Genomic DNA, 72,089 nt, shown 5'->3' with positions numbered 1-72,089 from the left:
AAGCCTCGTGTGTCCAAATGAACGGCTGCGTCACGCCTGCAATTGCTGATAGCGGAGAACACACCCAGGTATCAGACTGAACCTCCGTCTAGATTTGAAAGTTTGATTCATTCGAATGTTGCGAGGAAATAGTAGTTACATTGGGGCCAGCTGTAGCAGAGTGCGATTGGAGGAGGCTGTTGAATTTGGCAGTTAACACTCGGTTATATTGCTACGAAACAGCCGCCACAGTGTGGCTGCATTGAGGAGAAAGAAGACGACGTGGGCCCGCTTGATATCGATTCGCCATTTTGGCATTCCATTTGCTTCCCTGTAAATAAATTGTAGATATCACTGGGCTCCAGCTACATGTAACATTAATTTGGTGGGGGTGGACGTTCCCCATAACCGTCATGGAGCTTCCCAGCGGTCGCAACGGCGACAGTGCAACTTCGGCTCCTGCTGGCGGCGCTTCATCTACGCAACCGTCTTCGCCTGCAGCCCCGACCTACGTCGCCGTTTTCCCCCCTCGGGATCCTGGTGTTTTCAACGGAGTCGGTAGTCCTGATGTTGACGACTGGCTCCGCTTATACGAACGTGTCAGCACCAGTCACAAGTGGGATCCGACTATTATGCTAGCGAAGGTACTTTTCTACCTCGACGGAGCTCCACTTGCATGGTTCCAGGCTCACTTAGAGGAGATATCGACCTGGGGTCTCTCGACAGAAAAGCTCCGCGACCCTTTTGGCAATCTCTTCGGTCGCCAAGTCAATGCCAAGAAAGCCCTTACCACACGTGTACAGACGTCGACCGAGTTCTACGTGTCGTACATTCTTGAGGTCTTGGCCCTTTGTGCCAAGGCCGACCCGACCGTGTCTGAGGACGACAAGGTTAATCACGTCCTCAAAGGCATTGCTGACGACGCCTTCATTTTACTGGTGTTTACGAACGTGAACAGCATCGATACGATCCACAAGGAGTGCCGCCTTCTTGAGCATGCTAAAAGCCGCCAGGTATCCCAGCACATCACGCGACTTCCCAACACAGCTGCTACATCATCCTGTGACGACCTCTTCCACCAGCCGTCGCGATGTGACAACTTGACCCGCATCATTCGTCGTGAGGCTGAAGCGGCACAACCGGCGGCCCCTTCATTCCCGTTACCTGATCATTCTCCGGTAACAATCTCCTTGATCCAGGCGGTCGTCCGTCAAGAGTTGTCCAACGTCGGCCTGCAATCCATTCGTTCCATAGGCCAGGAACCTCTTACTCCACGCACGTCCCCACGCGCTCTTCTTACTCCTCGTGTGGACAGTGCAACCCCTAGGAATGGCGAACCGCGGACGACAAGCCGATCTGTTTTAACTGCCGACGCATAGGACATGTCGCTCGCCACTGCCGCAGCCGCTGGACTTCTCCGATGCGGTATTCTCCTGATTACCACCCTCGACCCTCTAGCGCGTCCTTTTCTTTCGCCCTTTCTATGCCCGCTCCATCAGCCTGCGACACATTTGACAGGACCCCGCTACTCCCGCTCGCCTTCTCCCTCCCGTCGTCAATCTCGTTCGCCCCCGTCACGCCGTGCCCCTTCTCCGACCTACTCGCCGCACCCCCGACCGGGAAATTGACACGAAATCCTCGCTTCACCTTACCCACGAACAAGAACCTTTTGGACGTTCTCGTCGACAATGTTCCTGTATGCGAGTTGATTGACACTGGGGCGCATGTGTCCATTATGAGTGCTGCTCTTCGCCGTCGGCTCAAGAAAGTTCTGACGCCCACACCGAACCGAGTTGCACAAGTCGCCGACGGAGGGACTGTCGCTATTGTTGGCATGTGCTCTGCCCGACTCACCATTGCTGAGAGACACACCGTCGTTCTCTGCATCTTCATCGAGCATTTCCCTCACGAACTCACTCTCGGTCTGGATTTCCTTGCCAATCATTTTGCCCTCACTGACTGTTCAGACGGCTCACTTGGCCTTGACTTGCTTCTTTTTGCCGACCATGTGGACCAAGCCATTTGAGCTGCAGGGATTTTATTCGCCTACCGCCTCAATCTGTGACACACGTCGACTTGTTGTCCTCACCAGCTGTACCTGACGGTAATTACGTGGTCGCACCAATTCCGGCAGCTATACTTACACATGGTGTTACCGTGCTGAACACTGTGCTGACAATTACTGGTAACCGCACCTGCCTTCCCCTCGTCAATTTCGCGCTAACCGAGCAAGTTCTGCCTCAGGGGATTTCATTGGATATCATTAGCGCTTTGCAGGATGGTGAGGTCGAGCCATTCACAGTGGAAGATCGCCACAGCTCAGCCCATACCGTGACGTCATCGCACAGTACTGCCGTCGACATTGAGAAGATGGTTTCCTCTAACCTTACACCTGTGCAAGCTGAAGCTCTTTGGCGCGTTCTTGAAGGCTATGGCGACATTTTTGACTTTGACAATCGACCCTAAGTCAAACGTCCGTCTTGCCCCATCACATAAACACTGGCGATGCGAACCCTATTCACCGACGTCCATATCGTGTTTCTGCGTCCGAACGAGCTGTTATCTAACAGGAAGTCAGAAAGATGCTTGCAAAGGACATTATCGAGCCTTCCTGTAGTTCCTGGGCTTCTCCCGTCGTGCTTGTCAAAAAGAAGGACGGCTCGTGGCGTTTTTGTGTAGATTATCGCCACCTGAACAAAATCACAAAAAAGGACGTGTACCCAGTGCCACGTATTGATGACGCTCTAGACTGCCTGTACGGTGCCACCTAGTTTTCTTCTATCGATTTACGGTCCAGCTACTGGCAGATATGCTTCGACGACATGGACCGAGAGAAGACTGCATTTATTACCCCTGACCGCCTTTATCAGTTCAAGGTGATGCCTTTCGGTCTCTGTAACGCGCCCGCCACCTTCGAACGAATGATGGACTCTTTCCTTCAGGGGTTCAAGTAGTCCACCTGTTTGTGCTATCTGGACGACCTCATCGTTTATTCGCCCACATTTGACACGCATCTAGACCGTCTTTCAGCGATTCTTGACGTGTTCCGCCGCGCCGGTCTCCAGATGAACTCGTCAAAATGTCACTTCGCTCGCCGCCAAATCACCGTCCTTGGACACCTCGTGGACGCCAGGGGCGTGCGACCTGATCCGGACAAAATTCGCGCCGTTACGAACTTTCCTGTTCCGAAGTCTACCAAGGACGTTCGTAGTTTCCTAGGGCTCTGCTCTTATTTCCGACGCCTTGTGAAGGATTTTGCGACCATCGCACGTCCCCTTACCAACCTCTTGAAGAAAGACGCCCTATTTTTAGGGGGACCTGGCCATGCCGCATCTTTTTCGCAGCTCACTACTCTCCTTACCACGCCTCCAATTCTGGCCCACTTTGACCCGTCTGCCTCAACGGAAGTTCGAACTGATGCCAGTGGTCACGGCATAGGAGCAGTGTTAGCACAACACCAGCGTGGATATGATCCCGTTATAGCCTATGCCAGCCGACTTCTATCACCCGCCGAGCGCAATTACTCAATCACAGAGGGCGAGTGCCTCGCTCTTGTGTGGGCTGTTGCGAACTTTCGTCCATACTTGTACGGACGCCCCTTCTGTGTCATCACTGATCACCACGCGCTCTGCTGGCTATCCTAGCTCAAGGACCCCACGGGACGACTCGCTCGCTGGGCGCTACGCCTGCAAGAATATACCTTCTTCGTGGTATATAAGACGGGACGCTTGCACCAGGATGCCTATTGTTTCTCCCGCTACCCCGTCGACGAACCGGCTGATGCGGACGCCATCTCTTGCGTTTTCTCTGTGCCCCAGTTGCTTGAAGTAGGCAAGGAGCAATGCCGCGATCCTTCATTACGAGCCCTCATCGACCATCTGGAGTCAACGCCTGGCGACGCCTCTCTCCGGATGTTTCTCCTTAAGGAGGGGACATTATACCGCCGCAATCTCGATCCACACGGCCTTGACCTTCTGTTCGTAATTCCATCACACCTGCGTTCGACTGTCCTCCAACAACTTCACGACGCTCCCTTGGCTGGACACTTGGGCGTCTCGCGCACATACGACCGTGTACGCCGTCTATTCTTTTGGCCGGGTCTCGCCCGCTCCGTGCGGCGCTAGGCTGCCGCTTGTGAGCCCTGTCAGCGCCGGAAGAAGCCCTCCACACCTCCAGCTGGATGTCTCCAGCCGATCGACATGCCACCGGAACCCTTTTTCCGTGTTTGTCTAGACCTTCTCGGACCGTTTCCTCTCTCGGGCTCCGGAAATAAATGGGTCGCCGTCGCTGCTGATTATGCTACGCGGTACGCAATCACAAGGGCCCTCCCAACAAGTTGTGCGACTGACGTTGCTGACTTTCTGCTCTATGACATCATTTTAGTGCACGGTGCTCCGCGCCAATTACTCACTGACCGTGGCCGCAGCTTTCTGTCGGCAGTCGTCGAGGACATCCTCCACTCCTGCTCGACAAAGCACAAGTTCAGCACGTCCTACCCCCCACACACCTACGGCCTCACGGAGCGCCTCAACCGGACCATCACCGACATGCTTTCAAAGTACGCTGCGACAGACCACCACGACTGGTATCTTCACGTACCATATGTGACGTTCGCGTATAATTCATCGCGTCACGACACCGCCGGCTATTCACCATTCTATCTCCTATGTGGCCGAGAACCCGCGTTGCCCTTAGACACTTTGTTGCCCTCGGTCACACGTTTAGCCACTGAATACGCCCGCAACGCGCGCCAGCTCGCCCACACCCGTCTCGAGGCCTCACAGGAGCATCCGAGACGCCTCTATGATTGCCACCATCGCGACGTGCACTTTACTCCGGCTTCTCTGGTGCTTCTCTGGTCACCCATTCGACAGGTGGGCCTTTCCGAAAAGCTGCTGTCGCGCTACACTGGCTCATACCGTGTAGTGCTACAAGTGACGAATGTCACGTATGAAGTCATCCCCGCCAACCTCTCAGCGTCATCGTCGGCTGCAAGTGACATTGTTCACGTGGCGAGACTAAAGCCATACCGCACACCTTTCACCGTGGATGTGTAGATTAAGCTTCGGAACGGTGTTTCTACTGACGGATGGAAGAAGTGTCGGAGCGAGCGGACGCACATCGCATGGGCTCAGCAAGTTTACGAAGTTTTCGGCAGGACAGTTTTATAGAAGTTAAGTTTTTTTATATAGTTAAGGCCGAAAGTGCCTTAACGCTGTTCTTGCTGATTGTTTTCATGTCGTTTTTTCGCTGTTACTCCTACTTTCCGGTGATATAGAAACTAACCCCGGTCCGGATAATGCAGCTATCCTCGCTGAGCTAAAGAAGATATCTACTGGCCAGTCCAAGCTTATTTCTGAAGTTCAAGATCTAAAATCTCAGTTATTAGCGACAGACAGAAATGTATCTGACCTCGGCAAACGTATGGCCGAACTTGAGAGCCATTGCGAAAGCCTTGTAACACTTAAAACAGACACAGAAGTTCTCCGCGCCGACACAACTAAAGCTACTCGCTTAATTTCAAAACTAGAGGCACGTTTTGATGATGCGGAAAACCGAACGCGACGGAACAACTTGGTATTCTACGGACTCCCTGAAACTACACCTGAATCGTACGCACAATCAGAACAACTTATCATTAAACATTGCCGCGAGCATTTAGATATACACATCGACACAAAAGAGATAGAGCGCGCCCATCGTCTCGGACGTCATTCGAACGACAAACCCCGTCCAATAATAACAAAATTCACATTTTTCAAAACAAAAGAAACTGTCCTGTCGAGCGCCCGGAAACTAAAAGGTACCAATTATAGTATTGGCGAAGATTTTTCTCGTGCAGTTCGAATTGCTCGCAGCCAGCTCGTTGCATTTGCCAGAAAGCAATCTGCCCCATTTAATCTGCGCTACAAAACCCTGCACATCGGACCGAAGCGCTACGTGTTTGATAGCGTATCTGAAACTGTAAGAGAAGTGTTATAGCAATCGTCCGCCCGAAAAAATGTGATTACCCGCCCCCAAACCATGCCAAGAAATAATCTTTCATTGTCTGTCATATTCACAAATATTCGCAGTTTCCTACCTAAGCGTGAACTCGTGTCTAACATCATGATTTCTTCAAACAGCAGCATACTTATACTAACCGAAACATGGCTTACCCCTGATGTCACTGATACAGAAGTACTTGCCGACTTGGCAGGTTTCGAAGTATTTAGAAATGACCGCAGATGCACTCGAGGGGGCGGTGTCTTGATTGCTGTGGGCCCTAATTTATCGTGCACACCATTAGACATCGTCTCTGATCTGGAAATGTTATGGTTAATTTTTCGCTCACCGGCGCAATCCGTTTTGCTTGGTGTTTGCTACAGGGCACCGCATACTTCACCGCAGCAGACTTTGCAAGTGAGCTGAACAGTATTCTGAGTGATCTCGGTACTGCACATCCAAATTCACATATATTGCTATTCGGAGATTTCAATTATCCCGGTATCGACTGGCAGAAACTAGCTCCCTCAGGTGCGAACCACAGAGAATTAAAGGATTTTATAGAAGTATGTTTGAATGCTAATCTCACTCAGTTAGTAAGGGAACCAACGCGTGTTGCTGGCGTCAGTGCTAATATCTTGGATCTTATACTAACTACGAATCCTGAGAGCTTATCACATATAACTTACCTGCAAGAAATTAGTGATCACAAAGTTATCCACGCCGAGTTTTCGTTCTGCCTTGAACGGCGCGAAAAATGTAAGAAAACAATCCTTCTATATGAGAAAGGTAACTATGACGCAATTAACTACGAGCTTAGAAATTTTTTCCCGTTATTTGAAGCCCAATTTTACAGCATGCCTCTCCAGGAGAGCTGGGAGGTATTCAAATACAAAATACAGGACTTGGCCAACAAATTCATTCCTAAAATTACTTTCCGTGAAAATCGCCAAAAGCCATGGTACACTAAGGCACTTAAAACATTAGAAGGCAGAAAAAAGCGCTTCTTTCGTGCTGCTAAGGCAAGAGCCTCGTCTAATGCGTGGCAGCGGTACTATACTGCCGAGAATGCCTACCTGATTGCTGTGAGAAATGCTAAGTTCAAATTTTTCAACAACGATTTGACAAAATTGTTAAATGATAACCCGAGAAAATTTTGGAAGGTCATCAACCCTATCGAATCGCGCGCTATCACTCTGACCAACGAATTGGGAGAAACCGTCGGGGACCTAGAATGCGCTAACACCTTCAACATTGCTTTTAGCACAGTTTTCACAAAAGAACCCAGCGCACCTCTGCTTACGACACCAGCTAAAACTCTGTCTACTATGCCTGCTATCACAATAACTCATGATGTAATTTTATCTTTGTTAGATAACATTAAGCTTTCTTCATCGACAGGCGTCGACGAAATCAATTCCAAGCTGTTAAGGAACACCAGACATACCATTACTGCGTATCTGTGTATTTTTTTTTCTCATTCACTCTCTGTAGGTCACTTGCCAAATGATTGGAAAGTGGGGAAGGTTGTTCCTGTCTACAAATCTGGTAAAAAAGATTCCCCGCTAAATTACCGCCCCATATCATTAACAAGCGTTCCGTGCAAAATCATGGAGCATGTCATTTATTCTAATATCATGGCATTTCTCGATAAAAATTTTTCATCCATCTCAGCATGGCTTTCGAAAGGGCTTCTCATGCGAGACCCAACTGGCCATTTTCATTCATGACTTGCATGTTAACCTCGACACCAACATACTAACTGATGCCATTTTCTTAGATTACGCAAAAGCGTTTGATAAAGTGCCGCATCAACGATTACTTTTAAAACTAAACCAGTTAAACCTGGACCACAAGATTCTGATTTGGATCAAGGAATTCTTGTCTAACCGGTCCCAACACGCCCTTGTTAATAATCATACCTCTGACCCTGTTCCTGTAACATCTGGTGTACCCCAAGGTTCTGTTCTCGGTCCTCTCCTATTTCTAATATATATTAACGACTTGCCTCAACACTTATCTTGCCAAATCCGTATGTTTGCTGACGACTGTGTAATTTACCGATCAGTTTCTAATCATTGCGACGCAGCAAAACTTCAGCATGATCTAGACCGTGTCCAGGAATGGTGCGACCGCTGGCTAATGACCCTTGATCCGACTAAATGTAAACTTCTTTCCATTATTCGCCAAAAGCACCCCGTTACATTCCCGTACATAATTGCTAACGAACCTATACAAGCAGTAACATCGTTCAAATACTTAGGCGTTACTTTGTCCAATGATCTCTCATGGCATGCACATACTACAAACATCATATCATCGGCAAATAGAACTCTCGGTTTTCTGAAACGTCACCTTCGTAACGCTCCCCAACAAGTTAAATTACTAGCCTATAAGTCACTTATCCGTTCAAAACTAGAGTATGCGTCAGCCATATGGTCCCCACATCAAGCATGCGTCGTAGATGACCTTGAAGCGGTATAAAATCGTGCCGCCAGATTCATTCACTCATCTTATTCTCACGAAATCAGTGTTACCGCCCTCAAAGCGGAATCTGGGCTGCAAGCTTTATCCCTCCACCGACGCATAGCAACACTTTGTCTATTCTATAAGCTTTACCATTCATCACTTAACAGTGCGCCTTACATAACACCACCCGCATACATATCTCCTCGCACTGGTCACCAACTGCAAGTTTCCCGTACACGTATGAGAACTGTTAATTTTTCAGCATCTTTTCTTCCTCGTGCAGCCAAAGACTGGAACAGCCTTCCTCGCAATATCGTCGTTCTCACCTGTCCATCATCTTTTTCTGCCAATGTGACTGAGTACCTGTCGTCACAAATTTGAGTGTTTTATTTTTTATGTACACCCACCCCTTATGTAATACCCCTTAGTGGGGTCTTTAAGGTAAATAAATGAAAATGAAATGAAATGAAATTAGGCCACCAAATTTTTGGCAACATCAACGCAGCTGATCGTCGGGACCACGAGGATACCACCTTCGAGACGGTAGGCCCATTTTTGGACTTTTTATCGCACTTCGAAGATCTCCGACGTGACGGGGGAGCGAAGTCTCGCGTTAGGCTTAGCCACACCCGACACACGGGCAGGCACCGAGTAGGTCGGAGCGACAAGGCATCGACCGAAATGGATCCCCGGAGCGCTACCAACTTGTGAGAAGCAATTTTATGGCCGGGCCAGCCCAAAACCCGGCAGAATTCCAAGAAATGGAGGAGGCGCCCACCACCACGCACTCGAGCATGGAGGAAGCAGGCTCTGGAGCCGCAGAAGAGCACCTCATGTGGCAGGACGCCACGGGCGAGGCGAGCCGGCAGCAAGATGAGGAAAAAAACTGGCAAATCTACCATTCCAGGCGCCAGAAAAAGAATCTCAAGCGCGCTACACAGAGCGACGTCATTTTGAAGTCTAGAGGACCCCAAGCCACGGAGAATGGGGAACCAGCGCTGGAGTTTTCGCGACTCCTGCAGCACCGCCCTGGCGGTCAGAACGTGCACAATGCAGCCGCTGCCGCGGACGAAAATTGCTACTGGTAGTGGCATTGCGTGCCCTGAAAGTCGAAGGAAAACAAAAGGACGCCGACGATACTGTTGGGTATACAAGTGCCACAACTATGTCGGGATGAGGGAGGATGTATCCTTCTGCGTCTAGCTTTCCATCTAAACCCTACGAACAAGAATAGAGGCGGCATTGGATCCAAGCAGTCAGGCGAGCGGAGTAAGTTCCCGTCTTGTCGCCCGGTCAAGCGGTGTCGGGCTGGTATCTAAATCGAATTTCGCGTGTGTGCTTGGTTTATTCGATAGTTAAGACGGTAAGCCGTGGCAGACAGTACCAAACAGCAGAATCTGCAGTCGGCATTTCGTCGGAAACAAAATGAGCAATAGCATACACCATACGGCATATGTACCAACCATTTTTCCTTTGTAATACCACCGCCAAGCTCCTTCCAACGTCACCGCACCAAGCGAAACATACGAAAGGTAAATATTATCCATTCATTGCCAAGAATTATGTGGGAGGGAAGCTGCCTTGTAATACGAGTTGTGTGCGCGTACTGCCGGCGCACGCGCGACTAAGCTGCCTATGTGTTTTTAAAAATGCGCATGCGGATGAGGAGTCGGCGCTGAGATGCATCCGCTAAATTTATGTAATTGATCCTAAATGTAGCCAGCGTTGTTACGGATCCCCCAGCAGGGGAGCACTCAAACCTTTGCTTGCGCGAGACAGCTGATGCGATAAAGCTTTCTTCTCCATTGACTGCTGTGGCGAAGTAACATCAGAATTTCTTATGTCTAGCCAGAGAAATATGGAATGTCTTCAGGCCAACTAATACTTCCGAAACCATAGCGCAGCACGACCGGAGCCGTAGCTGCTAGATTTGCGAGGCAGCTAGGCGCAACCGTTAAAGAAACACACGTGCTCGCCGCGACACACTGTGAAAAATATATAAAGCTTAAAAAGCTTCTTTCGTCATTTCTTCACTTGATGGCGCTAGCTTCTTTACGAAAACTGTCCACTTGAAGCGGCGCGCAAACGGAAACATACGAACTATAATACGGCCGCGCACGTGTGTCTCGTCTGGTCGGGAGGCTGGAATATGCCGCGTTTCGTCGCCAGGGCGGCGTGCAACGCACGCTTTTCGACGCGCCGCCTATCCAGCGCTGGTTCCCCACAGGAAGATGATGCCGGCAGCCACAGCTGGCAGCGGCATCACGCAAGACGGCGCGACGGGAGCGCCGCCGCAACATCAACAACAAAAGGTGGGAGCGCCGCGGCAGCCGAGGCAGAGGCTGCCACCGCTACCGACGGACGACGCGAAGATCATCATCCGACCCAGCGGGGAGGGGGGGCTGAAAATCAAGGACATGAAACCATATCAAGCAACGCAAGCCATCATAGAGGCCTGCGGGATGAAATTCAAGGAAGAAGACTTTCTGGTCAGGCTCCGACCAGGGTCCAACATCGTCATTGCAAGCGCTTCGAAGGAAGAAGTTGCGGACGTCATCAGGAAGAGCAAGTACCTCCCATACAGGGGCATCAATTACGAAGTAAACGCTTACGTGGTCATGCCTGGGGACGTAACGCGGGCGGTAATCCACGGGCTACCGATAGGACTACCATCTGAAATAATGGAATCCAAGCTGCGACTACCCGCTCAAGGGGTGGAGATCCTAGCGGCAAGGATGCTGGGCAAGTCGGAGACGGCGCTAATCACCTTCGACGGCCCCATCATTCCCAAGTGAGTCATCTTCAGCGCAGTATAATACAAGACATACCCCTATAGACCAACCAGACAGTTTTGCTACGTATGCGGCACGCCAGGACACCGCTCGGACGTCTGCCCAACGCCGGGAGCGAGAACCTGCAGGCAGTGCGGAGCAAACAACCCAATTGAAGGACACCAGTGCCAGCCAAAGTGCCTGGTATGTGGAGGCGAACACGCCGCCGGTACCAGGGACTGCCGGATGCGCCTCAAGAACATGGACGAGCTGCGAGGACGAGCCCCGCAGAACAGCCGAGGGCGGAGCCGGAGCCGTAGGCGCCGTCCCAGGTGACTGAGCTCGGAAGGAGAGCAGAACCGCTCGCGGAGCCGGGTCCGCAGCCAAACGCGGAGCCGGGACCGGAGCCAGTCCAGGGACAGCTCCTTCCCACCGCTGAGGCCACCACCTGCAGCCCAAGGGCAGTGGAAACAGCAGCCAAAACCACGACAACAACAACAACAACAAAAGAAAGGCGGAGTGAAGGTAAGCTGGGGGGCAGGCCCTCCCAAATCACTGATTCCGCACTCGGATAATACCAATAACGACAACGAACTTAAACAACTAAGGGAAGAAAATAAGGCTCTAAGGCGAGAACTAGAGCAGAGTAGGAACAAAACAGAACAACTAGAGGATAGAATCAAAGAACTAATCAGGGAATTGCGAGAGCGAAGGGTGGGTAGCCTGCCGCGACAGCAGACTCCACCTCCAGCTATGGAGCAACAGCCACAGCAGGCGGGAAAGGGAACCGTAGAAATGCGAATGCAATCCTTTATGCAAAAAATGCAGGAGCAAATGAATTTGATACAACAAAAAATCGCAATGCAAGATCAAAGTTTTCGCAACTACATAAATAATCAAAATACGCGAAAGATAACAAATGAGGCTAGAGATACTCTATCACGAAAAAAGATTCGGCACCGTAAACCAAAGTATAACAACAACCAACGATAAACCAACATGGCTAGACACAACACATTAGATATATGGCAGTGGAACTGCAGAGGCTACCGCAAAAAGCAAGGCCCGCTGCAGCAATTCAGAAATTCACAGTTAAATCCTCCTGAAATAATCGCGCTGCAGGAGACAAACACCGTGCCGACACTCAAGGGATACACGTGCCAAGAAAAAGATCGCACGGCCACCTTAATTAGTAAAAAACTAGTCGCCGTAGCACACGATGAAATTCCGGACACGCGGATAGAACACATCGTGACAGAGATAATTCCGAAGAAACAGGGAAAACAAAAAATCACTTTTATCATAAACTTATACAGTCCACCACGACAAAATGACGGGGATTTTCAGAAACTTTTCATAGGAGCCAGCAAGCTAGCGAAATCCAACACCCTGCTTATAATGGGCGACTTTAATGCCAGGGGACAGAGCTGGGGATATCAAAAAGACACTAAGAAGGGAACGCAAGTTAGCGACGCAGCAGAAATCACAATCAGCACCCTCTTAACGGACGCAAACCAACCAACGCGCCTAGGCAACAGCGTTAGTCGCGACACATGCCCAGACCTGACATACGTCAGGGGAGCTAGGCAAGCCACGTGGGAGAACCTGCTGGAGAACCTGGGTATCGACCATTTCATTATAAGAACGCAAGTGTCAGCAGAGAACATCAAGCGCAAGATAGGAACAGCCAAAATAACGGACTGAAACGCTTTTCGCAAAGAATGCAAGCACATTGAGGGTGGGATAACCTCCATAGAGGAATAGTGCAAACAACTTAAGGAAATACAACAACAACACACCCAGGAGGTGGAAAGGTCAGAGCAAACACCGGAGGTGCACTCGCGACTCCTTAGGTTATGGGAGGCAAGGCGTGGACTAACCAAAAGGTGGAAAAAAGGACTAAACAAGAAGCTAAAGAAGAAGATAGCAGACGTTACCAAGGAGGCAGAGGAATACGCAGCCTAACTCACACGACAAAGTTGGCAAAAGTTTAGCGACTCGCTGAATAGAACCCTCAGCACCGCAAAGACCTAGCGTATCCTCAAGGCTCCAATGGACCCAACCAAGACCAAGTCAGAAAGTAACAAGGCCATCCAAAGACTAGTACACCAAGTTGAAGGGACAGAAGAAGAGCTACTCGAAAAAGTCCGTGTAAAGTGCTACGGGCAAGATAAACCCGAAGCGTACACGGAGAGATACCGAGGCGAAGAAAACCCCGACCTAGACAGACCCATCACCAAGGAGGAAGTTTTCGTAGCAGTTAAGGCATCGACCCGGAACACAGCAGCAGGCGCGGACAAGATTAGGAATGCACTAATCGGCAACCTAAGTGATGAGGCGGTCACACAGCTGACGAACTTCCTCAATACACATTGGGAAGCGGGGACACTGCCAGAGGAATGGAAACATGCAGAAGTAGTTATGATCCCCAAGCCAGGGAAAAAGCTACTAGTAGAAAATCTACGGCCGATATCACTCACTTCGTGCCTTGGCAAGTTGTACGAGCGAATCGTGACAAGGGGGCTAGAACAATACATGGAAGACGAAGATCTGTATCCCCACAGTATGTTCGGCTTTCGCACCAAATTATCAACCCAAGACGTCCTACTACAAATTAAAGAGGGGGTTCTAAGCAACATCCCCTACAACGGAGAAAACATAATAATGGCACTCGATATCAAAGGGGCGTTCGACAACGTCAGCCACGCGGCCATCCTCAAGGGACTGGGCGATCTCAAGAGCGGAAGAAGAATCCACGGCTACGTGACAGCATTCCTATCAAACAGAACAGCCACGGTGGGGTTAGGAGACCTGCGGACAAACAAGTTCCACACGCCTAACAAAGGAACCCCGCAGGGATCCGTGATCTCACCGATCTTTTTCAACATTGCAATGATTGGGATAGCCCGGAAGCTGGAAGAGATCGGCGGCATACATCGCGCCATTTATGCCGACGATATCACCGTCTGGACTAACTAGGGCTCGCTCAGCCAAAAAGAAGAACGAATACAAGCCGCAGCAACATGCATGGAAGAATGTGTTAGGGACAGAGGCCTCGCCTGCTCGACGGAGAAATCAGAGCTCCTGAGAGTCAGAAGAGGAAAACGCTCGGAAGAACAAATCAGCGTCACCCTACCAAGTACAAAAGATACCAGAAAAAGAAGCCGTCAGGATTCTGGGAATGTGGGTGCAGAGCAATCAACGCTGCACACACACCATAAACCTACTCAAGCAAGCGACGGCACAGGTGGCACGTATGATCACGCGCGTCTCGCAAAAAAAGAAGCAGCATGGAGGAAGATACAGTCAAGTTGGTTAAGAGCCTCATAATCAGCCGGATTACGTACGCCCTCCCATATTACAACACAAACAAAGGCGAACGGGATCAGGCCGACGCCATCTTAACGAAAGCATTCAAAACAGCGCTTCACCTGCCGGCCAACACCTCGACAGAGAAGCTCCTGGCCCTCGGACTCCACAACACGTTCGAGGAGCTCAAAGAAGCACAATTAGGGTCGCAGCTACTCAGACTCCAGCAGACTACCACGGGCAGAAAGCTCCTAAAAAACTGGGGCACAAAGAAATTGAAAGGCAAGAACAAAGAACGGCAAACCTACCCGATGAGTATCGCAGCACCATCAAGGTAGGGTCACTACCAAGAAACACGGACCCGAATTTACACACAGCCAGGCGGAACGCTAGGGCAAAATAGTAGAAAAATACCTAGCAACAAAAGCGAACACGGTATACACGGACGCCGCGGTATATCCTCGAGAACGAAGGGAAACAGAACAAAGAGTTGTCGCGGCAGTAATAGACTCGGACTATAGAGAAATCGCTTGCGCGTCGGCACGGGATTGTACGGTAACCGAGGGAGAGGAAATGGCTGTTGCTCTAGCAGCTGTAGAGGGCTACCGCAAAACTAGATCCCTTATAATTCTAACAGACTCCAAGGAAGCATGCCGAAAGTACATTAACGGCAGAATCGGTCAAAAAGCGCTCCAAATCTTCCTCCGCGCTGGCCAACAGAATAAACGCATTAGACACACCATCTTTTGGGTACCTGGGCACACTGAGATTGAGGGCAACCAAAGGGTTGATAGGATCGCTCGCGAGCATACAAACCGAGCGGACCTAAACAGAGATCTTGAGGATTTCATGACAGTGATCCCAACGTACTCTGACATACTACATTGCCATAGAGGGACGAGGATCAGATATCCCCCGCCCCACAATACACTCACTCAACAACAGGCAGTTTACTAGCGAAAGCTGCAGACAGGAACTTTCCCAAATTTATTACATATGCTATGCAAAATGTTCCCAAGTCAATACAGGGACACATGCCCGTAGTGTGGTGCAATACCCACACTTTATCACATCACATGGGAGTGCAATACGAATAAGGAATTCCACAAAATAGAAAATCCGAGTGCGGAGCAGTGGGAGAGCGTGCTCTCCAGCGGCGACCCTAGCCTCCAACGGAAGCTGGTGGATCATGCCCGACGAGCAGCCACGCTCAGTGGTGCCCTGGAATAGGGGTGCCAACCATGCAGGCCGGAGATCTTCATCAACCAATAGAAGATCAAGACATCCGGCCCGACCGCTGAATTACTCTTTCTAGAATAATAAAGTTTACTTCCTCCTCCTCCTCCTCTACTGCTGGGAGTGATGCTATGGAACAGCCGCCACAGTGTGGCTGCAGTGAGGAGAAAGAAGACGACGGGGGCCCGCTTGATATCGCGTCGCCATTTTGGCCTTCCGTTAGCTTCCCTGTAAATAAATTGTATATATCATTGGGCTCCAGCTACACGTAACAATATCATCGCAGGTCGGGCCAACGGTCGTCATTCTCTTCCACAAAGCGTCCACTGTAGCGTATGACTCCGATGGCAAGAGTTGGCGATAGCAACTCTCGGCAACATTACCGGACCTTTTGTGACCGCTTTTATAACCACTGCCAGGGAAGTCAAATGACTCCCATTGCAAGCGTATATGCAACTACCATTTTACGAACAAGTAGCTCTTAATATATATCATGCTAATGTGTGTGGATTGAAATGTGTAGTTCTTCAGCAGCTCTCGACCCCCAGGGAGAGCTTCATAAGTAGAACCACGATACCATAAAACATTCCGTAAACATCGCAATACAGATAAGTACCAAACACGAAAATAGTTCGCTTCGCTATTAAAAATTTAATAAATTCAAGTGTATCCTTAAACTCGACCTGGCATATACAGAAGAAAGCAGTCTGTTTTGCTAAATCGGAGCCAAGAGCCAACCTTGAGAATTACGACTTTTTAGCAGTTGCAACGTCTAGCGTGCACTTTCTGATGTGGCATACAAGGCACGCCACCTTCTTCATACAGGTGTATCCGAAACCTGTATGAAGAAGGTGGCGTGACGCAGACGGCATAACGAGAGTCGGGTAACGAAGCTGGAGTTCAATGACGGTACGATTAAGAAGGCATTACGATGACCGCCTGTCAATGAAGGCCTAATAGCGGCTGTCTGTTGATTATGGCATTACAAGGGTGGCATAATGGCATAGTTACTCAATGACGGCAGTATGATTACAATACAATGACGGAGAAATATTTACGGGGATGCAACGATAAAAAGGTATGGCGACGATGGCATGACTATGTGGGGTTATGTGAGTTAGTGCAGTGATGACTATTAGAAAATGACAGCGTGACAACGATTGCGTGACGTTGATGGCATGTCGAGAGTACGATAGCCCAAAGCTGGAATGACGACTGAACAACCGCGATGGCGTCAATATGACGGTGTCACAACGAATGCACGATGACTACGTGACGGGGTAAGGTGACTACGTGACGTCAAACGTAACGAAACGCAAGTCCTCTTCGTTGACGCAGCCAGATATTGGAATCGAGGCGCCTACGCGGTCTCTGTGGTGGACGCCCATGGCTCACTCGTCAACGCAGCCACGGTAGTTACCAACTTCACTCACGAAGCAGAAGAAATGGCCATCGCGGTGGCCCTTCGAAGCTGCAAAGGAGCGTCGGTCATTTACTCGGACTCAAGAACAGCTATTAGAACCATCTCGTCGGCCCTCGTCTCTAGGAAAGCAGCTACGGTTATAAACACCATCTTCTTCTGAGAAACGGGAGGAGACAACTTCAAGTCCCCACACATCACACGGTTCCCGGCCCACATGGGCAACATTTCCGGACCTCCTAACTGTAATCCGAACGACCGGGCACACCAACTGGCGCGAGAGCTCACATTACGCGTCTGCGGTCCGCCCTCTCGCTTCAACCCAACCTGGAGGGACCTAGACAACAAAGACCCACTCGTATCATACCACGACATCACTTCAAATCATAGGTTATCACGAAGAATTTTTCCTCCTCCTCACCCAAAGCTCAAAAAAGCTCAGGCCAGACAGTTGCAGACTAGGACATACATCACACCAACAACACTAAGCAGGATCAATCCTGACCTTCCTACTGAATGCCCACACTGCGGCCACGAATACAACAACTTGGAACACATGCTCTGGCTGTGCCCTGCCAACGCGAGCACGGACTTTCCCGACCAGTCTTTCTGGGACTCAGCGCTCAGAAGCACAGAGCTCATCGCTCAGCTCAAGGCTATCCAGAGGGCCCGGGCCGTCGCCGAAGGACTCTGTCTACCGGCCCCGACCTGGGTGGAGCCGCCGGATTGATTTCCCCTCAGGACCTAAATAAAGTTCTAACTCACTCACTCGTGATACACTCATCGTCATTCCATTGTCCTGACGCCATCGTTGCCTCCTTATCGTCGTTATACAGTCGTCGTCATCGTTACTTCAACATTCAACTCTCCTCATGCTATCGTCTCATACCTTTGTTGACACGACATCGTCGTTACGCTGTCATTTCAGCATCATGATCACTTCAGTATCATCATCCCACTGTCGTCTTACCACCTTCGTCGATTCATTGACGTTATTCCTTGTTCGTCATTCTATCGTAATCATAGTGCCATTCAATCGTGAATATGATGATGATGTGTGGTGTTTTATGGCGCAAGGGCCAGGTTTGACCAAAGAGCGCCATGACATGTGGTAATGTTGACGATGTATTGTGGATGACATGCACAATGAACTCATCATGGTAGATGTGATATGGCTGTAAAAGGGCCTAAAAAGACTTACGCTGTAAGTGGAGTGGAATATATAGGTGGTAAAATAATGACGGTGACTAGGATGTGATGTGGGCTATGGCAATGGGCTTTCGTTAAAAGGTGATGTAATAAAACCATAACACTGACTCCAGAGCTTAAAGAGAGCCCTTGAATGCAGGGCTGTTAGTCGTGTGCTTAAAAGTTGCCTGGCCAAATGATTTTCAGGGTGTCCGTTGCGGCTAAAAACTCTAAGACTGTTTGGAGATTAAAAAGAGGTTCATCGCTAAGAAAAAATGCAGGGTGAAGGGGTAAATTCTCGCGATATGCAGCAGGGAAATACTTTTTCCTCTCTGTTTCTATTTCAGGGCACTGAATAAGAGCATGGAGGACAGTGAGATTATTGCCGCACTTAACGCAGGTTGGAGGATCGCCCCCAGTCAAGAGATGAGAGTGGGTGCCGTATGTGTGGCCTATCCTTAATCGGCAAAGAAGTACCTCCTTGTACCTTGCTATTTTCCCATTTATCCAGTTCCTCAGTTTTGGTTTTATTATGTGAAGCTTATTCATTGCTTGTTTATCCCATTCGCCTTGCCAATGATTCCGCAATTTACTGCGTAGAAAAGGCTTTAGGTCTGTGGCAGGGATGGGGATATTTGAATCTGCATCGCTAAAAGTTACTGACCCAGCGCTTTCGTCAGCAGCTTCGTTGCCTTCTATACCTTTGTGACCAGGTACCCAGCATATCACTGTCACTTGATTGCACATATATAGGGAGCACAACAGACTGTACAGCTCACTAAAAACTGAGTTTTTATATTTTCTTGGTCTAAGTAGGGCTCTGACTACACTTAATGAGTCTGTAAATACAATAGCCCTAGCAAGTTTTGTGAGCTTTATGTTTTGAACAGCCGAGAGTATAGCGTAGGCTTCAGCTGTAAATATACTTGTGTGTGGATTTAGTGCTCCAGATACTGAAAATGAAGGTCCCAGAGCTGCATAGGAAACTCCTTTAGAGGACTTGGAAGCGTCTGTATAATATTCTGTACAGGAGTACTTCTCCTGAAGTTCACGAAAATGGAATTGTATATGTGCTTCTGGTGCCCTCTTAGATATTTCTACAAAAGAGACGTCGCATTCAATGGTCTGCCATTCCCATGGTGGGAGCAGGCGAGTGGGTGCCATTAGGACATTCTCTGGGACTAAGACGCCTGTTTCTTCTGCCAGTGTTGTCAAACGAAGGCTCAACGGAGGTGTAATAGCTGGGCGGTTACGAAATAATCTGGCTGTAGACACTTCATGAATAGATGAGTGAGATGGATGCTGAACATCTGATTTGACCTTGAGAGCATAGGAAAAAGTTAAATATGTCCTTTGGAGATGTAATGACCATTCATTACACTCCACATACAGGCTTTCTACGGGACTTGTCCTAAAAGCGCCTGTAGCCAGGCGTATACCCATGTGGTGAATGGGATCTAGCATCTTTAAAGCACTAGGCGCAGCAGAGTTATATACTATTGCTCCATAGTCGAGGCGGGACCGTATAAGGCTTTTGTAGAGGCTCAAAAGGCACCTCCGGTCACTTCCCCAAGATGTGCGGGATAAGAGCTTTAGTAAATTCATTGTCTTCAGACATCTCGCTCTCAGATACCTAAGGTGAGGGACAAATGTTAGTTTCGTGTCTAAGATGATTCCTAAAAATTTATGTTCGTGGCTGACAGGTAGCCGTTGTCCATTAAGATAGATAGCAGGATCAGGTAATATACCTCTCTTTTTAGAAAATAGAAGGCATGTGCTTTTTTGGGGGTTTAACTTGAAACCATTCTCGTCAGCCCACTTTGATATCTTGTTTAGACCAAGCTGTATATGTCGCTCACAGATAGAAATATTGCATGATTTAAATCCTATCTGTACGTCATCCACATACACTGAATAAAACATTGTTCGTGGTATGACGCTATAGAGGGAATTCATTTTTACGATGAAGAGCGTGCAGCTCAGTACACCTCCTTGTGGCACACCTGTTTCCTGCTTAAATTGACGAGATAGCACTTTGCCAACCCTCACACGGAACGTACGATTAGAGAGGTAGCTTTGGATCAGATTCAAGAGATTGCCTCTGACACCCATACAAGCCAGATCACGAAGAATTCCATAACGCCAGGTTGTGTCGTATGCCTTTTCCATATCTAAAAATACGGCTAATAGAAACTGCTTGTGCACGAATGCATCTCGGATATTCGCCTCCATACGGACAAGGTGATCTGTCGTACATCTACCCTCCCTAAAACCACACTGCAAGGGGTCTAGTATTTTGTTGCTCTCAAGATAATGAATTAGGCGTCTGTTTACCATTTTCTCAAAGAGTTTGCATAGGCAGCTTGTCAGGGCTATAGGCCTGTAGCTGCAGACCAAAGTTGGATCCTTGCCCTCTTTGAGAATAGGAATGACGACTGCTTGCTTCCAGGCAGATGGAATGTAACTGGCAGAGAATATGGAATTAAAGAGTGCTAGTAGTGTTTTGTGTGTTTCGGCGTGTAGGTGTTCTATCATCTCATAAACTATTCGATCGCCTCCAGGAGCTGATTTATTGCAACAGTCCAATGCTGCCTGCAATTCGACCATGTTAAATGGCCGGTTGTAAGGTTCATTTTTATTTCCTTTCCGGTTCAGAGGCTGGCGTTCCGCTTGTCGCTGATATCTTAGAAATGTATCTGAGTAATGGGATGAGCTCGAGATGTACTGGAAATGTGCCCCTAGCGAATCAGCTTGGTCCTCAATAGTGTCTCCTTGTGTGTTTACTAAAGGTAGAGGGTGAGTTTCACGGCCTTTTATTTTGTTGACCCTATTCCAGGCTTTCCGTTCGTCTGTATATGAACTGATGCTACTGATGTATTTTTGCCAACTTTCCCGTTTGGCCCGGCGGCGCGTTCTTCTACCTAGTGACTTTATTTTCTTGAAATTGATAAGGTTCTCGGCAGTTGGAGATTCGCGAAGGTGACTCCAAGCCTTATTTTGATTTTTACGAGCTTCTTTGCACTCCGCATTCCACCAGGGAACACGTCGCCTAGTGGATGATCCATTTGATTCGGGGATACACAGTGACGCCGCATCAACTATAAATGCTGTCAGATATGCCACGGCGTCATCAATAGAAAGTGCAGAGATGTCTTCCCAGGTCATGCGGGTAAGTTCGTTATAATGTTTCCAGTCGGCTGACTCGACTATCCAGTGGGGGATGCATGGGGAGCATTGATCATGTTTTGTTGATTTTATGACAATTGGAAAATGGTCGCTCCCATATGGGTTTTTAAGCACGTTCCACTCTAGATACGGAACCAGTGTACCAGATGCAAGGCTCAAATCGATCGATGAAAATGTTTTGTTTGCCACGCTATAGAATGTAGGCTCTTTATTATTTAGCAAACATGCACCTGTAGTGAAGAGGAGGCTTTCTACTAGGCGTCCCCTGGCATCACAACGACAACCTCCCCAAAGGGTGTGGTGTGCATTGAAATCTCCGACGACAATGTAAGGTTCGACCAGTTCATTAATAAAGCTTTGAAATTCTGTTTTTGAAAGATGGCAATTCGGAGGGATGTATACTGAGGAAATCGTTACTAATTTATTAAACAGTATCGCACGAACTGCAACTGCCTCTAGGGGTGTTTTAAGTTCTAATTGTCGGCAAGCAACACCCTTATCTACAATTATTGCCACACCGCCAGACGAGGCAAAAGTGTCGTTGCGGTCTTTTCGGTATATGGCATACTGCCGGAGAAAGTTCGTGTGTGAAGGATTAAAATGTGTTTCTTGGACACACAGCATCTTTGGATTATACTTATTTAAGAGTTCCTTAATGTCGTCCAGGTTGTGGAGTAAACCCCTGACGTTCCATTGTATTATCTGCGTATCCATAATGTATGTGTTTTGTGCTGTGTGTCTAAGAAATATAGATTATATAAGCTCACGAGACCTTTTCAGGCCCCTTGATACGAGCTCGCTCTTTCTTCCCGGCGCGCTCGAGGGAGCTGCGCCGTTCCTTGGGCGTCTGAGACGCCGGATTTGTGCTTGTATCCATCACCTCGTCTGAGGTGGTGGATACTGCCCGCGGAGCAGGCACTTTCGCGAGAGTGGTGGGCCGATCTGTACGAGCAGTGGCCCTGGGTACAACAGGCCCGGAGACCTGCTGGCCCTCATTTGCGGGAGACGGAACAGCGTTGGCTGTTCCAGTCAGGGGGGCGGATGGCGTGACCGCCGTCACTCTCCGAGTGACTTGGGCGGCCGCCGAACGATGTGGCGTTGCCCCCCGGCGTGCCACATCGGTGTAAGAAGGACTGGTCTGATTGTTGGAATGGAAACGCTTGCGTGCCTCTGGGAAAGTCAGATTTAGTTTTACCTTGAGTTCTATTATTTGTTTTTCTTTTTTCCACGAAGGGCAGGATCGCGAGTAAGCTGGGTGGTCTCCTTCACAGTTGACACAGTGGGTTGCTGAACTGCAAACGTCAGAAGAGTGTTCGATGGAGCTACACTTGGCACAAGTAGCACGCCCTCTGCAGGTTTGGGACCCTTGGCCAAAACGTTGACACTTAAAACATCGACGTGGGTTTGGAATGTATGGCCTCACACGTAGCTTGCAGTAACCGGTCTCGATTGATTCAGGAAGAATGCTGGTTCCAAAAGTTATGATAATATGCCTAGTTGGTATTTCTTTGTCATCTCGTCTTATTTTAATCCTTTGCACCTTGACAACGTTCTGTTCTTGCCATCCTTCTAGTAATTCACTTTCACTAAGTTCCAGAAGGTCATCTTCCGAGATGACCCCGCGCACTGTATTCATTGTCCTGTGTGGGCCTACTGAGACGGGAATGTCCCCAAACGCTACAAGTTTTGAGAGTCTGTCGTACTGTGGCTTGTCGCGAACTTCGAGAAGAAGGTCACCGCTTCCCATCTTTGTTACTTTATACCCTGGGCCTATTGCTTCAGTGAGGGATTTCGCTACCAGAAAAGGTGATATCATTCGGACTGTCTTAGTTTCGTGTTGGCTGTGAACGACGTGGTATTTCGGGAAGGACTCTTTTGGTTGCATAAAAAAGCTGAAAGGTTCATCGGTGCGCCCCCTCTTCAGGGAGCGATCAGGTAATAGGGGAAAAGCTTCAGCCATAAAAATTGGAAAATTCGGCGGCGATGGTGGCCACCCACCACCGAGCCCAACAAGGGGACGCTACAAGGTTGGGAAAATACCTGCAGACGCCAGCCATGCATCGCCGCTATAACCTAATATACGATACCCAAGGTTGGATAACTACACCAGGTTAACCCTCGCCACCTGGAAGTCTGGAAGTAATAAGAAGCGAAGAGAAGACAGGAAAGATTTAAAGTAAGAGAGAAAGACGAAGATTGAAGAGAAGGACAGGAAAAGGTGACTGCCGATTTCCTACAGGTGGGTCAGCCTGGAGGTGCCGTCTATGTGAAGCCGAGGCCGAAGAGGTGTGTTGCCTCCACCGGGGGGCCTTAAAGGTCCAAACACCCAGCATCGGCTCAACCTCCAGGATCCCCTTTTCCCCAGACACGGCTAAGCCGCGCACGGCTACGCGCGGGAAAGTCCAACCCTCGTGTGCTCGGGTACGTGGTGTCGCAACACACCAAACGCCTGCTCACGCAGACGCCCCTGCGGGGATTCAATCGTGAATATGCTGCAGTTGTCACGTCATCGTCCTCATTGCGACTACGTTACACAAACTCCACCATGCATTCGTTGTTATACCGTCGTCATGCCGTATTAGTCGTGCCGTCGTCGTCATACGCGCTTCTTCACCTGGTCGTCGGCATACCGTCGTCATCTCATTGTCCTCATGTTATCTTTGTCACGTTGTCTTCATTATACCATAATCATAATTTAGGAATCAACATGTCATTGTCGTCATGCCGTCGTCTTTTTACGCCTGTGTCGTTCTAACGATATCATTCCTTCGTCATTCCATTTTGACGGCGCCGGCGTCATGCAGTCGTCGTCATGCCTCCATGCTTACGGGTGATCTTGGCATGCGAATGCCATAGCAAAGTAGAATGATATCGGAGTATCCGGCACATAGCGGAATCAGCGAATGCCTCAGAATTAGCACTACACGTGTTAAATAAATGCCAATTTGGGAATCTGCTTTGTCACTGCACTGCTGGATTGCTATTCTCATTACCGTCGACAGTCATCGTGAGATGAGTTCAAATTAGCCTTTTTCTTGCATTTTGAAATTGCCCGTCTAAATAACTTCTGACTGTGTACCCCTATTGATGCCATTCTTGTTGCATTTGTTTCTTAAGCCACAATTGCAGCGCGGGGCCAAAACGTGGTGCTTTGAAAAGTGTTCGAGGGCCCCTTTAAGCATGTCAGTAATTGCCAGTTCGGATATCTGCACGTACAAATAGCAGCTTTCCCAATATATATAGAACGAAGTCAATAACGCAGTGGCTGTGTGGTGGTTTCAGTTCAAGTGCAATAAAACTGTAGTGACCCGTTTCGTTTCGCACGCATTGTGAGACTGGTCTGCCTAAGACTGGTTCATTAAGTTGACGTGCATACATGATCGAGACTCTGGCGCTTGTGCTTGAGGTAGCGCTAAGCTTTATGCAAAGCGCCAGAACGCTTAATAAAAAGATAAGAGGTCCGCCTAGCCGCAGACTTGGAACGTTATACGGGATTTAATGGTGAGCGATGGCAGAAAGATGAAATCACCGAGCGCGCATGATGTAACTGTATAGGTGGCTGCTAGACATTTGCAGGGCTTGGTCTCCTTTTGTGCAGTGCAGGAACATTAGGTGCGTACTGCTGTAGCGCGTAGCTCGCGTTCGAGGTAGCGCACACGGATGACCCAATCACAAAAGAGAGAAGTGTCTTTTTCGCACTCGTGAAGGTTACAAAAGGGATTCAAAACCCAATTTCGCTGTCGCTGTCCTTGTCAACATTGCACGTAGGGCATTGTGGTATAGTGTGTCCCTCTGAGAGATCTCCTTTTAACTGCTCATTCATGTTGTGGTCTAGTTTTGCTAGATGGCACACCCCCTTCGGTCACGTGTTGGGCATTTGACCAATGAGGTGGTGACATCTGGCAAGGAAGTCTTCGTGCAATAAACGGCCGCTTGCCGGCCCAGTCCTTCGTCTGGTTTCATCGAGAGCGGTCGTCTCTGCGCCTCCCTCTCTCGCGTCGGCGTCGTCGGGCGCTCGCCGCGCGCTCTCCGGACGCCGGGCCCCCACCGCCTGCCGTTGCCGACACAACAGACATCATGTCCGACTAGCAGTGTCATTAAAAGTTTTTTTTATATCTATAACTCGAACACGTGTTAGTTGTGCTACGAAATAAGCTGTTACCAATCAATACTTGTCAAATTACTCAGGTCACACCTACCTCTGCCGCCGCGCTTTTGTTTTCAGTAACACGCAATCATTTTGCCGTGTCCAGAACGAACCGTCCCACCTTCTCTTTAGACACGTGCAAACTGAGTAACCCGTTCGAGACAAAAGAAGAAGATCATATCGTAGCGCCTCGGTTGTGCTGTCGCCTTTCTACCTGCAGAAGCAAAGCAAGCCGCCATGCTTCGGAAGCAGACGTCCGAGACACCTGATGGCACTTCGTCCAGCTCACAAGGACGCTCCATGCGGCAGTCAAAACGGCACTCTGACACCGCAACGGCAGCTCCGCACTCGGCCGTCCCTGTGCAACCACTAAACACGCCGTCCGAGACGGTATTTGTGAGCACTTTCGGGCTCTCAGAACATCGTCTCAGCACACACCGGCCGAGTTCTACGGCGTCTTTCTGCTCGGCGCAATCAGAAGCCGCCGCGGAGGCAGCGCAGGACCCGGAACGCTCAGTCCTGGTAGCTGCCGACGCCACCGAGCTTGAGGTCGACGCCCGCCGAAGCCGCAAGAACCGGCGTGACCTCGAGGTCCCGCCCAGCCCTGCCGAGGAGTCGCCGGTCGGCCTCTCATCAGCTGGCGCCAGGGTGAGTACGTCCTGAAATTTTGCGTGCCATAATATCCACGGGCGCTGTCGTACTTTTGATATGCTACCATGACAATGTCACCGCCATACGCCCAGAGGGCGCACGTTCGTCATCTACCGTGGGCTGTCGTGGTGGCTTCCTTCGGTTGCCGTAACTATAACAGCATGGCAGCGTCCAGACAGCCCGCTTCGACAGCCCGCTGCGTGCTGTATGCTGATACAGGAATACATAAACGATAATATCAGTCAGCACTTAACCTCATCTCACGCTGACTGCAGTGCGCTGTTTTTTCGTTAGTGTTGAGATCAGCGCTTTGTTTTGACGTTATTAAGCCAAACAGGGGCCGTCACCGAGCCGCGGAAGTGTATTGATTTCTGCCCTCCAGATGGGCACTGCACCAGTTCAATCGGTGATGCGTTGGCGACGCAAAATGCGCGAAAGAACGAATTCTTCATTGCATCAATAATTCACATTTACGCTCTATGGTATTCGTGTCTCGGTATATCCACCGTAGTTCCAAGGAAAGGAGAGTAGTCCGCAGTGCGCTCTACTTACCTCGGTAAGTAGCACGCAAAGCAACATCTCTGTAGCACCAAAATTCCTTTAGCATCTAGTCATTCGTGAAGTCTGCGTTAACAATGTTTTAGGGGAAACAAACGTACAGGGTGTGCCAGCTAACTTTAGCCAGTTTAAAAACATGCCTACTCACTCTGAGACGACGCTACCAAATGCGTGTTGCTGACTGTTATATGGAGTAAGCCACACTACTTTTTGGTATTCTGCTTAATTGCCGAATGAGTCAATATTAATTAACCAACTTATGAAGTAACAATGTTGGACAAAAAATTCCCCCATTGGAAAGTTGTAGAACGGTTTGCAAAGCGTCCGATCAAACACTTTCTAACTTTCTATCTACTAAGCATTCGTCTTTTTTTTTCGCTTACTGCAGATGCCCGCGATATACATAAAAAAACATACCACGTGACCCAGTGACCGCCGTGATTGCAGTGCTCCCTAAATTTCCGCGTACAAGCGACTATAGCATTTATCCGCACGTGCTGCCGCTTAAAAGCCGTCAGCGCAACGACGCAGGGGTTGGCTGCGCGATTTACGCCAGCGATGTGCTTGCCTCGCGGCGGTTCAGGATAGCGATAAGCAGAAGCAGTTATCGCTTGTGCTGCCGCAACAGGCGCGTCATTTCGCGGTAGCTGTAAGCAAGCTGATTGTCCTTGACCCATTGCACTCTGTAAAGAAGGATAATCAGCGAAGCTGATCCGACCGGCATTGACCTTCGGAAGTTGCGCCGACACATGCGGGTACACGTAACCGTTCGTCGTAGAGAAACGTGGAACCACACCCGTTATCAGAGCGTCTGTACCCCTACCACACACACGAAAGTCCGACACAGACTGGCAGGGGAAGCCCCGCGTTAACGCCTCCAACGCACGTTGCCGCTTCTCGTCGTCCTTCACGACAGCAATCATAGTGAGGTCATTATCGAACCACAGAATCAGAACCACAGAACCACATTATCGAATCACATCCTCGGCAGTTTGATCCAAAATTGCGATCGAGAAGGTCTGTTTGGAACCTTGCGTACGCTTCGTAGAATCCGGGCACCGTGCTTTCGTGGCGTCGACGTCAATTTGCGTCATTCTCGGCGTCGCCATATACGTAGTCGGCTCTTGCGCAAAGTCAGTGGGGACACGTGAGTACAGCGGAGTGATCTTGCCATTGACTTGTCCACGCTGACGCAGTATCGTGTAAGGCCCCGTGTAGCGCAGGCGCAACTTTTCAGACCAAGCTGTTGCGGCGTCATAGTGTATGAGGATAGCGGAGCCAGGTCGGAATCGAACGTCCCAATGTTGGCTGTTGTACCGTATCTTCAGCACGACGTGAGAGTTAGTGAGGCGGGAGCCGGCACTATGACGCGCCGTGCGAGCCCGGGCGAAGACATCTTGAGTATATTAACAAGGAGTGTCCGTTGATGAAGGAAGCAGTATCCCAAAGGGCAAAGAACGCTGGCGGCCGAACACAAAGCAAAAGAGGGAAAAACCAGTAGTCCCGGGACGGAACGACTTCTATGCGAAGGCCACGAAAGGCAACATGTCGTCCCAATAACTGCAGTCGCCGGAAACGTATACAGAGACAGAATTTCTGTCAACGTGCGATTGAGCGACTCCACGAGTCCGTTTGCCTGCAGGTGGCGGGCGGTGGAAAACTTGTGCCCGGCAGATCAGGAACGAAGTAGGTTTTCAACAACTCGGCACAACAAAGTGCAGCCGCTACCAGTCAGAAGCTTCCGGGGGCGCGTCCTAATGGAGGATGACGTCATGTAAAAGGAAATTCGAAACCTTAGTTGCACAGCTTGTGGGCAAAGCTCGCGTGATCGCGTACCCGGTGGCGTGCAGTCAGTGGCAACAGCGACCCACTTATTGCCAGATTTCGACGTCGGCAAACGACCGAGATGATCTAGAACGACGCGAAGGAAAGTTCCTGAGCCCGCAAATGCAAGCAACATTGCCGCGCGGCTGGCCGCGCGAGGCACTTTGCGTGTATCCGTGGGCTTCTTTCACATTCACAAAAACTCTTTTATGTAGCACGTATTGAGGAACAGAAGGCTGTATCGGGAGTTCCGCATGTCGCTCTACAATTTTCTCATCGACACTTTTCATCTAATTTATATATTTGAGAAGCTCATTAATTTATTAGGAATAATGATCTAATTAGGCGGAATGAAAAAAGTAGCTTGAGTATCAAGCGACGGCAAACAACACTGCGTTTATTCTGTCCAGCTACGTGGCGTTTCCATGTTTTAAAACTTTGGCTAATGTTAGCTGGGACGCCCTCTATATTGCAATGGAGAGAAGCAGACACAGGGCCGTAACGCCCAACGCGTGGTTTGCTTCCAATTTTTCGCGCCCGCAGTAACAGCGCCCAAGCCCAACTCTTTCTCTTGATAAAATGCATTAGAATATACATCTAAAGAAGGGAGGCTAACCAAGGGGCCCGATATTTAATATTCATATCATAAGGAGCCAACAAACAATGACACCAACGAAAACATAGCGGAAATTATTTGTACTTGCTAAGTGAAATAAAGAAAACGATAAATTAATGGCAATGAAAGTTGATGAAAAAACAACTTGCCGCAGGTGAGGAACGGTGCCACCCCTTCGCATTACGCGTGCGATGCTCTACCAATTGAGCTACCGCGGCGCCGTTTCCCCATTCACATGCTTGGGTATTTATGTGTTACTACTAGAACTAACCTTGGGTGTGTTAGCAAGCGCCATTACTTACAAACCCTGGCGGTGGATGTGGATCATCCTTTCTGCCGCAGGCGTGACGAGTGCGTGATCTTTTTCGGTGACGGCGGCAACTGGTCAATAAACCCGCATAAGCTACCTGAAGGCATCAATGTTGCCGGATTCGACACCTTCGTTATGCAATAAACGAGAAGAAAGGGGTTAACCAAGGGGCCCGATTTTAATTATCATAAGAAATCAACAAACAATGACATCAAGGATAAAATAGGGTAAATGACTTTTACTTACCTACTTATTTGCTAATTGAATTAAAGACGTGCTAATATTCTCATCCGTTTTCAGTTGCCATTACTTTTTCTCATTATTTTTTAAATTCAATGAATAAGTGCTAGTAATTTCACCTATGCCTCCCTTGAGGGCATTGTTTGTTGACACACACACACACACACACATATATATATATATATATATATATATATATATATATATATGAGAGAGAGAGAGAGAGAGAGAGAGAGAGAGAGAGAGAGACAAGAAGGTAACCGAAGCGCTCGGTTTTTACTAATCATTTACTCGGTTATTAATCACAGGCAATGAAGCCAACAAAAGCACCGAGGAAGCTAGATGTGGTTGAAATGGAAGTGTAGAAAATACTGGAGAGAACGGAAATGAAGGCGGCGAAAACGTAACTTGCCGCGGGTGTAAGTCGAGCACACAGCCTCCGCAAATGCGCGCGCTGTGCTACCAGTTGTGCTACGGTGACGGCTATCAAATCTGTACCGTAATTTGGTATTTATGTTTACTCGATCTGGACCTGGGAGTGTTAGCTAGTGCCGCTCAGATCCATGGTGTGCTTATCTGGAACATCCCTCTTCGTCCGATCGCGTCAGCTAGCACGTACGTGAACATGGGAAAACAGGCATTACGCATGCTACCCTCCAATGCTACCTAATGACATGAAGGCTGCCGGATTAGAGACCCTAGCTATGAATTAGGAGAGAAGGGAAACAGAGGGGCTCGATATTTGTTAATCATTACCATATAAAGCCAACAGAGAATGATGCCAAGGAGAGCATCGGGAAAAGTAGCTGTGGTTGAAATTGAAATCCAGAAAATATGAAGAAAAGGGAAATGTAGTGGACGAACACATAACTTGCGCCAGTAGGAGCCGCACCTACAACCTCCGCATTATGGGTTTGTGGGTTCGGTAGAGACCGGCGACAAGGTGCCGAATATATATATATATATATATATATATATATATATATATATATATATATATATATACGATTAAAAATTACGTACAGCGCGAAAGACAAGGACTGCGAAGACGACATGCACAGCGCTGACTTCCAACACCATTTAATTGCGTTGCCACATCGTGTGTGTATATACAAGACAGGGCATGGGCGCAGAAAATGAAAGGCAGTCACATGGGGTGTTCTAACAGCAAGTCACTGAACTAAGAGCCATGTTCACCAGAAAAATAAAAAAATAAAAAACATTACGATTTCTATCTGTTCAGATACGCGACTTCACTAGGGGTCAGCGCGATAGAGGGGGCACTAACGCAAATACTTCCAAGTTTTCTGATGAAATCAGCTTCCACAATTTCCCGGGTGAGCTGTGAGCTGTGTCTCGCTAAAATTTCAGTATCTTCAAAGAAAGGCACGCAGCCGCAGTCCCGGCAATGCTGTTAGAACAGCCCATGTGACTGCCTTTCATTTTCTGCGCATGCCCTTTCTTGTATATACATACACGATGTGGCAACGCAATTAAATGTTGTTGGAAGTCAGCGCTGTGTATGTCGTCTTCGCAGTCCTTGTCTTTCGCGCTGTACGTTATTTTTGATCATGAATTACCAACTAGCTCAAGCAACCACCCTAGTATATATACACGCTACGACATACTAGACTCTAAAAGAGCAGCCCACTAAGAGACTGGCGGACAGGCATACGAAGAGCAGCATCAGCAATCGGGGAGCTTTCATCTTGGTCTTTGGCTCCTCTGCGTTTGCAAATACACCGTCTCTAATCTCATTTCTCTCTATCGCTGCATGCATAACATTTTGGTGGCGTTGTGCAAGATATATACAGGGTGTCCCACGTAACATCAGTCAAACATTAAAAATATGCAAATGCCATGTTGCTTGACAGAACCAACGTAATGCTGGCCGACACGCTTGGAGATAGATTTTTTCATTCCGCCTAATTAGCTAACTAGTCTCAATTATTCAGCATCTCAAATATTATAATCACATGAAAAGTGTCCAATGAGAAAATTGTACAACCTGAAAAACTCCCCATATAGATTTCTGTTTCCCAATACATACTACATAGGTGTTTCTTCCGAGCGTAAAAGCGGCCCGCAAATACACGCAAACTGCCTCGAGCGGCCAGTCGCGCTGCAATGTTGCGCGTATTCGCGGACTTTTTTCACGCTCCTAAAAACGCCTTTATGTAGCACGTATTGAGCAACTGCTTTCTGTTGCTCAATACGAGCGTGAAAGAAGTCACGCTCTTTGACGCTTTTTTACGAGCGTGAAAGAAGTCCGCGAATATGCGCAGAACTCGTGGTCTTCTTCGCGAATTCGCAGAAGTTCGCAAAGCAAACTCGCGATACATGTTTATGTATCGCGAGTTTTTCATGTTCCTCTACAATTTTCTCATTCATTCTTTTCATCTACTACACCCGGCGCGGTTGCTTAGTGACTATGGTGTTGGGCTGCTAAGCACGTGGCCGCAGGATCGCATCCCGGCCATGGCGGCCGCATTTCTATGGGAGCGAAATGCAAGAACGACCATGTACAGTGAACTCTCACTTGAGTAAACTTCAAAGGACCCAAGGAAATAGTTCACCTAACTGAAACTTCACTGAACTGAATATTCACTAGAATGTGAAACAGCATAGGACACAGCAGATATCGAGCCAAAAGTGTGATATGCAATTCATATATTTATGTACATCAATATACACGAAGTTCATCACAGTTACGTTGCGGCCTATCTCAATTTGAAAAAAAAATGATATCTGCAATTTCCATTTGCGCTGGTGCTCTTAAAGCGCAAGAAGTAACAAAGCTGCCCAGAGAGTATGTTTTTGTGCATTTCCTCTGGCACAGCGTGTTCCTGAGACACGAAGTCTCACAACTTTTCAAGGCACCCTACAACCTCGGCTAAAGTTAAAGGATTTGAACCTGCTTCTGCCATTGCATCTTCCTCATCGCACTCTTCTTCTTCGTGACGAACACTGGAAACAATGTCCAGGTCTGATAGTTCAGCACCGGTAACGAGCACACTTTCACACTGCACATAGTCTTCTAACGAAGTGCTGCTTCGAAGTGTTGCTAGGGTCCACAAATCAAGTTCGTTCAACTGGAATATTCGCTATGCAGACATTCGTTTAACTGAAATATTTTTTGCATAGAGTGCACAGGAAAACCACCTGAGATCTTCTATAGGTTCGTTATTCTTAAATATTCGTTAAACCGACGTTTGTACAAATGAGAGTTTACTGTACTTAGATTTCCGTGCACGCAAAAGAACCCCAGGTATTCCAAATTTGCGGAGTCCCCCACTACGGCGTGCCTCATAATCAGATCATGGTTCTGGCACATAAAACCCCATAACTTAAATGTTATAATGTTGGATAAGTTAATTTATCAATTAAGACTAATTATCTAATTAAGCGGAATAAAACAAATAATCTGAGTATCTCCAAGTGACGGCACACATCACCACCTTGGTACTATCCAGGTACATGGCATTTGCATATGTTTAAAGTTTGGCCGAAGTTATGTGGGACACCCTTGTGTGTGTCTGTGTGTGTGTGTGTGTATGTATATATATATATATATATATATATATATATATATATATATATATATATATATATATATATATATATCCGACGTTCCACCGCCCGCTGCTAGGCTTCCCTTTCCTTGGAATCCTCTCCGTAACCCTTAATGACCATCGGTTATCTTCCCTCCTCATTACATGTCCTGCCCATGCCCACTTCTTTTTCCTGGTTTCAACTAAAATGTCATTCACTTGCGTTTGTTCCCTCACCCAATCTGCTCTTTTCTTATCCCTTAACTTTACGCCCAAAATTCTTCTTTCCATAGCTCGTTGCGTCGTCTCAATTTAAGTAGAACCCTTTTCGTATGCCTCCAAATTTCTGCCCCGTACGTGAGTACTGGTAAGACACAGGTGTTATACACTTTTCTCTTGAGGGATAATGGCAACTTGCTGTTCATGATCTGAGAATGCCTGCCAAACGCACCCCAGCCCATTCTTACTCCTCTGATTATTTCAGTCTCATGATCCGGATCCGCGGTCACTAACTGCCCTAACCAGATGCATACCCTTACCACTTCCAGTGCCTCGTTACCTATTGTAAATTGCTGTTCTGTTCCGAGACTGTTAAACATTACTTTAGTTTTCTGCAGATTAATTTTTATACCCACCCTTCGGCTTTGCCTCTCCAGGTCAGTGATCATGCATTGCAGTTGGTCCCCTGAGTTACTAAGCAAGGCAATATCATCAGCGAATCGCAAGTTACTAAGGTATTCTCCATTAGCTCTTATCCCCAATTCTCCCCAATCCAGGTCTCTGAATACCTCCTCTAAAGACGCTGTGAATAGCATTGGAAAGATCGTACCTCCCTGCTTGACGCCTTTCTTTATTGGGATTTTGTTGCTTTCTTTATGGAGGACTACGGTGGCTGTGGAGCCGCTATAAATATCTTCCAGTATTTTTACATAGGCTCATCTACACCCTGATTCCGTAATGCCTCCATGACTGCTGAGGTTTCTACTAAATGAAACGCTTTCTCGTAGTCAATGAAAGCTATATATAAGGGTTCGTTATATTCCGCAAATTTCTCTATCACCTGATTGATAGTGTGAATATGGTCTATGGTTGAGTAGCCCTTACGAAATCCTGCCTGGTCCTTTGGTTGGCAGAAGTCCAAGGTGTTCCTGATTCTATTTGCGATTACCTTAGCAAATCCTTTGTAGACTACGGACAGTAAGCTGATCGGTCTGTAATTTTCCAAGTCTATGGCGTCCCCTTATGGATTATGATCATATTGGCGTTTTTCCAAGATTCCGGTACGCTTGAGGTTATGAGGCATTGCGTATACAGGGTGGCCATTTTTTCTAGAACAATCTGCCCACCATCCTTCAACAAATCTGCTGTTACTTGATCCTCCCCAGCTGTCTTCCCCCTTTGCATAGCTCACAAGGCTTTCTTTACTTCTTCCGGCGTTACTTGTGGGATGTCAACTTCTTCTAGACTATTCTCTTTTCCATTGTCGTCGTGGGTGCCTCTGGTACTGTATAAATCTCTATAGAACTCCTCGGCCACTTGAATTATCTCATCCATATTACTAATGATATTGTCGGCTTTGTCTCTTAACGCATACAGCTGATTCTTCCCTATTCCTAGTTTCTTGTTCGCTGCTTTTAGGCTTCCTCCGTTCCTGAGAGCATGTTCAATTCTATCCATATTATACTTCCTTATGTCAGCTGTCTTACGCTTGTTGATTAACTTGGAAAGTTCTGCCAGTTCTATTCTAGCTGTGGGGTTAGAGGCTTTTATAGATCCGCGTTTCTTAATCAGATCTTTCGTCTCCTGCGATAGCTTAGGGGTATCCTGTCTAACAAATTTGCCGCCGACTTCTATTGCACACTCCTTTATGACGCCGATAAGATTTTCGTTCATTGTTTCAACACTAAGGTCCTCTTCCTGAGTTAAAGCCGAACATCTGTTCTGTAGCTTGATCTGGAATTCCTCTATTTTTCCCTATTCCTCTATATTTCCTCTATTTAGCTTTCAACTTCCTGCTCATCATGACTAGATGTAGGGCCGTATGCCTATACGACCTTCTATTTGTACCTCTTGTTAAGTTTCACTGCAAGACCTGCCACCCTCTCGTTTATGCTATAGAATTCCTGTATGTTACCAGCTATATCCTTATTAATCAGGAATCCGACACCTAGTTCTCGTCTCTCCGCTAAACCCCGGTTGCGCAGGACGTGCCCACTTTTTAGCACTGTATATGCTTCTGTTGTCCTCCTAACCTCACTGAGCCTAATTATATCCCCTTTACTTCCCGCTAATTCCTCTAATCGCACTGCTAGACTCACCTCACTAGATAACGTTCTAGCGTTAAACGTTGCCAGGTTCAGACTCCAATGGCGGCCTGTTCGGACCCATATATATATATATATATATATATATATATATATATATATATATATATAGAGAGAGAGAGAGAGAGAGAGAGAGAGAGAGAGACATCAGCCGCGGAAACAATGAAAGTAATGTACTAACAGCGGGTATCGATTGTTCCAGTCTGCGTGACTAGCGCGGACACTGGGGATTCTTGCTCGTCCAGAAAGACCGTCCGCCTGAAGCTTAAATTCTTGTGACGGTGCTACTTCAGTCGGCCCGTTTAATTCTGCCATTCATGCAGGGTTTTCTCTGGGCGGATTCATGGCGTGACGTCTTGTCTCCCTCCGGCTTAGATGTTTTAGACATCTCCCTGCGGAAATCGAAAGTGCTACTGCAAGGGTTCCGCCGCGTGGTGAGGGACAATCGCCAAGGGTGTGTTTAGTATTCGAGAAGTGTTCACGCGCTATTGAACGTGAATAGTATTAATTCACCGTTGTTTCATTCTGACCGAGGCGCCAGCTTCCGCTACTGAACGAAGCCGAGAAGGTCAGGATTTTTCACACGCGCCATGTCAGCGTCTTTTAGCGTTTAAGAATAGTGCCGACGCTTCGGTTAGTTCTTAAGCATCCATAGCGCTTAAAGCCTAACAATAGATGTCACTGAGCCGCGAAAGTGTTCATCCTGCATCGTTGCCTCTCTAGAGTTCTGACGAGTTCACGCGTTTCTGTGCGTCTATTAATGTATAGATTGTTTCAAGACGCGAGCTATCCAACGAACGACAAGCGTTTGCCGCGTAAACCAACGCCAATCCAAGTCAGTGACAAGGCCACCCGCCTGTGCGTTTCAATAAACTATAGGCCTCCATATTCTGATATCGAGAACCAGTCTCACGAAGGCCTCTCGCATAACACCTGAACTTTGCTGCCATGGGGAGATTAAAAATAGCCAAAGTGTATAACAATATTTATTTCCAAGAAAATGAGCAAACGGGGTCAAAAGTATGCGTGTGCATTGCAACACAAAGAATTTTTTTTTGAGTAAGCGTGCACGTTCTTAATTTTATGTGTAATGATATTCTACTATTTGTGTAAATACATTTCGTGTATCATGCTTTAAAACATCTGTTATCAGTTTGCCTGTCACATGTAGCCATGTATGTGTGATCTCCTGGGCCCCGTCAAGCTGTTTTCTTGCAGCTTTTAGCCGGGAGTCAAGCTAGAATATTTTCTGTTAAATAAAGAGAATTGAATTGAATTGAAAAAATGCCTGCGTGTCTGACCTGAAGCGGGCAGGCTTGACGCCGACATGTCGCTCCACATGGTAGTTTCCGTTCCATCCCAGCAATACTTCCTCATACAGTAATCAGCTACATGCATATGAAAAGATTTTGCGCCAAAAAACAACACGCACAAGAAAGACGACGACACCACGGGCGTACAAATTGAAAGGAGCAATAGTTTGGCGATCGCTCATCCACGCCAGTTATTTCATGTGCCCTAAACTGCCCTTCCCCCATGCCTCAGGCTAATCGAAATGTCGAGAAATCATGAAAAACTCCTAGATGGCTTACTAGGTATAAAGCGTTTATTCCACCTTTCACAAACCATAGCCACCCCTGCAGCTGCCGATGACCAATACCCTGTCACCAGATGTCCCGAGAACAAGGTACCAAGCCGACGACGCATCCACTGTTTCTACCAGAACCGCTGAGGATCCTCAAGCCCTCACAGCTGTTCAAAATCCGGGTGACACAACGACTTCCAAGCTCGCCGGACGGGCACGACGCCTGGCCCCAGCGGAATCGCCCTGGCAGAAGGGCCGCGTCCGAATGCCGTCTACCGCATTTCGCAAGTGTCGCTGTGAGTAAAGTTGATATTAACCATTGATACACAAGTATAATGAGCTGTCACTGAGTCACACGTGCAGATCCTGTGGAATGAGGCGCTCTCATTTACATGCTTAGGAGATCGCTTTATACTCCGTTGGTTGGGTACCAAAAGAACGCACGGTCGTTATTACACCAGATGCAACTGCTCACAAGATCGCGGATTCAATTCGAAGCCGCAATGCAAGTGAAGCGAAATGAAAAAAAAAATCCCAAGAAACCTAAACACTTCTTATCGGTTGTGAATGCGAAAAGTATAACGTCCAATTGAACGCCGCTCAGCGGTCTCTTGAGTGTTGCGTTGCGAGTAATCTACCATAGCGGTACGTGCTGCCCGAACTAGCAAGCAGCAGCAGCGTGCGGGCCCAACGCCGTATGCCACTGACGTCCTATCTACGAGAGACCGAGGAAGCAGCAGCGGCCGCCAAGCCTGCAGGCGCGCGCAGCGACTGAGCCCAATGGGGGTGAGATAGGACCGCGCGCCGGCTTGCGAAAGAGAGCGTGACGTGGCGTCGCGGCGATGTCCTGTCCCCTCACGCAACAGCTGGCGCCCTTCTTGCAAGGAAATATATACTTCGACCTCGAGTTCTATTACTTCTTTGTCTTTCTTCCATGAAAGGCACGATCGCGAACAGGCGGGGCGGTCTCCGTCAAAGTTGGCACAGTGGGCTCCGGAAGTGTAGATGTTGAGGAATCTTCGTTGAATGCACATTTTGCACGATCAGAGCACCCTCGGCACCTTTGCTATCCATGCCGAAAACGCTGACACTTGAAGCCTCGGTGCGCTTTGGGAATTCACGGTCGGGCACGGAGCGTACAATATCCGGTTTCGATTGGCCCAGGGAGGTTCCTTGTTACAAAAGTTATTAGATAATTGGCTGGAATTTCCTTATCGTCGCGCCTTACTTCTTTGGACCTTTACCACGATCTGGTCTTCTCATGCATCCAATAGCTCGTTTCCATCAAGTGCAAGCAGATCGTCATAACAGATGACACCACGTACAGTGTTCATTGACCTGGCCCATTGAGGCAGGTAAGTCTCCAAACGAACCGTGTTGTGACAGTTGATTGTATTGGAGTTTGCCACGCAATTCTAGAAGAAGGTCGCCACTTCTTAACTAAGTTACTTTGTAACCTTAGTCCATAGCTTCTGTCAAACGTAGCAGGTGTCCCACACTGCTCCCTCGAGGCGCGCTCGTGACGTGACGTCGCAGCTAATGAGAATTTACCTATAGCGTCTCGTTACTACAGACGACAGACGCCTGATTTAAGACGCCGGCTGCACGTGAAGGCAAACCAGAGGGACGAATTTCACACCGCATCTCTCAAACAGTAACATGTATCAATAGCGCCGGTGTTGTTTTCGGTGCAAAAGGTATCACTCAAATTAACGAATAAATGATCGGGTTGTGTTCACGGCTATATTTCGTAAATTTGCAGTTTTCTGTTGCAGAAGCTCTTCAGGTTGCTTCTTAGAACAGTAGTTTCATATAGAGCAACGCTAAGTCACTAACGGCTCACACAGGCAGGCTAACACCATTTGTCTCTTGCGTGCTAAGTGATTGTTCTCGAACAACTGACAATGCTGCTAGAAGCAGGAGCCCGGCACCCTCCTAGTTCTATTTTATGTAAATATATTGTCAACGATCTCGCATTACTATATTTGACCCGCCGTGGTTGCTCAGTGGCTATGATGTTGGGCTGCTGAGCACAAGGTCGCGGGATCGAATCCTGGTCACGGCGGCCCCATTTCGATGGGGCGAAATGCGAAACCACCCGTGTAGGTGCACGTTAAAGAACTCCAGGTGGTCCAAATTTCCGGAGTCCTCCACTACGGCGTGCCTCATAATCAGAAAGTGGTTCTGGCACGTGAAACCACCATAATTTAATTTTTATTACTATATTTGTTCTTGCTGCTTTATCGCTTCTCCGTTTCCTCCCTTCAATGCTGAGCAACCTTTGATTGTGAATATGATATAGTGCAACCAGCCATGGCTCTTATTGCGCCAATTCGCGCCGTCGAATTCGCCGCGAGTTTACGTATAAAGCCGAAGTGCGATAAGGTCGCGGCAGCGCGCTGTATGCTATAGGTGCGAGGCAGAGCCCGCGGGAGTGAGCCGACAAGGATGGTGGCTTAGTGCACCGGGGCCCTATTTCATGTACAAGGGAGTAAAGTGGGGAGTGTGCGCGCTGACTTGTCCCGCACACTCACAAATTGGTATGTGTTCCTTTGTTGCGTGTGCTTTTCAATCAATGATTATGGATTCTTCTAGAGCACTGAACGCTTCATTTTTTTCTGGTCCGGTCCTAGCCCGAGCCCGAAAGCGCGATGCCTAGACCCCTCTAGTTCCTTGCCCGGTGGTTTAAATCCTGGCCCGTACCCATCCCGGCCCGGTTCAGCCCGTTAGCACTTAAAAATAAACGAAGCATGGCCCAGTTCTCGGTTATTGTCAAGGTACCATCCGCGCAAGGAGTAGCTTCGACAGAAAGTCACGAGTGTGTCAGCAGTTCAACTGGCGTTATTGCTGACAAATAAGCAGGTAAAAAGGCAGAAAGATATCGACATCTGCGGTTCATTCTGCTCGTGAGTTCAAGCGTGAAATTAACGCCCGTACTACACTAGCCAAATAGCTGCACGGCAATACGTAGCCAAGGCACAGGTGACTGAAGTGCACAGCGCTAAGAACTTAATCTGACTATTGTATTTCAAAGAACCATTGATTGCAAGGTACAATACCAAACTCGAACCAATAACCTTGACGAAATATTTATATGAAGTATAAATGGTTAACATGGGAAGGGCAACGCTTACGTGAAGCCACATTTAACAGGGAATGATCAATTTATATTGCTTTATACGGCTTCATTCTATGGCGCCCGCTTTTCAGTCAGCAATTTGAGCATTGTGGTCCCTCGTGTGGCTGAACTTCGCATCTCTGTTTTCGTTTCATCGTGCAGGGTGTTGAGCGCAGGGCAGTTACGGTACAGTAACTTCGAAAGTGCAGCGTGAAGCCAGACGTTGTGATGGCGCCAGCACGAACAGCGGCAGCGCAATACCGTGCCTGGTCGGTTTTTTTTTTCGTTGTTGTTGTTCTTTTTTCAACGTTGCGTGCCAAGTTTTTATCAACTTCTCGCGTTGCTGTCATCGCTGCAGTTTGAGCGATGGTGCTGTTCTTTATGGAGAAATAACACACAAAAAAATGTTGACGTTTAACTCTACTAAGCCTATTCATCACGATCGAAATGTCTGTTTGGCTTGGCCTTGCAAAGAAGTTAGGCCACAATCTTTCACACACGTTACATACGCTGCCGCGACCGTGAAGTCGCGGTGAAGCTTGGCTGTCGCAGTCGAGCTTGCCACCAGCCGAAGGTTGTGGTTCATCGAACGTTCGTTGTGGGTGTCGTTGCTTGCATCCACGGCTTCGACCCCTTCTCCTTGTTGTTCGTGTTGCTGAACGGCGGCGGCGGCAGCAGTAGCTTCGATCTTGGCACACTTCCGCGCTTGGCAGGTTTCTCTATAACGTGGTAAACTGGCCTTCCTTTGCTCTGGTGTTAAAACAGGCGACTTTGTCTTTGCTTGAGATTTCGCAGCCTGTCGTCTAGCTCTATGTGCTGGATGATTGGATTCAGACTGTCGCTTGCGCTGAGGCGCACGCACAGACGGCCCAGCTGGTGCACCACTTACGACCAAGCGCCGGCGATGCAGCTGTTAAGCACGACCCTCATTGAGCGAACTTCCCGATGAAATTCGCGCGTTATAAAATTTAGAGAGACGTGCCGCCACGTTTTCGCTTCACCGCCACTCATGCGACGATCCAGCGCCGAACGGCGCCGAGCCGCTATTAATGCGGCCACTCGTAACGCAGGAGATGACAGTTTCTTAAATGTAATAATATAATATTTGGGGTTTTACGTGCCAAAACCACTTTCTGATTATGAGGCACGCCGTAGTGGAGGACTCCGGAAATTTTGACCACCTGGGGTTCTTTAACGTGCACCTAAATCTAAGCACACGGGTGTTTTCGCATTTCGCCCCCATCAAAATGCGGCCGCCGTGGCCGGGATTCGATACCGCGACCTCGTGCTCAGCAGCCCAACACCATAGCCACTGAACAACCACAGCGGGTTTAAATGTAACCGACAGTAAAGTTTAGCATGTTATGTCTCTTCATAACGCCATAACTTAGGGTTTGAAAATTGTTCCGCAGTTATTTCTGCTTCTTACTCCTGGCTATTCGCAGCCTCCAGAAAGCGCAGATGACATCTTAGCTCTGCCAACATTGTGTCCATGCGGATACAGTGGCTAATGCGGACAAAGAACACCGACAACGTGCGGACCGCTCACACACATCGGTAGACAGTCTAGGATCGTTTAGGCGTCGTGTGCTAGGGTCCCTAGACAAGCCGTGCTGCAGTGGGAGCCATCAGGCGGCGTCTTTTATTGAAGCTACTCATCTTGAAAAAGAAAAAGGAAGGCAAGAAGAAAACGTTCTGAATGAATCCAATATGAATGCATCGCAAGTCAGAAGGAGAGTTTCGCACTGCGGTGAGTAGGATTTCCTGAAGCGTTGAATTGTAGATCGTGTGCGTTAATTATTATTTAATACGGGATGGGGTAGCGATGCGCCTGATGTGCTGTCGAGGGCGCCTTCTTTTTTTTTTTTTTAATCGCACAACCACCGGTTCAAATAAACATTTTACCGATCCAATAACACACACAGAAGTCGAGAAAGCCACGTGACCGCCAAGCGAGGAAGGTAAGGATAGGCTGCAAAATGAAACGACGCGTTTCGCTCGTGCGTTCGTTAACGCAGTAATTGCTCTCGAGTCTTCCGTGGCAGCAATAGCACTCTGTTGGCTTCAAATGAAGCGGATTGCACTAGAAACACTTTGTAGTTGCCTGCTAATACAGTGCCTCGCATATTCTCTGCAAAAAGAAAAAAACACTTAAAAGCTTTCTGCTGCGCTGCACGGGGCACTGTATCAAATAAGAAAAAAAAGTTGCACTCTTTGTTTTTCATTGCAAGTTTAGTTTATTGAGCGGTGAGGGTTTCAACCATGCTACATTTTTTTACAGCTGCAGGTGATATAAGTTGACCCAGCCATGTTTTTTTTTTTAAATACTAGCGCATGACTACGGAGAAGTTCAGTGAGCTGCACTGTATTGTGAGGAATACTTTGACCAGGTATTTCTTGTGCAGAGAGAGTCTAGAGAGGCTTACCATCACCTTGAGGTGTAGTAATATTTAAGCACATGAACCACGCTAAGGTTATTATGGTTAACGAAAACGTGGATTGCAAATTTATGTTGTACTTCAGGTACCTCTCGTCTGGGATGGCAATTAAGGACGTAGCCACGCTGGTTCAGGTCGGCCATTAAACATGTCAAAGCATCATTCACCAGACATGCAAATCAATCTGGGAACAGTTACAGCCGCTCTAGATGCCTGTAAGAGAAAAGACTCGTGATCTTATTTTCTAGCGGTGTATAACAGTGCAAGTTTATGCAAAGGCACATTTCTAAACATAGCGTAAAAGCTGTGTAAACATCAATGTTAAATCTGAAGGAAAACCAACCTTAATTTATGACTTTGGTTCACGGTCCTCAACACTTGGAATTAATCGCAGTCGCTGGTGTCAAACAAAGTATTGACTGGCCATTTTATCGTTTTGAATCTCTTTCTGCACTGCCCATGAAGCAACATAAGCACAGTATGCATATACATATAGCAAGATACATTGCTTTTAAACTTGCGTTCCTTCACTTTACGTGCCACGGTACGAGCAATGGCAGCAAAGTGCGCATGCGTTTGGCACAAGTTCGAATTTTCCCAACTGCCTTGGCGCCGTTGACGGAAAACACGTTGCAGTAATGGCGCCGCCGCATTCGGGAAGCAACTATTCCAGCTACACGGCACACAATGTACTGAAAAGCTCTCACACTGACACATAGTATTTGACCTAAGTCATTTCTAAATTTGCCTGCATGTGCTTAGAATCAATTTAAAATAAGGTCGCGACTTGCTTCACGCATTCCTTTTATTACAGGGGACGTTCTCTATTGTACTGATGGCCGCTGTTGACCCACACTACAAATTGTCCATGGTCAGCGTGGGCGCACCTGGTTGGCGCAGCGACGGTAACGTATATAAAACCTGTGAATTTGGAAGGCAGCTGCAAAAGGGGAACCTACCTTTTCCAAATCCTTCAAGGCTTTGCAGAAGTGTTGAAATCTGGGCCAGTTGGTACATACTTGAACGAAAAAACCAGTCAAAAACACAAAGGACACACAAAGTGGTGTGAACCTTCAAGGCTGCCGAACAGTACCAGAGTGGCACCCCATGTATTCGCGGGGGGACGAGGAGTGTCAGCTTCGCCATGATTTTCTGCGCCATTTTCCTGGCAAGAATATGTCCCCCAGCCACCGGGTATTCAAATACAGGCTGAGCAGAGCAAGGTATTAGGATACTAACGATTGCTGTAGGCATGTATTCATTTTGGCATTTTTTTTGCAGGCGCATTGTTGAAAATGCGTTTCGTATACTGGCAGCCAGGGGGAGAATCTTGCTGAATCGAGTGCACCTGCTGCCAAAGAATGCAGATTTTGTTGTCTTCGCTTGCTGTGCCCTACACATTTTTTTGTACAGAGAAAGAATGCATGCCACATGGTTTCGCAGAGGGCGAAGACGAATACGGGAACATCACTCAGGCACAGCGCCCAGACCAGTGAGCACCTCGGCCTGGAGTAAAAGCCAAAATGTTGCGGCTGAAGCGCGCAACATTTTTGTGCAGCACTTCATGGACGAGGAAGCTGTGGCGTGGAAGTGGGCACATGCTGTTGTGCAAGCACCAACCTAATTAATGCGGCTGTATGTATACTGCTATGCTTCAGTATTTTAGCTGCATCCTGCCCCATACTGTGATGAGAAAATAAAATTGCATGAATAGAAACGAACGCTCAATTTGTGATGCCTTTTTTAATTTAATGTATGCATTTTCTATTTCAATAAACTCAATGATGTCCCCTATGGGGACTTCATTAGTCACATGTGTGTCTGCTGAAGACTTCCAAGATCTCAATTTGAAGTGTCCTCTTGGTTCGCCTTGGGAATGACTGCAGTTTATGTCCAGCAACTTGGCGATACCTGGCCTCCTCATCTTCATCTTTCTCCAGCAGTTGCAGTAACGAATCTATGCCTACGTCGGCCCTGGATTTCTTTCCAACCCTTCGCGACGCTCTCTTTGCCACGCTTCCTCCCGAGGTTGCAGACACGTTTACTTCTGCAGCGACTTCTGGAGTTGAGCTGGTGCTCAGGGCGCTGCATACCCAATCCGTCTTCTGCGATTGAGTGTATTCAGTAGAGCCTGCAAATAAGAGTAATGGTATGAAAGTAGAAGCACCAGCTGTGTGTTCCAGTAGCTTATTTGATGATCTCAATATGGAAATCAGAAGTAATTTGTATGTTTGAAAAAAATGCGGTCAAATGCTCCTCTCTGCGAAGTTGCCCTGAGTACTAAAAAAAAGGTTATACATACTGTATGGTGACTTTTTGTTCCCGGTTTTTTTTTGTTTGTTTTTGACAATAGGATCATAATGCTGTTCGAAATTGTAACCAGCAGGTAAATTTGTCCAATGAAAATTTCACAAATGAAAAAAAAACTTGGCTACAGAAAATAGACTTGCTTGCCAATGTCTAGAAGATCTTTCAGAAAAAGCAGCAGCTTGAAATAAAGCCAGCGGATGTCATTTGAACTGTCTGCGCCGGATCCAATAGGTGCGCCGGTTTTCCATGCACGGTGCTTTTTTGTGAATGTGTCTCTTAAGCTTTTCCACCGTGCTTTTACAGTGGAGCCTAAAATAAGCAGAGACCACTGTAAGAGTTACATCTTGTCTGTCACATGCCTTTGTGAGCCACAATAATGCTGCCGGCAAGTACATTTCATGCATAATAGAAGTGTTAAATGGTTTGCACTCTGCTAAATATCGCTTGACATTACCGCTGCTGCTTGCGCGGCAGCGTAGGCAGGTCTCTCGACTGCAACACTGCTTCTCCTAGCTCTGCACTAAAGCGAAAACTACACGTCACACGAACGACTCGCAGCATCTTCGTATGCACTACGTGTCTTTGAGTCAGCCGCCGATATGCATTATCACATGTAGGCCATGCGGGATGCTGCACACGCGTCGCCGAAAACTCAGTAATAACATGCATAGTAGCAGCTCTATCACAAGTGTACTGCTATTTACTACTATTAGGAACATGCACAACAAAACGAGCGCACGAGCACGGTAAGCACAACCAATTTAACTCGCCATCTGGGTCATATACACACTCGGTCGCCACCTCTTCCCATGCCGTCATCTTCTTGCAATGGTCTTCGTAGTCGGGCATGCAGCAATCCCACAGCACTGGTCGTTTTAAAGCGAAAGCTTTACTGGGCGCGAACTTGCGATTTTGCCGTGGCGGTGCTCCAAGGAGGCACATGAAGTCACAACGCGCACCTCGCTGTGGATATTTCTATCTCGCTCCCTAGTCACTACTGCGCATGAGCCACTAGTAGCACCGAGCCACAGGGTTTCCGCCGCTGCGCAGCGCTGCGCCTTTCCACTGCCGCCGTTTGGTATGACGTCACACCGCGCTCCTCGTCGTCGCGCTCGCCTCCGCTCGCTTCGCCAGCTGCGTCGCATGCCTGATGACATGTCGGAGGATTGAAAAGGAGAGCTCCGTGCGCCGCAACCACAGTTGAGGCGGTAGTATGGATGGCGACAATTCTGATAAGCAGGAGGAGGCTTGGAATCGACATCGGAACGAGATGAAGAGGAAACCAATCGCCCAGGAAATAGACGAACAGCGCGCCGAACGACTGGCTAAACGCCGCAACATGGCTAGACAGCCAGACTAACCTGAACTTGCAATGAAGATTAACCAAAGCTAACCATGGTATGCCTTAGCTTTCGCTACGTATATCCTGGCATAGCCGAGCTAAGCCACTGCCAATTTTTTCACCACGGTTATCGGTCTATCATTGAATTCCACGCGTGCGGCCTTCAATGACTTCTTTCGCGAATGCGCTGGCTAGCCGTGCACATCTTGCATCTTCACTACTCAAGGGAAGTGTTGCGGCGCTACAAAAACAAAAAAAAATACATCCGGGTGCACACAAGCGATGATCGTGGGTACACCGCCGCCATGAATACCATGATTCAGCGGCAGGAGGTGCTGGCTCCTGACTGGTTCGGGCATGTCGCCGCGCACCGAACGCTTCCGGCAGCGGACGAAAATATCCGTCCCCTCCAAATCAGTGGCGCGCGTCCTGATGTTTGACGCCGGGCGTCGAGCGGCCGCCGTTGGACGAAGTTCGCCGCTTGGACGCCGGAAATTCCTTCAATTAGGGCCGCGCTTAAAGGGCCGCGTTTATAGGCCGACGTAATCGGCGCGCGGGCGAGCGTCGCTCGACGCCGGGCGCGTCGGAGCGCGTCGGCCGCGTCCGGTTATGTTGGCTGTGCCAGTGCGTCAAGTCATCGGTCGAGCTACAGAGGTTCTTCTCGCCGTCCTGACGTGAATTATGCGCGTGCTCACGGGGCGTCGGGCTACATTTCACCCCTTAGTCCTTGCCTAGTCACATGGTGCCTCAGCTGAGAGGCTCAGACCACAGAGTTTCACTTAACAATTACTACAAGAAGCTCTGGCGCTAGTGTCTACGGGAGCTGCAATGGAATTGGTTCTACCAGCATTGGAGTTTTGGGAAGTAAATGGATTTGCCTAAACTTCGTCCTTCTGGCTTCAAGCGGCTCTGTGGCTTCGTAAATTCGTCATTTTCAGCAATGTACTCCGTAATAAAGAATTAGATAAGCGTTACTGAAAGAGTCCGATAGCAGGATTCGAACACAGGACCTATAGCCTGATATTGAAACGATTAAGTCACGGACCGAAGGCGCTGCACGGAAGCATGCACCGACAAGCGATGTGAAACGCACTTATGAATTTATCGCGAGCATGTCAGTGCAGCATTGGCCAGTGCCTTGATACGTTTGCCGCGTTTCGATCTGGCCCACCTCGACACGCTCAATCTTTGCAATTAGTATTGATTGTGCGTGTTCGGAGCGTCATCTGCACTTTGAAGAGTATAGATTGCTATGAAATTTACGATAATAAAGGCATATAAAGCATAATATACAAAGCCATAGGAACGTCTGAATCCACAAGCACGAAGATCATACAAATCCATGTACTTCCCATGGCTCAGACGAAGCGCAGCTGCGACACCTCTCCCCAGCGCATCAGGTGGCGCGACGTCACACCTGCCACACTCGCGTTCCGGTGGCTCAAGGTCATTGCGACGCGATGAATGATCTTGAGAGATAAGGAGTGCTGGAGCTTTCGCTCTAAAAACATACAGGCGCGCACGCACGCGAACACACATCTCGCGGGCACACACAAGGAAGAAATATTGTTGGGAAAATAGGAAAAAACGTACTTGCTTTACAAACGTTAATGACCCCCAATTGGGAGGTTCAGCACAACTCGCGACTCTGCGGGGCTCCTGAAACGTTTGGTCACAGCGCACACGTGACAAAGCCTAAACGACAAATGTCTTTGCCGCAGTTAGTGGCCGTGTAGTTCACGACAAACATCAGCTCACGGGATCGAATCCTGGCCTTGTCAGCCGCATTTTGATGGCGGCGAAATGCAAATACGCCGGTGTTCCGTGAATTTGTTGCCTGTTAATGACGCCCATGTAGTTATAATTAGTCCGCAGCCTTTAACTATACTGCGCGCCCCATAATGAGATTGTGGCTTAAGCACTTCAACCCTCCTCCACCCCTTTTTTTCGTACAACCAATACGTTACTAACCACGGCTAGTCAGTGAACGTTCGTTTTGTTCTTAACCAGTAACCAATCATTATTCATTGGCACAGCACTGGAGCAGCTCGAGACATTGGCTGCCTCGGGAGGTACAGAAGACCACTGGAGCCCCAGCGAGGGAACCAGTGAACGCCTGGGCTCTGGGCTACTACCGCCACATGAGGGCACCACTTCGCACAGCTTAACCCGGCGCCTGTCATTCCTGACGAAAGGAACCACCGGCGTTTCGGCTAGACTGGGAGCCAAGACGTCGGTATACAAAACTGTTTGTGCCCGCTCCTTTTCACTTGAATTGTTTACGGACCTACGCTGCCATGCATATAATTCGTATCAAAGAGGACATGAGATTGGGCAACACGGCTCATTTTTCACTTAAACCTGCAGATAGAGACCGCAGTACCAGCAGCCAAATTTCTAGACCGACATCGCGATTGCATTTATAGTACAAAGAAAAAGTGCCTTCAGTTTCCACTCCACGTGTAGGCTGTTCGGCATCAAACTACGGTTGTCGTAGTAGAAGGTGCTCGCGCTGATATGTATGCCCTGAAAACAGGAAAATACATGATTAGAAACAATGCTGTTCGTTGTCAGGTCCCTTGAGAAAACAGACACTGGCGTTACTTCCGCGATATCAGGTATCTGAACATGGGCGTCTTGCGCTGTAAGTTGAGGTATAGTAGCGGCGCCTGGTGGCGGCGCGGGAAACGACATCTGGGTCGTACCAGCTTAGCTCGTATTGTCCTGGCTGTGGCGAAGCACGTTTCTAGGCCGAGTTTTGCGTCGATTCGCACTTTTTTCTGCCCTGTTGCGGGTGCGAAAAGGCTCGTCACTTCTCACAGACCACGCTGCGAGCTCGTCGCAGCCTATAGTTAAACGAAAACGGACTCTCCGTGAGACGTAATGCTGGAAGCAGATGGAATCGGCGACGCCGATTCCATCTGCGTCACCGTCGTTACTTCTGTGTCGTCGGCTGCCATGAAGAAGAAGGCCTGAATCCCAACACCAGATTCTACCGTTTTCTTTCAAGGCCTCACGAAGCGGATCGTCGGGCGCGCTGGGTAAGCGAAACTTCGCGCCATGCTGACTGCTTCGCCTGTCTTGAACCTTGCTTATCTGCGTTCAAAAATTCGGTCTTCTGTACCTACAGTCCCGACGGCAGACCAACATAGCAGCAGGCATGGCTGGTGATTCACGGTTCGAGACCTGGCCACAGCGACAATCAACAATTCGACCCGTGCGAACTGGTGCGCGTGCAAATGAGCACAAATGGTCGGGCTGATTCGGTGACAATTCACTACCCCACTACGAGCAGCGCAGGTTAGAGAGTTAAATGTGCTTATCCTTGACCTCAAGCCAGCACGTTTAGGCAGCGCAGCAAGCAGTGGCGTAGCTAGGTCGTCTGGCACCCGGGGCCCATAGGTCTTCCGTCACCCCCCCCCCCCCCAAGTGTAGCCAGCGGAAAGGGTGTCTTCAGGCGTATATGACACCCCCCACCCCCCACTGGCTCCTTGCACCCGGGGCCCACGGCCCCCCAGCCCCCCCTGTTGCTACGCCACTGGCAGCAAGGTAGTATTCATTGCAGCACATCGATGTTCGAGCGCTGTGATGAAAAGCTACATCAAGCGAGCAGCGCACGAGCTCGCGCGATTCGCACGTTGTTACTGCGAGCTCATGGCATTGCATCAGTTATTTATCAATTGCTAAAGGGACAGATGGCCGCTACTACAGTGCAGCAGGCATAAATGTATATACTTGTCTAGCGGCATGCAGTCAACAAAGATTGCAGGAGGCCCGCCGTTTCGCGGCATGTCGAAAGACCGCTGCCGTCGCCGCGCGTACCGTCGTGCGCTCGAGCAGTTCCGTACACATGATGCCGGCTCATCGCTGCTGTGAATTCATTTATAGCAATCATTTCCTCGCGTGTGTGCGCCGGAATCTCGCAGCGTGCAAACCTTACCTGAAGTTCAACTTCGTACGCGACTCGCTTCACTTACGATTGACACCGCGCTGAAACTTCGTTGCATAAGTTATTGCCTTTACGCAGCGTGTCACCCCTGAAAAAAAATCTTCGGCGCCCGATATTTGCTGCAAGCCGCGGTACAACAAAACCGAAAGTGGCGGCTCCATATTGTAAACGTGCTTTCTGAAGCAGACGACCGAGCTTGCTGCTACCCAGTTGAGGACAGAGGACGCTTTTTAGCACCATTTTCGCAGCGCCCCCTGGGCAATGCAAGAGCCCCATAGGTGGGCACTTTAACAGGCACTGTCTAATTTACTGAAGTATGGTAGTCGTGCGGCTTTTTGGTCTCTGCTTGCAAATGCGGCTATAAGTAGCACGGAAATGTTTGGTGCTTTGATATGAAATACTAAGAAGGAGCCTTCACCTAGTGAGTTTCTATGTAAATAGGTTTAAATAAAATTACAATAATACGACAATATATTGTGTATTCAAGGTTTCGGGCCTCTGATGTAGTTTGTGACAGCAAGTGTGCGTGGGACTAATTCGGTGTTTTGACACGCTTGAACATGCATCGGCTGACGACGATCAATACCCTGCGCGATGTTTTGGAGACTATCCACGCACATTTCTCTTCATCAGATTTGTACGTAACGAACTACACGCAATTAAATAAAATTTTAGGTAATCTCCTAATTTAACCTTTACTTATTGTATTTGGTAACGATAACTGTAGTTCAATTACTTTATTCGGTAGCCAATTACATGTAACATGTAACATCCTTTATTGACGAGGCAAGCTTTAACAGGCAACGCGACTTTGCGAACCTAAATTTGACGAAAACTACGGCAGCACGTCCGTGATAGTGCCACGCAGCAGCCTCGCGAATGCACATCTCCAGACAGCCAAACCCAGGGGCTCAGTATTTGTTTTCACATTCAAGCGGTGCTAGTACGTCTCGATAGCGATCTCCTTATGGCGTCCATGCCAGCAAATCACATGCGGGAAATCTTATTTTAGCTCTTTGTTAGCCAAACCCGGGCCGTCTTCTCCAAGTCCCAGCGAGAATCAAGCGCTGCGCTTCATAGAGGACTCGTACGCTGCATGGGTAGCCACAGTCTCGCGTACAAGATGCGAATAAGTTGCAACAGCGCCCGAACCTCAGCGCGCATATCCAGCGAACTGGCTAACTTCCCTGTATTTCCTTTCTTTTTTTTTTCTCTCTCCATTAGCAATTCTCTCATCATCATCATCATCATCATCATCATCATCATCATCATCATCATCATCATCAGCCTGGTTACGCCCACTGCAGGGCAAAGGCCTCTCCCATACTTCTCCAACAACCCCGGTCATGTACTAATTGTGGCCATGCCAGTTCTCTGTGCCACTGTTAATGTCTTCAGAACAGTAACAGAAGACGAGGATCAAGTATTTTTTTAAGGCAATGGTTGGCGAAGATAAGCAGTGTATAAGGGGCTGCAGATGGCGTACTGAAAGTGGCCGGCCAGCTCGTCGTCTTCACTGCATATATGCAATGTTAATATTGCTATTAATTAGTGTTTTATGGCGCAAGGGCTACAACGGCCAAAGAGCGCCAGCAACAATGTTTAGTAGTGCGGTAGAATGTTATAAACATGCCAGCGGGTATAATGGGTTGCAATGCCTGTGATGTACTGCGGTGGCTGTAAAGGCCTAGGAATTAGAAACATAAGGCTTGCATTTCTTGGGAGAATTTAGGATGATTATGTAAGATTTCGGGTAGCGTAGGGCAGATGAGTTTAAAAGCGGTAAGATATATTCTTCAAACAGTTCACATCATTAAAATAACTTAACAGCCGGTCGAGAGGGAACATCGGCTCAGCCGATAGGAAAAATGCAGAGTGCATAGGTAAATTGGTGCGGTAAAGTTCAGGAAGGTATTTTTTCGCGTGGCTTCCATTCTAGGGCATTGTATAAGAACATAGATGACTCTGAGTTGATTTCCACATCTAATGCAGACCGGTGGATCAGTACCGGTTAGCAAGTATGAGTGTGTTGCATGTGTGTGTCCTATCCTCAGTCTCGACATCATTACTTCCTCCTGTCTATGCCGGTGTACAGGTGTTTGGGTAAAGTAGGGTTGGATGATGAGAAGTTTGTTATTATTTTCGGTGTCCCAAGCTTCTTGCCATGAGTGACGCAGTATTCCTCGAACGACAGGTTTCATATCTGTATACGGAACATAACTTACATCTATTTGAGGCCTTAGACCTGCTAAAGCCGCATTTGCGTCTGCCGCTTCATTACCAGATATACTAGTATGGCCAGGTACCCAGCAGATTATAATATGTAGCCCTCTCTTTTAGGCTAAGGATAAGCTGCTGATGAGAGTGCTTATCACCGGATTCCTTCTTTGTTTTTTAGGTGAATCGACCGGACCACACTTAAGGCGTCTGTGTATATTATTGATTGATTGGTCTGTTTTATTGTTATTTCTTTAACTGCGAGGAGTATAACATGAGCTTCAGCAGTGAAGATACTTGTGTATTTATTTAGTCGTAAATAGGCTACAAAATCTGGACCAATTGCAGCACATGATGTTGTTTCAGCAGTTTTTGAAGCATCAGTGTAAAATTCTGGACACTTGTACTTACTCTGTAGTGACAAGAAGTGTTGTTTTACAGCTTCTTGGGGTGTATGCTTTTTGTTTGTTTCTGTGAACGAGAAGTCACAATGTATGGTGACTGATTCCCATGGTGCTCCTAACTCGTTAGTGTTATGCAGGTGAACGTCCGACAGCAATATGTTGTTTTCTTGACATAGCGACAGTGCTTTCAGTGGAAATGGCTTTGCTAATGTTGGCCACTTTGCAAAGAGGGTTTGCGTTTCTGTGCTCTTCAACATTTTGTAACACGGGTGTTCTCGGTTGGAACTAATCTTAAGTGCGTACATAAAACTACAATACTTACGTTGTCTGTCTAGGTTCCACTGATTAGCTTCTACGTGCAAACTTGGAACAGGGCTAGTACGGAATGCACCTAGGGCTAGTCGCATGCCAAGGTTATGTACAGAATCCAGAATTTTTAAAACAGAATGTGAAGCTGATTGGTAAACGATGTTCCCGTAATCCATACGTGTTCTAATCAAACTGTTATAGAGCGAGAGCAAGCATTTCTTGTCAGTCCCCCACGACTGGTGCGAAAGAATTTTGAGGATGTTCATAGTTTTTAAGCATTTCATTTTTATTTGTTTTATATGTTGCACAAACAAGAGCTTATCATCCAATAGAACGCCAAGGAGTTTCTGCTCCTTTTTTACACTCAGCGCATACCCGTTCATCGTAATATTCGGTTCAGGATGTATGCCGCTTTTCCGAGAAAATAACACGCATGTCGTCTTTTCTCCATTAAATCGAAAGCCATTCTTGTCCCCCGCAGGGGCGTCTGCGTAAGCAGGCGTTTGGTGTGTTGCGACACCACGTACCCGAGCACACGAGGGTTGGACCCTCCCGCGTGTAGCCGTGCGCGGCTTAGCCGTGTCCGGGGAAAGGGGGATCCTGGAGGTTGAGCCGATGCCGGGTGTTCGGACCTTTAAGGCCCCCCGGCGGAGGCAACACACCTCTTTGGCCTCTGCTTCACGTAGACGGCACCCCCGGACTGACCCACCCGGGGGAAATCGGCAGTCGCCTTTTCCTGTCCTCCTCTCCAATCTTCGTCTTTCTCTCTCGCCTTTTTCATCTTTCCTGTCTTCTCATCACTTCTCCTCACTTCCTAGTTTCCGGGCGGCAAGGGTTAACCTTGTGTAGCTAGCCAGCCTTGGTTATGCTGTATTTGGTTATAGCAGCGATGTACGGCTGGCGTTGGCAGGGTTTCTCTAGCCGGAACTTCTGTCACGTCCCCCTGTTGGGCTCCATGGTGGGTGGTCGGCATCGCGGCCGAAAACCCAACTGTATTTATGGAAAACGCGTTTCCTAAACTCCCTGATCGCCCTCAGAAACGAGGGCGCACCGAAGAAGTCTTTCAGTTTTTCGGACGGCAAGTCCACAATTTTCCTCGTTTTCACGTGATCCACTCAGAAAAACCAGCTAAACAAGTGCGAACAATCTCACCGTTCCTTGTATCGAAGACTCTTACCGAAGTGTTTGGTCCAGGATATAAGGCTTCGAGGATGGCTAGCGGTGACCTCCTCTTGGAGCTCCGCGATCAGAAGCAATTTGAGAAACTGCCTAAACTCGTATCATTTGGAGAGACCCAAGTAGTAGTAACCCCGCACCGCACGATGAATACCTCCCGCGGCGTTGTCTCGGACGATGATTTGCTGGAGCTCACTGAGGCTGAGCTCTTGGAGGGCTTCAGTGAAAAGAATGTTATAAATGTCAAAAGAATTAAAATGAGACGAGATGGCAAAGAAATCCAAACCAAACACTTGATAATCACCTTCGGTTCGAGTGTCCTGCCCGAGTCAATTGAGGCCGGGTACATCAAGCTCCGTGTCAGGCCGTACGTGCCCAATCCTCTTAGATGCTTTAAGTGCCAAAGGTTTGGCCACAGTTCACAGAACTGTCGAGGCCGGCTGACATGTGCCAAGTGCAGTGACAATGAACATTCCTCCGAAACGTGCCAGAAAACTCCACATTGTGTCAACTGTGATGGCGAGCATGCCGCATACTCGCGGTCCTGCCCGTCTTGGAAATGAGAAAAAGAAATTGTGACAATCAAAGTCAAAGAAAACATTTTTCAAGGAGGCACGTAGGCGGGTGTCATACCTGCCTAAGAGCAGCTTTGCCGATGTGACGCGTCAGGGGGCAGCGACACAACGGCTTCCGGCGGCTGTCCGACCCGCAAGCAGCGAGTCGGCAGTTACGCCACCTGCCCCCGCGGCGGTTGCAGCTAGCGCTGCTCCGTCACCCCAGCAGACGGGGCCATCTACCTCCGGGCAGGTGACCTCGAAGGTCTCGTCTTCCAACGTGCCGAGGCCTTCACGTCAAGCAAAGCGCTCGGAAGAGCGCGTGTCCAGCGCCTCGCTAGAGGCGATGGACACAACCACCAGCAAGACGGCGCCACCAGCGCCTAAGGAGCGGCGAGCATCTCCCGATCGCTCCAAAAGAAAGAAAACTCCCGTCACGGCGCCTGCAAAGCGCCGGTGAACTAACCTTTCCTTTCCGGAACACACAGTATCCAACTCTATCAAAATGGACACACAAATTATGCAATGGAATGTGAGAGGTCTCATCCACAATCTTGACGACGTAACAGAACTCTTACACAAACTTAATCCAAAGGTACTGTGTGTTCAGGAAACGCACTTAAAAGCTACACAGACAAATTTTCTCCGGTCACACATTATTTTTCGTAAAGATCGTGACGAGGTCAACACCTCATCCGGCGGTGTAGCGATAATTGTCCATAAAACTGTTGCTTGCCAACACTTGCCGCTTCGGACGTCCCTCGAGGCAGTTGCGGTTCGCGCAATTCTTTTTAATAAGTTAGTAGCCGTCTGCTCTATCTACATACCTCCAAACTATCACATGAGTAAAATTTAATTCCATGAACTCATTGATCAACTTCCAGAGCCATTTATTATTGTCGGGGACTTCAATGCGCACAACAGTCTCTGGGGAGATTCCAGGACTGATTCGAGGGGCCGACTGATCGAATCCTTTCTTGTTACGTCCGGTGTGTGCCTCTTCAATAGGAAAAAACCCACCTACTACAATGCTGCGCATAATTCATACTCCTCCATAGATTTAGCACTTGGATCTTCCATACTTTTCTCTTACTTACAATGGAATGTTATAGAAAATCCATTTGGGAGTGACCACTTTCCGATAACTTTAAACTTACTAACACGACACGATACTCGCCCACAGGTACGTCGCTGGAAACTTGACTCCGCTGATTGGAAGGGTTTTAAGGAATCTACTTACTTATCACAAGATTTTATACGCGATTTTAGCATGGATAACGCTGTAGCATATTTTACCGCTTTTATTATTGATGCAGCTCAAAAGTTCATTCCACAAACAAATGGCCACTCATCCAAGAAACGAGTTCCTTGGTGGAATGAAGACTGCAGGGATGCACGAAAAAGACAAAATAAGGCGTGGGGCCGATTGCGCCAATATCCTACGGCGGAAAATTGCATCGCATGTAAACACATCAAGCCACAAGGACGGCGCACAAGACGGCAGGCTAGAAGAGCAAGCTGGGAGAGTTTTCTTTCAGGCATCAATTCCTATACCCAGGAGGCTAAAGTATGGGATTGGCTGAGAAGGCTAAAAGGGCAGCAGATCAACCCATTACCTTTGATTGATGAGCGAGGGAATACCTTGGAAAAGCAGGCCGATGCCCTTGGATTACATTTTGCACGTGTATCAAGTTCCATAAGCTATTCACAAACATTCGTTCAATATAAGCAAATAGCAGAACTTCAGTCAATAAACCGTAAATTCAGACCAAATCTACCGTACAACTGTCCTTTTAATATTACCGAGCTTAGAGCTGCGTTGAGCTCGTGCATGAGCTCTGCACCTGGAGTTGGCAAAATCATGTATGACATGATTAAAAATCTACACACTGATACACACATGACACTTCTGGCACTTTTTAACTCTGTTTGGGCTGCTGGATACCTCCCATCCTCATGGAAAGAAGCTTTAGTAGTGCCGGTCTTGAAACAAGGCAAGGACCCATCCGACGTTTCAAGTTACCGTCCAATAGCACTGACAAGTTGCTTATGCAAACTGTTCGAGAAAATGATAAATCGTCGTCTTTTACATTTCCTTGAATCGAATAAAATGCTCGACCCTTATCAGTGCGGCTTCAGAGAGGGTAGGTCGACTACTGACCAGCTCGTGCGCATAGAGGCAGGCATTCGTGACGCCTGTATCCATAAGCAGTTCTTTCTTTCTGTTTTCCTAGACATGGAAAAGGCATATGACACGACTTGGAGATATGGGATATTGCGAGACCTCTCAGAAATGGGTATTCGAGGGAATATGCTTAATGTAATTGAAAGTCTCCTATCAAACCGTACATTTCGAGTAAGGGTGGGCAATGCTCTATCCAAGCCATTTACACAAGAAACCGGCGTGCTGCAAGAAGGGGTATTAAGCTGTACCCTTTTTATAATCAAAATGAATTCCTTACGCTTATATATACCGCAGAGCATGTTTTATTCGGTGTACGTAGATGACGTGCAATTGGGTTTCAAGTCATGCAACCTTTCTATATGTGAGCGACATGTCCAGCTTTGCTTGAACAAAGTGTGTAAATGGCCAGAGGAAAATGGCTTTAAACTGAATCCTGTTAAAAGCTCATGTGTACTTTTCACGCGAAAAAGGGGCTTATTTGCAGAACGCAGCCTAGAACTACATAGACAGCACATACCAGTTGTCACACAACACAAATGTTTAGGAATCATATTAGATTCAAAACTGACCTTCATTCCACAGTTAAAGCACCTAAAAGAGAAATGTCTAAAAACAATGAACCTTCTTAAACTTTTATCACACAAAACATGTGGCAGCGACACGAAATGTCTGATGAACGTTTACAAAAGTCTTATACGCACGCGCTTAGACTATGGGGCCATAGTATATCAATCTGCCAGTCCAAGCGCCTTGAAGATGCTTGACCCTGTTCACCATTTAGGTATCCGCTTGGCGACCGGTGCCTTCAGACCGAGTCCTGTAGAGAGTCTTTATGTTGAAGCTAATGAGTGGTCGCTTCATCTTCAGAGGTCATACTCTAGTTTCATGTACTTTCTAAAAGTGAACGCAAACCGCGACCATCCCTCTTATGTAAGCATAAACGACGTGGCATCTGCACAGCTCTTTAATAATCGACCTGCAGCACGAGAACCATTCTCTCTGCGCATTAGAAAGCTTGCTGAGGAAATGCAAGTTCCAGTTCTTCAGCAAAACCTAATGGTCCTAGCTAAGCCATTGCCGCCATGGCAGTGGAAACGCATAGAATGCGATACATCATTCGTAGAGGTGACGAAACACGACCCACAGGCACATATTCGAATTCACTTCCTGGAACTTCAATCGAAGTACTCGTGCATAGAGTTTTACACTGACGCTTCTAAGTCGCATGCCGGAGTGTTTTATGCTGCAATCGGACCATCCTTCTCTGAGTCCGATGTACTGCATCTGGAAACAAGCATATTCACCGCGGAAGCTTATGCAATTCTATCTGCTGTTAAAGAAATCAAGAAAAGAAAGTTGCACAAAGCCATCATATACACAGACTCTCTAAGCGTCGTAAAAGCCCTAATGTTCCTCCGCAATAATCGAAACCCTGTACTTACTGAGGTTTATTCCGTTATTTGCACACTGTACATATCTCAGCAGCAAGTCATAGTATGCTGGGTACCTGGACACAGGGGCATTGAGGGTAATATGCTGGCTGACCGAATTGCCACATCAATAGCTTCACAAGATACACATTCTACCACTGCACTACCTGCCTTATACCTAAAGCCTTTCATCCGAAAGAAACTCAGAAGCCACTGGCAGCGCTTATGGGATGCTGAAACAAATAATAAGCTTCACTTGATTAAGCCAAAACTGGGTTATTGGCCCCCCGCAACAAAAACACGACGAACAGAAGTCCTATTCTGTCGTCTCAGAGTAGGACACACATATGCCACACACAGTTTTCTGCTAACTGGAAATGAGCCACCATCCTGCGGTAGATGCGGTGAAAGGCTCACCGTCCTCCACGCCCTCCTGAAGTGTCGGGAAGCCGAAACAGAGAGAAAAAAACACTTTCCGCTAGCATACCGGCAGCACATCCCTTTTCATCCTGTAATGTTTCTTGGTTCAGAACCGTTGTTTGGCACCAGAGCAGTCCTAAGCTTCTTAAACGATGTTGTCTTACATGTTGTTAGCCCTACGAATTTGTAGCACATCCTCTCTCCAGAGGATGTCGCTGCGATAATTTATTCTTCTACAGCACATGCCTTCAGGCCTTTCCGTTTCAAGGGCTCTCTAAGGCAGTAGTGCGTCTTGCAAACATTTGCCTACATGTATTTTAAAATATGATCAATCTATCACAATGTATCTCTTGTGTTCTTAGTAGCACTCACTAGTCATTGCCATAATTTTATTACATATAGCTTTTATGCACATTACAGAGATCGCTTTTAGGCCCCTTTACAGCTACGTCACAATAACTCACGGAACTCATCTACCCACTGCAAACTCATCAACACAGACCTGGCGCTCTTTGGCCATAATTGGCCCTTGCGCCATAAAACAACAAATTCATCATCATCATTCTTGTCAGCTCATTTTTAAAGCCTGTTCACTCCCAGCTGAATCTGCCTCTCGCATATGGACAGATTGCATGATTTAAAACTTATCTGTATATCATCTACATAGACTGAGTAGGATATAAATGGTGGAAGTGTTTTTTGTAGTGTGTTCATTTTAACTAAGAATAGTGTGCTCCTGAGCACTCCTCCTTGTGGTACACCGTTTTCTTGCACAAAGACTCTCGACACTGCAGTTCCCACCCTTACTCTGTACTTTCGTTCGGAAAGGTAGCTTTTTATTGTGCTAAACATGTTGCCTGGCACGCCATACGACACGAGGTGTACATCTTCAGGTAGTGTCATAAGCTTTTTCGAGATAAAAAAATACTGATAGACTGTGTTGTTTATGAACAAATGCGTCTCGTATATAACTCTCAAGTAGGACTAGGCTATCTGTTGTGCACCTTCCTGGTCTAAAACCGGCTTGGTGGGGATCCAGAATTCCATTGTATTCCAAAAAGTACATTAATCGGCGGTTTGTCATTTTTTCAAACACCTTACATACACAGCTTATTATAGCGATAGGTCTGTAGCTCTGTACACAGGATAGGTCTTTTCCATGCTTTAATATTGGTACTACTATAGCTTGCTTCCAACAGGACGGCAATTGACCACTCCATAAAATTTGATTGAACAGGTATAAGAGGCATTCAAGTGTTTCCTCGGGTACGTGCTTGAACATCTCATAATTAATACTGTCTAATCCTGGCGCAGAGTTTTTGCAGTTGCGCAAAGCTATTTTTAATCCTTGCATCGTGAATGGGCAATTGTACCCATCGCTGTGGTATTTTCGGAAGGAGAAAGGTATTCACTCAACTAATTTTTTTATGTTAGGAATGCTTTTGTGTAATTTGCGCAACTCGATATGTGCTCAAAGTGTTCGCCCATAGAATCTGCTTGCCCTTGTAATGTAGTAGCACTGCCATTTACCACGGTCAAGGGTAGTGTAGTAATCCCCTTCAGCCTTCGAACCCTACTGTACACTTTCTGGCTATCTTTGTATGAGTTTCTTGAGCCGATATAATTTCTCCAACTAGCTCTCTTGGCTTCCCAACGAATACGTCTTCCATTTGCTTTTGCACGTTTGAAATTTATAAGGTTTTCTTCTGTTGGATATTTTAAGAACGTACGCCAGGCTTTGTTTTGTTCTTTTCGCGCTTGCTTGCACTCTTCATTGCACCAGGGCTTAGGATTCACTATTTGACCAGAGGTTTGTGGTATCCATTGTTTCGCGGCATGAATAATGTGTTCAGTTATATAGGCGGTCATTTCTTCAATGTCAAGCTGCCTTACGGATTCATGGGGACATACATGCGAGCTCTTTGAATTCTGCCCAGTTTGCAGCATTTAGCTTCCATTTTTTTATTTACAGGTGGGTCATACGTATGTATCGCCTCTAAGAGAACTGGAAAATGGTCGCTTCCAAAGGAGTCTGCGAGAGCTCTCCATTCAAACAATGGCAGAAGTGTTGCAGAACCAACCGCCAGATCTATTGAGGAGGTGTTATGTGTAGTGCTATAATAAGTCGGGAATTTTTGCTAAACAGGGATGCTGCAGAGGATAGAAGGAATTGTTCAATTACGCGGCCTCTTGCATCACGATGTGAGTCTCCCTAAAGTCCACTTAAAATCATGAGCATTAAAATCACCAACCACAATATACGGCTCAGGAAGCTGGTCTATTAGTTTTTCAAACTCAGTTATGTCGAGCCTCTTGTCTGGTGGAATGTATAAAGAGCATAAAGTAAGAAGCCTATTAGGCAAAATAGCTCGTACGGCTACTGCTTCATGAGGCGTGTTAAGTTCGACATTTTTGCATGCAACAGTCTTTGATATTATTATTGCCACGCCACCTGATGCAGCATGTCCATCATCACGGTCTTTACGAAAAATTCCAAACTGAGTTAGAAAGTTCGAGTCACTTGATTTTAGGTGCGTCTCCTGAACACAGAACACTCTAGGCTTATACGTAGATAACAATTCTTTGACGTCATCTAGGTTATGCAAAAGCCCTCTGGCATTCCACTGCAATATCTGAACACCCATTATGACAAAGGTGTTTTTGGGAGTGTTCTGTGTAGAGTGATAATGTTATTTTGGTTCTCGTGGAATTATTCGAGGTTTTTTTTTACGTCCCTCAATTGTTTTTTGGTGCCGCTGGCACCGATGTACTTGCGTCAACCTCCATCTCCTTCTCAGAGGCGGTGGAGGCGGGGTCACGAGGCTCTGGGAGACATGTCTCGGGTCTCGGTTTTTGCACAGTAATGCAGCCCTGCGAGAGCAAGGTCTGCGTGTTATTGGATTTGGCAGCACTGGGTGCTGCCTCTGTGTGGGCAGAAGAAGTCCCCCGTGGTTGACTGCGTGTGATCAGGGCGGGCTCCTTAGGCCGTTATGAGAGGGCCCCTTGCCTCGTCACAGCGGCAAAACTTTCGTTGCGAGGAAATGTAAGTCAGGAAATGTAAGTCCCTTTCGCGCTTCAGAGAATGTGATGTTTTCATAGATTTTAAGGGCAATAATTTCTATCTTTTTTCCAGATTGGGCATGACCGTGAGAATGCAGGATGATCCCCTTCACAGTTTGTGCAGTGTGATTCAGCATTACAATTATCTGATGGATGATCGTTAGAAATGCATTTGGCACACGTTAATCTTCCTCTGCATGTCTGAGAGCTGTGCCCGAACCTCTGGCAATTGAAACAACGTCTAAGATTGGGGATATAAGGCCTCACACGGATTTTCACATAACCTGCTTCGACTGAGTCTGGTAGTGTGGTGGAGCCGAATGTTAGGATTACATGTTTTGTTGGAATTTCGGTGTCATTCCGACGGATCATGATTCTTTGAACTTTGGTCACATTTTCTTCTGCAAAACCTTCAAGCAATTCTTCCTCACTAAGGTCAAGCATGTCTTCATCAGAGATTACCCCACGAACACTGTTCATCGAACGGTGCGCCGTGACAGTTACTGATATGTCACCAATGAATTTGAGGTCTGAAAGCTTTTTAAGTTGCGCTTTGTCTTTCAGTTCCAGAAGGATGTCGCCACTAGCCATCCTTGTAGCTTTGAATCCTGTGCCTAATGTGTCTCTTGGCACTTCGAGACATAGAAGGGAGATAGTTTTCTGGCTGTCATATTGCCGTCACTGTGGATCACATGGTACTTTGCAAAGTTGTCGTAGCTCTTGAAGGAAAATCGAGTGGTTGCTTCGTTGCGCCCCCTTTTTAGAGGCCGATCAGTTAGGGAAATCGAAGGAGTAGCCACAAAAAGTATTTGTCTTCGGCAGCAGCGCCAGCCGACCACCTCCGAGCCCAACATGGGGACGCCACAAGGCTTGTATCTCAAGACTTGCGCACGCCAGCTGTACGCCACCACTATAACCGTACATGGTGTAACCAAGGCTGGTTAGCCACACAAGGTTAACCCTCGCCGCCAGGAAATTAGAGTGGAAAAAAGATAAGAAAAAGAGTGGAAGAAGGAGAGGTAGCAGAAGAAAGATTATAGATGGAGAGGGGGACAGGAAAAGGCGACTGCCGATTTCCCTCGGGTGGGTCAGTCCGGGGGTGCCGTCTATGTGAAGCAGAGGCCAAAGAGGCTTGTTGCCTCTGCCGGGGAGCCTTAAAGGTCCAAACACCCGGCATCAGCTTAACCCTCGTGTGCTCGGGTACGTGGTGTCGCAACACACCAAACGCCTGCTGACGCAGACGCCCCTGCGGGGATACAATGTTAATAAATGTTGGAAGTAATGTAGAAGTAATAAATTACTTCCGTGGTGCAGTAATAGCAAATTTCATCAATCACATTTTTGAGTGAAGTAGTTGTAATCGGTTGCTTATTTCTGTAATGTGTGCAACTCTGGTCTGCATCTACCGTAATCACTGCAGGCGCGCGTCTGGTCGTGGCCCTGGGTGTGCGGAGGATTGCTGGCATTGCTGCTGCTCGCGGCCGTGCTGGTGTTCGTGGCGTTCTGGATGCCAAACCTGGATGTTGTCCTGGCTCCCCGCCTCTGCACGTCCACTGACTGCGCTGATCACGCGACCGCGCTGGGTGTCGACAAGTACAGCGAAGATGGTAGAAGAGCCCAGAGTGACCCCTGTCTGGACTTCGGCGCGTTTGTGTGCTCGGCAGCCCCAATTCGGCACCCTTGGACGAGGCTGCCGCTGATGACGCAGCTTCTGTTTGACTACGCCACGCAGTTGGGTCGACAGGTGTCATCTGTGGCCGTGCTCACCAAGGCCACCACGGCCATGCGCACCTGCCTGGACAGTTCCACACGAAGCGACGGCGACGTGGATCGCCTGCTTGAGTTCATGGATGGCCGCAGTTTCGACTGGCCAATCGAAGAAGGCGCCCTGGGTGATCCGTCCAACTACAGCAGGCCGCTCAAGGTCTTCAGCGCGTAAAACTCCACATCGCCAGTATCACGCGACAACGCAGGGCAATCACTTACGAATAATACAGTATTAGAAGAAACGGGGTCTACTTTTCCCTACCCTAATTTCCGACATTAGTTCCTTGCAAAATTGTTTCCGCGTAATAGCCTCTATTAAAGTATTCATTTGCCAAGCTAATAGTTAACTTTCGAACCCAGAAGACTGAACACAGCAAATCGCTTTGACCCACGAGTTAGAAATAGCACTCGCCTGCTCACAGCTTTCTACACTTGCAGGAAAAGACACAAAATGAGCACTCCAGCTCTAAACTATGTTCTGCCCACGAGCACTTACCACATAAACTCATATAATGTGTTATGCACTCATAAAATAATCTCATTTGATGGCCGCGACATTCTGGCCATGTTGCCTCCTTACAAATTAAATCATCGTCCTAGTAACTATTTATGTTTTATAGGAGTACAACTTAGCCATTATAAAACAATCAAATCTGCGACATTGCTACAAGTTCACGGAGCGTTGCTGTGCTGGTTTACGTCAATTACCAGTGAATAGTGGCTAGTTGCACTGAAACTGCTGCATTATACCGCAGGCGCTGGTAGAGCTGAGTGTAAAGTGGGCGCTACCTCTATGGTTCGACATCGACCTCCGGCGGTCACGCAGTCCGCAAGGACGAACCATCGTGCAGACGTCATCCGCAATGGCTGCCGTGTGGCTCAAATTACATACTGAAGTCGAGAAGCTCGGTCTCAGCGCAATCTATGTGGAAATGTTCTTATCCACGCTGATTTCGAAACGAGGCGCAGCGCCATCTTTTATTGCGTTTCTGCGGCAGGACAGCTCGGACGTCCAGAGCAAGGTTTTTCAGCACCTTAATGACGCAGCAGCGGCTACTACTCGAGATCCAAAGCTTATGTACCTCCGCAGCCTCGGCACCGAAGGTCACCTGCCTCAACTGCAATCCGATGAATGGGCTGGCGTACTCCAGTGGGCGTTTCAAGGTGAGCCCGCCATAACGGCCGACGACGCCTTCCTCGCCACAAACATCTACGTGATAAGGAGCATGAGACGGATCTTCGAGCGCATGACGGCGCTCGAGGTGCTCTTCCACACGACATGGTGGTTCCTGCAGGCGGTTGGTCCCCTGGCAAGCAAGACGCTCTCCTCCTTTACCGTTCCCTCCGATATCGGCAGCATCGTTAACAAGCTATCATGCGGTCTGCACGTAGAGGCGGTTTATCACGCCGCCCTGGCGACGAAAAGCAAGTTGGAGTTCTCGGCACCACAGAGATTAGCCATCGGAGACCTGCTGCGCAGCGTCATGAAAACAGCGCTGGACAAAATACGCACCATGCGGGGAGCCAGCGACCGGGCCCGAGCCACACTAGAAGCCGCGTTCAGCAACACCACCGCCACCGTGTGGCCGTGGGGCGAATTATCGGTGCTCAAGAGTCTCGAGCAGTACTACGGCACGGCAAGCACCGGGTCTCTGTCTGCATTCGGCGAGTGGCTATCGATCAGGCTGCAGGTGCAACGTTTCGTCGGCGACCGAGAGCGTGACTTGGCTACCAAGGTGTTCCGGCTCGAGTCGAACCGCCTGGCCAGCTACGACCTAATCGACAATGTGATACTGCTATGCGCTGCCACACTCACGCCACCGCTGTACTACACGAACGGGACAAGTGCCATGGTGTACGGCGGTCTGGGCTTCGTCCTTGGGGCGGAAGTCGCGCACACTTTGCACTCGCTCCTGGCACTCCTGAAGGAAGAAGCCGCGATTCTGCCATCCGGAGAGCAGTTCCTGGAAATGCTGTGGGGCATATCTCCCTGCAGCGACACGTACCACGGGTTCCCCGCTGTGGGGGGCCTGCAGCTAGCGCACGCGGCGTACACACGCTTCCGGTACGCGGAAGATGACGTGCCCCTGGCGCTTATGAGGAACTACACGGCCGAACAGGTCTTTTTTATGACCTTCTGCCTCACCCTGTGCAATTACCACTCGATCAAGGGCTGGTCTTCAAAAATGTGCAACCACGCTGTCAGGCACTTGCCTGCGTTTGCGCAGGCTTTCAAGTGCCCTCCCGAATCTCCGATGAGCACAAAGCCAGTGTGCCCGCAAAACTAGCCACGCCGCGCACAAAGAACCACGTCGCTATATTACCGGATATTATTTCGCATTAACTCTTCTATTTGTACTACTGTTGCCTTTTAGATGTTTCCGAACTGCATTGATGAAATGTGTCTGCGATGCTGAGCACGCGTGTTTATCTTGTGTGCTTACTGAATTTTCGCCGCGCTCTATCCATACGTGCACTTGCCTGTGATGAATACTGCAGGGGAGTCTCAGCACAGTCGAGTGCCTTCGTTCCTTTAATTTTTTTTCGTGATATTTATTAGGTTTTCCTTTATAAAATATTGCCATTAAGGACACTCGCTTGTGCGTTAGATTAAATCCGAAAATTCTGGTGGCTTGTCTTGATGAAGATGAACTACGCTTGCAATCGTAGTTGCGGTGAATATGCGTATGGTGCGGTTGCACGTGTCGCGTATGTACCTCGGCTGTCTTCGTAAGAAAATCGATAACAACTTCCGAAGCATTGTTTTTTAGGCCACGCCTTTTCCGTATTCGTAGTCACGTGGTTGCCTGATAGCACGGTAATTTACCTATATCATCAGCTGTTTTGGCTGTTTCACTGGCAGACCACTTTTTTTTTTTTGTAAGTGGCCCGCCAGTGAATTCGGCCAAGTTTGACGACGCGAACGAAGCGAGGGCCGGAGGAGGAAGGCGCCTGGAGGTGAAGAGGATCGTGCGCCGGGAAATGTATGAAGGCGCTCGCTGAGCGCGCGGCAAAGCAACACCACCTACAGGAAAGTCGTTGAGCGAAGCGGCGAAGAATAGGCGAATGCATGCAATGCGGAGGAGGACGTTAAGCGGAGGCGCGCTGGGTTGACCTTCTCCGGCAGTTACGGGCTCTGTGTGCAGCATGGACGTAGTATGGGCGTATGTGCGTACCGGGTTCGTCTCGTGATAACGTCCCTGCGCGCCGCATTGGGGCCGAGTACTTGCGGAGGATTGATGTGTCGAAAGCGCTTCGCTTCCGTAATATGAGTAATAAGGCTGCGCACTCCTCGTATGTTTGGCTGTCGGCGCTCAATAAAAACACCGCTCAAGAGCCCTCCTAGATATCTTTGTAAGTGCTCGCGAAAGAGTGAATTTTTTTTGTGTCAAAATAATATTTTTGGGCAAACAAAAGGCACAGAATGGTTTACAGACGTTATCCCTTTACCGAATACGTTCAGTATACGCACACTGTGCGTGGTCGCCGGGGTGGAGTACCCCGAACCGACTCTTAGTGAAAGGTAGGCAGTCGCTGAAAGCAAACTATGTAAAATATGGTCTTATAGTGAGTTGTCTGTACAACCAAACGGAGCATAAAGAAAGCCTCGCTGCAGCGATCGCACGGGTTCGCAGCGACCGACTGCACGTCTGAATGTATGTCAGAGGACAATGTTTCGCTTCGTGCCGTGAGCTTTAGGCCGCAGCATATGAACATTTGACAGTACACAAGCAACCATTGTTGCGCGGGCTATCAAAGCTGTTAAAAATAATTTCGTTATTACTACAGACTTCGAGGCCTACGGCGACTTGTGATGTGCCGTCGCCACGATTCAGTGTTTTCTTTTTCTGTACTTCTAAATTCTTGGACGTTTCAATATCATTATTTCTCAAGTTCCGTCGCACTGTATGTTTATCGGTATTCTCAGGGAGCAAGTTCCCGCTGCTGCTTTTTCTTAATCCAGCACACTCATTGTTTGGTGCAAAGACAAACATGAGCGCATGCCATGCCTTTTTTTTTATGTGTTTCTTACCGTTCCCGTTCCATTCCAGTAAGTTTGCCCATGTCTAGCAGCAGTAAGTTCATAAACCAAAGCTTCATGGTATTAGACGAGTAGTACGCGCGGTCGAGCGTCTCGGTGCGCGCTTTCTGCTGCTCACAGCGAACACCGCAGCCCCGACGTCGTAGCCAAAGCCTTCGTCGCTGAAGTGCATGCTGCACACCCGAGTTGTAGCTGATGGCTATCTGCCGGTTCTAAGTTTCGCGAGCCAAGCTGCACGCAGCTTCTTGTCTTGCGGGTACGTGTGAAGGCTGACACCGGGCTCGGTTCCGTACGTGCGGCACTGCGGCACTCAGCAGTAGCCTAATATGTTGGGCGCCTTCAAAGGCAGCCACTACCTATTATAGTGTTCAAGTGTTCTTATGCAGACACCCGAATCGGGAAAACCTCCCCACCTAATCAGAACCGCAGCGGAGGTGGGACTTAAAACCTTCGTTTTCATCTCGCTTAGGCGCTTCCGAACCAGCCGACGAGTCCACGTAATCCCTTGTACCACGTCAAGCCGACGGCGGCACAAGCTTTTCCAGTGCTGGTGCTCACCCCCATTACTGTATGTGCGAGCAAAAGGACGCGACGGTGAGCCTACGATAACGGCTCATTCTCGAGCGTGCAAGGGAGGAAAGCGGGGAGGAAGCGCGCCGTCTTCCCACCGGAGGAGGAGGGGCGGGGTTCTGCTCCGGCGGCTCCTGCCTATGGCACGGCCGTGCGAGCCAAGAGAAAGCGATCTGCGGTGCCGACGTTCTAGGCGTGCAGGGGCACTGAGGGTCGATAGCTTCGTGTGCGCTATAGTATCCATACGCTTGCGCGTCACCCGCGTTCATGAAGTGAAACGTCACTGTATCGTTTTTACTGTTTTTGAGCAATTTATTACGCGCATTGAATACTCTCTGTTAGATACTGCTGCTCTAATAAAATGCTGCGTTTGTGAAGTAGTCATGGTATGGGTAATTGGTCACCGATCAATTACCTATACATTATTAAGAGAATACGCTTTGCGAAATTTTCGTTCTATGTCGCATTAGCATATAACGCTTGCGTTTCGCCGAACATTTCCTTCCTAACAGTGTATAACAGTTACTTTGTATACACATGCTGTTTCACGTAACTAGAGCAAAACTTTGAAAACAGAGGGATACACCTTAGAAAAGTGAAACTCGCGGCATATTACTGGACTCTTCTCGAGTTATTCACTGTTGTTTTTATTAGCTGTTAGCAGATTAGTTTCGTTTGCTTGAGCAAAATTTAAATATTCGCTTTCAGGTGTAAATCCTACTTCCGAAGTTGTGGAGCATGCCCAGAAACTCCAAGTGGAGTTTCTTTCCATGTCATCTTTACGTGAGACTTTTTTAAGTGTGATCGCATTCTTTTGGGAAACTTCGCGCACTTTGCGTTGTGCATCTAACCTCTTTCACCCAGTGACCAAGTTCTTAGTCCACTAGCTTGGGCCACTAGGGTCACTACTTGGGACCAGCAGACATGGGCCCCTGGGTACGTGCCGGAAAGGGAAATTCACTTCTGGCTGCTGTCTAGCCTAGTAGACAGCTTATCTCACTGGGTATGTGCCACTAGGCATGTGCCCGAACAGACAACTGCGGCACTGCGTATGTGATATTAGTATGCGCTCATTCTTTGCAATCCCACAAAATGGATCTGCCACGGCTGGACAAGGGCTAGGTAGCCTGTATTACAGCGATAGCGCTCGATCCGCAACAGACTCCTCCGCCTAGGCGCCGACTACAGGAGAGGAGGGGGGGGGGGGCTCCACTGTGATGCCGAAGCCCCCCCCCCCTCACACACACCTAAAGTGCCATTAAAGTGCCATTCCCTTGACCTTTTCATTTGAAATTTTACTGGGGCTTATAGCTTACTGCATCATTGTTAGCGCGGACGTGCACGCCTTCTAATTCATATTTTCGCATTCATTCTGCAAATCCTAAAGATAGGTGGACACGCGCATTAGAAGCACTATAGTATAGTCCCAGCTGCTTCGTCCGTATTCTTTCACTTCAACGTTGTTTTTAAATTTCCACTGTAAACACGCTGCACACGGACAATATATTTAAATATATACACAGGACAAAGTTTATTATATTTCTGACAAAGAAGGACGCAGCCAATTAAAAGTTATTTCTGAAGGTATGGATAGCCTATGCCTAGAGAATGAATAAGCTGATGTATGTTCACCACACTTCAAATAGCTTTGCGTGCTTTTTTTTGCCATGATAAAAACGTATAGACTTCAGTGACCCCTTCAGCAGTCTTTTCTCAATGGTGTGTGAAATCTACATTACTGTTGTATGTCTCAGTATTGCTTCTCTTTCAAGAAAGCAATGCTAACGACTCATGAAAAAAGAAGACATTCCTAATAACTTACAACATTTATTTGTGATCCGAACATCGTCACTTGCATGCAGGGGTCATAAATACATACAGGGTGTCCCGATTAACTATCAGGCACCAAGGTATAAAAAAGCAATGCGTTACTCGAAGAAAGCCTAGTGAATATTGTTTACAGTACGGTGGAGTAGCTGCCAGTTTTTTTCGTTACTGAGATTTATTTAGGCAATTGTATTTAATTATCTAACTGGGGAGGTACTATTCTAATTATCAAAGTGTCCATGAAGCATTTGAAGGCACAGCCAAGGGACGTCTGACTGCGGTATTTTCAGCGACGTACTAATTGCATAGTAATTTTTGCCGACTGATAAATAAACCCCGAGAAAAAAATTGGAGGACGGTTAAGCTTCACCTTCAACAGTGGAACGCGATAGCGTTCCCGTCGACCCGCCAAGGGGTGTAAGACAATGCCCTACGGCGCAGCGATCACTTATGAGGCGCCCCGCATCGGACTTTGCACCCACCAATCACGAGGTGAGCGCCGAGCAACGCAGCGTTCGGCACGGCAACGAAACGTGTGCCTGAGCAAGCGGAACGAACCAAAGAACTCGATGTCCCGGAGGGAGAAACGATCTACGCGAGCCAAACGCCGTGATCGGCACGGACAGCCGGGCCGCGACGCGCCATGAAGGCCGACGGGATCATGGGGCTGACGCCTCGATGGGGTCGCCTTTATCACGACCTATTGTACTCCAGACCTGCACAGATCTCCCTCCTCCAGCACGCCTGGTCTAGTTCACCCCTTTTGCCGCTAGGGACAGAACGTACGAGCAGAGTGGCGCTAGTCATAACCTGTTCGCTGTCGTCTGCTTCTGCGATCTGTTCCAGCGCTCGCGCCGCTATTTCGGCAGCCACGAAGCGTTTACGTTGTTTGGAAATCTACCAAATTCAAGAAATTACAAATAAAACAAAGTTTACGAAAGAGTGCTTCGCATTTCAATGACGACATAGTGTAGAAAGAGTGGCGCAAGAAAGGAAAACAACGAGTACAGCCGGCAGACGATAACGTTGTCCTTTTGTTGCCTTCGTGGAAGGGAAAAAAATCTGATTACAAGAAGATTCATACAATAAAATGTGGTGCCAATGGAGTAATAATCAAATAGAATAATAAAGAACTTCATATATTTAATATGAACGACGAAATTTAAAAGAATGGCGCAGACGATATGTTACGCAGACAACGCGCAGACTGCGAGAATCTGCAGACGCCGCAGAAGGCATGTAGCTTCAGACCTAACTGCATGCAGCTTTCTTGAGTTAATTACAGATAAGATAACGTAACGATCACATTATGGTATACTGCTGTGTGCCATTATGTAAGTCAGAACAAAGCAAAGGATCTGGCATCAGTTTTCACGAGTTTCCTGCCACGGACGTACGTACAAAATGGATCGAGGATGTCGGAAGGAAGGTAGGGGAGTTCTTTCCTGTTTCTTTTTTCCGTACTGTTTCATATGCAAAGAAATTGAAGGCTTGCATCAGGTGACCCAATGCTTTAAAACGCTACTGCCTTGCGTGGCGCAAACTTATGTCGCTATACGGAAGATTAAAACTCTTTCTACATTGCTAAAGTGGATTTTCCGAACAGCACGGCAGCTACATAA

The sequence above is a fragment of the Dermacentor variabilis genome, chromosome 2 (assembly GCF_050947875.1).
Source record: "Dermacentor variabilis isolate Ectoservices chromosome 2, ASM5094787v1, whole genome shotgun sequence".
Taxonomy (NCBI): Eukaryota; Metazoa; Arthropoda; class Arachnida; order Ixodida; family Ixodidae; genus Dermacentor; species Dermacentor variabilis.
This window is presented reverse-complemented; position numbering follows the sequence as displayed.